Genomic DNA, 72,089 nt, shown 5'->3' with positions numbered 1-72,089 from the left:
TATATTCCATAGAGTCACAGAGTCAGACATGACTGAAGTGACTTAGCACGTACACCCAAAGAAAATTAACTTTATATTTTTAAAAAATGAGTAAGAGACACATGCAAAATTACAGACAAATGGAAGCAAACCTAGAGAAGGGTAATCAAAACAGTGAGTGGCCCTAAAACCACATAACGAGTGTAGTTAGCGAATAAATCAGGAGTGTTTAGTTTGGAGAAGAATCAATTCAGATGGCGTTTTGTCATTTCTATCAATATTTGAAAGGCAGACATAAGGGAAAAAAACTTGACCTGTGCGTATATGTCCAAATGGGTAAAAAAAAAAAAAAAGGAGAACTTTGAAAGGTCCAGGTCAGCAATAAACAGGAACTTTTTAAGAACCAGTTTTTAGATGGCACAGGCAGCCTAAAGAAGTAGCAAATTCTCGACTTTTAAAGGTGGGTAGGAAAAAGCCTGCCTGTCAGCTAAAGGAATTAAATACAATGAACTGCAGAATCAAAACAGTGATTCAAACAGATTTCCTTTAAACTTTTCTTTCAGTCCTGACTGGAAATTGGCAATCCTGATGCTTCTTGCCAAATGTGTGCCACAAACACTTTGAGATAGAATGAAACTGGCACACATGAGTGCTCACAATAGTTTCTTGATAATAAAATTGAGCGACTTCATCAAAGTGCTCAGAACTTCTTCCCTTTTTCTTTTTCATTCATGTTCAGGTTCACATGTCCCGCCACAGGGTTTTAGGCCCAATTAATTAATGCTCAGTCAGCACAGCCCCTGTGTTGATTGCTGACTTCTGTATTTGTGTCAGCGATGAAGAAAGTGACAGACTGAATAGAAAAATCTGGACAGGGTGTGAGAAATAATGCAGGATATGAGCCCTACACCTGGTCCGCTCACCGGTCAGGACACACACTTCCGCCTTCTGTCCAGAGCTGCTATTTTACAAGCTTTCTGTGCATTTCTGTTTTGCTACACACAGCCTTGAGCCAGGGACAGCAGTGCATGCTAAAATGCTTCTCTGCTACAGGCATTGACTGATTTCCTTCATGTGTGACTGCCAGCTCTTATTTAAAAAAAAAAAAAGACAAAGTCAGAGCATATCATAGCGTTCAAACCACAGAAGACTGTTAGGTTCCTTTTGCATCCTTGAAGAAGAGGCTTAAGAACAGTTAAAACAAGGCAAACTAAAACTGGTCTACTTTTTAATGAGTCAGGTTAATTATGGTCATAACCTGCATAGCTCCAATTTTATGAAAGAAGAAGGAAGTTCTGCAGGTACATTTTTTCCTCAATGCTGGAAACTGATAGAGTTGTTGGATCTACCTAAGCTACCTTCTTCTGGTTTAGCACTGCAAAGATACTGCAACAATATATTTTTAAAAGAAATTCATTGCTAGACATCAACACCTGTACTTAAATTCTGCTTAGGCAGGGTATTTCTTTACTGTGACTAAAAACTTTTCTAAAGCTGCTTCTGCCAGGGTGACTCTTCCATTTGTTTGTGATAACTTTGGATAATCCAGTAACTGTGTGTGCACAAACACATATCCAAATCTATTTTTTTTTATTTTATTTTTAAACTTTACATAATTGTATTAGTTTTGCCAAATATCCAAATCTATTTTTATGGAGAACACTTTGCACTTCACCCTCATCAACTCTCACATGCGCTCCATATATTTCTGAACATGTAAATACTGTCACGGACCTATAAACTGTTGTTCTTCTAGGTGAACAGACATCAATTATTTTCTTCTATTGTGTTTTTCTTGGAGAGAGAAGAACTAGAGCTTATCCAGAAAGCATTTTTTTTTTCTTGAGAGTAAATGAATTGAATGAAAAATCTCAAAATACTTTGGCCTAATATCTGTATTTGTTTAGTTGCTTTAGTATGCATGCCGATTAAATGCTGAATAAAACCTTTAGCCAAAGAACAATAAAATGTCCTGTCTATAAGAATTGTTAAGAACCAATACAGCCTTCCTTTGTGTTTAAGAACCAGGTGATGAGACCTTGTATTTGCTCAGATTGTGATCTCTGGGATGATTCTTCAGACACAGAGAGGAAAAAAAAATACGTATTGGAAAGCATTACTGAAAAAGTAAAAAAGTAAAAAAAAAAATATTTTTTGCCAGGAGGAGTCCTTTCTGGAGAAATACCTCCTAGTTTCCTCCCCTCTCCCTTTCCCAAGATCTGCAGTGCACTTTCAGCTACCCTGTCTTTTTGCTTCTGAGAAAGCACCTTCGTTTTTCTGTGTGTGCCTGTGCATGGGAGACACATATGTGTATATAAACCTGTGTCTTAAAAAACTATCTATATGATCAAACCAAATACAGAATTTTCATCATAAATTAGACCCAGAATTCCCACTTCATGAAAGATATGATCCTCCCCTGTTTGGTTCTTTGAGTACGTGGTGAGATTCAATGAGACAAAGTAAACATTTATGTGTATATGTGTTTGAACTGCTTTGCTGAAAGACAATCAGTATTTTAAACTATTCCTATCAGGACACCTGAATCTCAAATACACAGCAAACTCTCAGAAGATCTTGAAAACCACCTCCAAGATATCCTGTCCATCGGGAGTTAAGAAACAACAAGGTTATTTCTGGGGGGGGTGGGGGAATTGTGCTGCTTTGGCAACGTTTTGACAGTGAGAATTCTCCAGGCTCTTAATCCCCACAGCCTGCTTCTACCCAGCCTCAACATAACCAAACTGCTGTTCAATTACATAATGGCCATTTTAATTACTATTTTGTTTAAGTCAAAACTCATATGAGCTCCCACAAAGCTAATTTTGATCAGGAAGGTAAAAGGTGGGTAGCTCCAAAAGGAGGCTTTCCCTGCAAGGCCACGTGGGTCTGGGTTTTAGGTGGCCCTCTGTTTCTTCCTACTCATTTAGCAGGTCTCTTGTCATTTTATTTCAATTATTACCAAAAGCTACCCATGCAGGAATAGTTCCATAAAACTGAAAATTGCAGTTAAGTTCACATCTTAACAGCATTTCAAGTGCGCATTGTAACAGAGACTCCCAGTAATCAAGTTGCAGGAAGGCTGTTAAAATAGTCTTTCTCTCTCTCTCAATTGCAGCAGGAAAGGCAGATGTGGAAATTATGAGTAATGTAATTGATGATCTTTAAAGCTTTTAAATACCCAAGCTCTCAACAATCAAGATCTATTTGAGTTCAGAATCTAATAGGAAGTAAATACAATAGATTTCAATAAGACATTTTATCAAGAGCTCTGCAGCACTCCTCCCTCCTTCTGCTTTTATGGGCAACATTATCATCTCATCAGCAGACAAGTTGGAGAATTTTATTGTGACACATAATCATTTTTAGTTCATCATATTTCTCCTTTCCTTGTGCAGCTTTTTTAAAAAAAATAAAGTTTGCTCATTAAATACACCATTTCAGAGGATTTTGTCCCTATTAGATCTGATAGGAAAGGAAGCAGAGTGTTGTTAAAACAAGCTGTTTATTGACAACTAATTTATTGTGTTCCACGGTAGGAGGCTCTATAAAACACATCAATGTGTTAAAAATAATACCAGTAAGATATCTTCTAGATACCTAGGTTCACAAAGCCTAGCTAGTGACAATTATTTCCAAATTCACCCTGCAATACATTCACTAGCCTGACTCAAAATAACTTGCATGCCGTTAAGAGTTAATTCAAATGCCACATTAAATACACCTCAATATTATTTTCGTTAATATGCAAATCATTCATAATATCAGGGTGATCTTACATTCAGTGGGAATAGCAATAATGCCGCTTAATGATGTATTCATCAGTGCCGTAGGTGTCTTCATACTATTACTATTATATATTGTTTTCAGAAACAGACTTGACTACAAAGAAAATTGTATTGTCTCAGCAATAATGGTTTCAAATATTTTTTTCCCTCTTTTGGTGGAAAAATACCTTTGTTAAGCACACAGAAATACTGGTAATCTTTCCAGGGCTACCTTTTCACATCCAGATGTATCGCTACCACTAACCTGGCTTCTGAGATCTGGAATTATTATCATTACATTTTCACCACATAGGAAACACACACACACACACGCACAATGGCTTGTTATTTTGTTTACTTAGGAGGAAAAATCATTTTGCATTTCTGTCATTTTTTTCCTCCTGCATTTCCTAATAAGACAATAGGGAAATCATTTATAGATGGTGGTTTTCTAGCCTGAAACAAAACAAAAAAAGGTGTGTGCGAATGAATAAATAATTTCTTGTGAAATAATGCAAAGTTTTTGTAGCAACAATAACTTAAAATATAAATTAGCGTTTACTTTTCTGAACATATTTTTTCACTTTCCAGTGGAGCAAAAAAGATAAATATAGCTTATGGAGAGGGAAATGTAAAATTTGATCATGACTGCTCTATCTAGTCTAAAAACTTGTACTGTGGTAATCAAATAAATCAGCAAAATCTCCAAAGGGCTTTTACATAGCTCTGCCCCTTGCATTTATGGCTTTATTTTATGCAAAATGTAATCATTACATATTCCAAAATTCCAAATTAATTCTAAATATATATTTTTAAAAAAATCTTCTTGTGATTGTAAGCCCTAGATTAAACCATGAACCATGCCAAACCATAATGCCTTTCATCACAAAGCTGACTTTCAATCAGAAACCTTCCTGACTTGGTTGTGCACTCAGCTCCAGATGACAGGAAGAGCACATCGATTGATTATAAATAACATTCAAATTACATGTATAGATATGAAAGAGGAGGATAAAAGAAGTGGAAGAACTCTCCCCTCTTCCAGAGCTCACCGCCCCAGGATTTCCCAGAGATAAGAATTAAAGCTAACTAAAGGATCTTTTGGAAACAGGATTGTTTTGCCATGGATGAAGGATTACTGATTGGCTTTTTAACTTCAGCTTTTCCAAATAGTTTTTCAGTTATTTAATTTACTCTACATGGAGTCTATTGATTATTCAAGTTGGCAGTCAATTTTATAGGGCACCCTGCTGTTTCTTTGCTTAATGTAGTCAATGATTGTAATTGCTTGATCAGTGCAGCCCATGAAATAGGTTTTGTGTCTTTTTTTACAATGCATTGATGGCTTTATCTGATGCAGCCTTGGCAGGGCCGGGTTTTACAGCACTACCCGGAACTCCCAGAGGTCTCTAGATTAATGGCTATGGCGAGCTGCTGATGCTGCTCTCCAGAATGGATTCACACATCTGGCATGCGGCACTTGGCGCCGGCGCCAGCTTTGTGTTGCGCAGTTACAGAATCTCTCACCAGTGCCTAGTTAACTGTTTTCACTAAGGGAATGAGATCAAAAGCCATCCAGAGAGCTCTTGGCACCCACCCTCTCTCACTGTAGTCACACATTAAACATTTTTTTCAGTCTTTTTTTTTTTTTTTAAGAGGCAAATGATGTATGGAAACAACAAATTACGTGGAATGTTTATGTTTTGAACTCTGTTTGGATTCTGAAAAGCATCCCATGGGTGTTCGGATTTCCTGTAAACCAACAAACAGCCCTCCTCCTTCCCTTCGCCGCCGCCTACCCTTGGATGAGAAAACGATAGCATGAAACGCATCCAAGTTTTCCGTACAAGCTGACAGGGGCTTTAGATTTTGAGAGAAAGGTGGATAGCAGAACCACACGTGTGAAAAAGCAGCCTGAGCCACCCTCCACCGCTCATTACAATAAAGGTAATTCTCCTGTCCTTCAGTGAATCAGGTGAAACTGCCCGGGCATCATTTCCCTGGGCCTGCACGTCAGTATTTCATATTTGGTACAATTTGAATTGCATTATTAGACATGTAAAACGTAGTTTTAATAAGTAGAGCAAGAAAAAGTAATGAAATATGCAACAGAGTTGCATAAATCCATGGACAATATAATTATATAGTACACATGCATGATTTACAATGCCCAGGATGACATCCACCAAAAAAGGAAAAGTGGGATAGATTTTTTTTTGGACCAACTAGACTCTGAGTTGATTTTCTCGGCAGAGTTTGACATTGAAACTGGACAGGTGTAGTTTCTTTATTAATACTTTTCTCTCCGAGTAATAAACTATAAATGAATAATGCATCTCTGAGAAGGAAAAGTCTACTTAAAAGACAGAAAATAATACTTTAAATTCCTTGGTCTATGTGGAATCAAAATTTCCATTAAAGTAAGAAACAGTATAAGAATACCATATATGTATGCAATACTAACTGCCGCCTGTATGCAAGAAAAATATTTAACTTTACTGAAAGTAACCATTCTCATGTTTAGATTTTATCATCATTGTGTGTGATGTCATCACTAGGATAATTTTGCTAGCATCATTTCACTATTAATTCAGATTTTAATACCTTTGTAAGAGAAGACTCTCCAGCAAATTCCCTCACTCCCTCTTTATATTCCTGGCCTTTAGACACACTCTAAATATATTTTACCCATTGCATACATAGCCCTATATATTATCCAACTCTCTTTCCTTATACAGAATGTTATTTAATCAGCCGAACAGAAAGAAGCCAAGTCAGCAATTTAAACCAGTTTACTGCCAGTCCAGGCTTAGAAATATGAAGAAATGCCTTTTTCTTAAGGACTGTGGAAAGCATCTTACCACTCCTCCACTCCTAATTTCATTTTACTCTGAAACGCTATAAAGATGACGGTCGTTTTAAAATGGATGTCTAAGGCACTTTACCATTGCTGTGTGCATCCAGGGGGGTCTGCGTGACTGTGAGCCTGGCTCCCACCGCGTCCCCAAAACACATCCACATACAAGGAGCAGCACAGCAAAGAACGACATACCAGCTAAACAAAATACTCAGGAACTGAAGGACTCACGACAGCCGATGAAAAGCCTTCTTTCAAACTGATTGAAGATAACTCGTGATGGTGGATGAGGAAGGGAGCTGGGCAAACCTCAAGTCTGGCTAGATCATCACCATCCAGGTGAGGATGGCCATACCCCACCCTCCACCCTCTGTCACGGCGATGGAACCTCAGCTAGCCAGTCCCTGAGGAGAGACCCTGCGTATTCATCGGGGATTGTCCTGTGCCGGGACGACCCTGATTCTGTCTCCCCAGTCATCTCTCAGCTTGCCAGAGGGCTGATTTGAAGCCTGGGTCCCCTTGCCAAACCCCTCGCCCATCTGTTATTGATTGTAAAGTTCCAGAGGGCAGGGCCTTTGTCATTTTCACTTGCATTTTATTGTTCCTTTTGGTAGCAAGGTGTTACGCAGATGTGGACACTTTGTAAATACTACAGTGCAGAGCTTTCCTGTCTGAAACGAGAGGAAACACATGGCCCAACTGCAATGCAAACTGCAAGTGCACTCAGCCTCCACCTGAAAAGACAGGGGACATATTTGAAAAACAGCAGATGTTAATGAGAAAGACAGGGTTCCCTCTGTGATTGTCTTCGTCCCAAGGTACAAACTGTAGAAGGAGTGGCCACGATAGGAACGGATTTATTCAAGAGAAGTAGATTCGAATCCCTGCTCTGGCACTTGGGGCCTATTTGACGTTGGACAAATTACCTTAACTTTCTGAACCTCAGTTTCCTTTGAGGTAAAGCATTCAGATCGCCCAACATTGCTCGGAGGATGAAACAGGCTGGGAGGCTCAGAATCAGCCACATAAAGGTGCTCCGTAAATGGTAGTTCCACCTAAACTATACTTAGCAGAGAATGAAGTCCACTTCCTTGTTCTTCTACTCCTGAGCGCCCGTGGTGCACCTCTATCTGTGGTCTCCTCTATGTCCCTTCTGCCTCTGGTTCTTTATTTCAATCCAACATGGCAAATAGATGGAGAAACAGTGGAAACATTGGCAGACTTTATCTTGGGGGGCTCCAAAATCACTGCAGATGGTGACTGCAGCCAAGAAATTAAAAGACGCTTGCTCCTTGGAAGAAAAGCGATGACCAACCTGGACAGCATATTAAGAAGCAGAGACATTACTTTGCCAACAAAGGTCAATCTAGTCAAAGCTATGGTTTTTCCAGTAGTCATGTAAGGAGGTGAGAGTTGGACTATAAAGAAAGCTGAGCACCTAAGAATTGACACTTTTGAACTGTGGTGTTGGAGAAAACTCTTGAGAGTCCCTTGGACTGCAAGGAGATCCAACCAGTCCATCCTAAAGGAGATCAGTCCTGAGTGTTCATTGGAAGGACTGATGTTGAAGCTGAAACTCCAATACTTTGGCCACCTGATGTGAAGAGCCAATTCATTAGAAAAGACCCTGATGCTGGGAAAGATTGAAGGCGGAAGGAGAAGTGGATGACAGAGGATGACATGGTTAGGTGGCATCACCGACTCAATGGATATGAGTTTGAGTAAAACTCCGGAAGCTGGTGATCGACAGGGAGGCCTTTCACGCTGTAGTCCATGGGGTCGCAAAGAGTCAGACACAACTGAGAGACTGAACTGTACTGAACTTTCATGCCTTGCTTATACCAATTGCTACCTGAAGATATAATCTAAATGTAATTCAGAACAGCCAATCTAATAAAAATGTGATAGACAAATATCATCAGGTTTGGGAGAATATTACTGTTTCTCCTTTACTACCTGTATTTTGGAAATTTTTTTTTTTTTTTAGTTTATTGTAAATATTACCATATTTTTATTCATCTCATTTATGGATGTTCCTTTGTTGCCATGGCAGCGGGAGGAAAGAGAGAAAAAATAAAGAGAGGCACTTTCTTCAAGCATGCACAAAGGTGGTGATATTGACTGAAGACAAAGGTGAAAATTTCCCCACGTGCTCATGCGGATGGAGGGGCCCTGCGCTGAACCTTGGATACAAATGAGTTCCAGTGCCTGAACCTGCCCAGCATGTGGAGTGAGGAATCCTTCCTCCTTGCCCTGGGACATAGGACAAAATGTAGCCTGTCCAGGTCCGGGGTCCGCTATCCTACCTAAGCAGAGAAAACCACCCCAGGAAGATCGGTGAAGAGTCCCCGCCTGCCCAGCGACCCAGATACATTTCGCTCACTCAACTGCCAATTGTCCTAGAAAATATTAAATTTTAGTTGATTCTGTTTGTTGCCTGAATTTCTTTGGTTGGGACCCTCCTTAGGTAGCAGAGAGAGCTAAGAATTGAGAGCCAGGAGTCCGCCAAAGCAAAGCCTACTGGCCGAAAGACCCTAACCTGAGGTGAAAAGAGCCATAGAGGTGTATCTTAACTACAGTTTACAAAACAAAAAATTATATAAAAAAAAATTAAAAGCAAAGGAAGGCAAACGCAAAGTCTATGGTATGAGAGATGGGTGCTCATGTCTGGTGAATATGGTAATGGCAAAGACACAAGGTAGAGAGTCCTGGATGCTGAGCTCGAGCCAGACTACGGCTAACTCTGCCTTGAAGAAGGCAACTTGGAGATGGTCCTGGATGATGAGAAACCCTGTTTCCTGTGCTGGTCAAAGAGGTCCTTCAATGAAGGGAGGAGCTTGACCATCTCACCCCTCTTGACAATCCCGGGTTCTATCCCTGATGCTGCGGTAAACAGAGAAGTAGTCTGTGGCGTCTTCTATCAAGTCTTCTAGCTTGGTATATGCTATTTCCAATTGACTACCCATGACAGAAATTTTCTAAGTCTGTTTCTCTCAATATTTCTCAGAAGAGGGTACATCCACAGAGGGTACATGTCCACAGAGAATGTAGGTGGAAAAATCTAGATACTCTGACATCAATGGTTGTAATATTCTCATATACACTGGCCCCATTCTCCTAGATTTTCTGTAAACACTTGTGAATATCACACCATGAATGTCAAAATGAGAACATATTTTGATAGTTAATAGTAAACTGAAGTTTTACCCATTTTCTGTAAACCACAATGTTGGTGCTATTTCCATCATAGACTCAAGGGCATTCCAGTTGCATCAGGAAAGGACAGACATCAACAAGGTTATGGAAGACAGGGGTGTGATAGGGCCACATCCCCAGTCCTGATAAATTACAAAAACTCTGATTATAACCAGAGGCCATTCTTCAAATGAGGAAGGAGAGGTCACTAAGAGAAAAAACACCTTAGTGGGGAATACATTTTAAATTATTTGACTAAAAATTTACCAAAAGTGGTTTGCGTTTTAACTGCCCACTTTGTCACCATCCCACATGAAACACCAACCATTCCTCACACTTGGCACCCATTTCAACTGCAACCAACAAGAACAGGGACTGAAGAACAGGAGAGGCGGCTTCAAAAGTGAGAAAGTTACCTTTCCCAAAATGCTGAGTCATGGTGAGTACACTTCATTTCTACAATAAAGGCCATTCAGCGAGCAATCCACAGAAATTGTGACCCTTTCTCTCTTACATTAAGTCTGGCCCCGGTAGGATACTCTAGCTCATATTCCAACAGAAAGAAAGGGAAAGGATCTAAACCAGCATTTATTCACTTAGCATGTCCAAGCTTCCCTGGTGGCTCAGAGGCTGCATGCAGTGCGGGAGACCCTGGTTTGATCCCTGTGTTGGGAAGATCCCCTGAAGAAGGAAATGGCAACCCACTCCAGTATCCTTGCCTGGAAAATTCCATGGACAGAGGAGTCTGGCAGGCTACAGTCCATGGGGTCACAAAGAGTCGGACATGATTGAGTGACTTCACTTTCACTTTTCACTTAGCAGGTCCAAGAGACAACTAAATATGTGTATATGCTTTCACTGATATGTATGCACGGAGGTATATGCATATATTCTCTGACTTAAGTTTGTTTCAAAACTATGGGAAGCTGAAGCTCAGAGAGAGGTTAAGCAACTCCCCTGAGGTTACACAGCTAGTAAGGGATCATTGTATGATTTACTCCAAGGGCGGTTTACTGCAAAACTGTGTCTTTCACTCTTCATCTTGCTGACAGTTAAGTGCTGAAGGAAGGCGTGATTCAAGATGCGTGCTTGAGAACTTCCCTGTGGGTCTAATTCCTGAGTGTCATAAGCATATCTGCTACGTAACACTAAAGAGGGTCCTACTTGCTTCATTTTGGACGTGCTGGTTGTGGAGTTAGGCTGAAAGGGCGTGCCTCAGCTGTTTGTTGTGATCCGCTCTCTGTACTGTCATGTGGAACTCCTAACTTGGCATGAATCAAATTTAGTTCGGACACTCTGGACTTTGAATATTTAGGGGAAAATTGTCTATTAAAAAGTTGTTTTTTAAAATATACTCTACACAAATACAGAACACTTAGCATTCAGATATTACTCAGAGAATAATTTCTTTCCAAACATATTCACCTCAGTTTTTTAATTAAAAAAAAGTGTATTATATATGTACATAAAACCTCTGATATAATGCACATATATTTAATGTGAATTAAATAGTTAAAATTCGTTTCACAATAATTCAAACATTGTCCTCAGTTCTTGAAAAATTTCCTCCTCCCTCAAATCTAAGAATTCAAAAAATTTTTAAATCAAAATGGTATATTTCTTATTGGGGCTGAATGCCTTTAAGGTGGTTTCAGCCTTTTGCAACCTATGGCCAACAGAGCCATGCTGTCTTCATGTTGGCGATGAGAGTGTTTGCTCATACTTTGGTTTCTTAAACATGCCATTGAGTCAGTTATCCCCCTGGCACGTTCATCCCAAACGTTCATCATTCCCATGATGGAAACTTAATCTGATTCAAATCCAGTCTTTATAAAAGGCTACGAAAAATATGTTGTCTATGGAAATCTTAACCCATGCTTTCATAAACTACTTTGTTCATAAAGCTATGACCATTTAATCCAAGAGAATTTTTAAACAAAAAAATTATCTGTGATTGGGGAAATTTGTTGGATATCTTACAAAATAAAAAGGAAAAGTTTGATTTATCTGCTCTTGCCTCCTTCAAGTAACTATTAGTATGTTAACTGTACATTACACTTACGATATTTTATCAAAGTCTAAACATGATACTCACATGTTTAACCTCACTTATTAAGCAGCTCTTTGAAAAATACCACCATTATAGAAATATTCTATTTTTTAATACCAATAGCATCTCTTTAAAAAATACCAAAAAAAAAAAAAGTTTACTATTCTTTCTATATACCAGTCAGTCTCGTTTGGGGTAATTTAGTTCAGTTCAGTTCATTTCAGTTGTGTCCGACTCTTTGCGACCCCATGAATTGCAGCACGCCAGGCCTCCCTGTCCATCACCAACTCCCTGAGTTCACTCAAACTCACGTCCATTGAGTCAGTGATGCCATCCAGCCATTTCATCCTCTGCCGTCCCCTTTTCCTCCTGCCCCCGATCCCTCCCAGCATCAGAGTCTTTTCCAATGAATCAACTCTTGGCATGAGGTGGCCAAAGTACTGGAGTTTCAGCTTTAGCAGCATTCTAAGCTGTCTTTAATTATAAGGAGCATTTTTAAATGCTTTTCCCCCATAGATGGGACTGAATGAGAAGTTGCTAGCTGTAAATCTATGTGCACATCCCATGTATTCTACCTTAAAGACTTGTGCTGAAAATGAATCATGGGGGTGTTGGCTGGACATCAACTATGTCATTAGGGAAGCAGTGCTCGTTTAGTCAGTGTTCTCATGGATGCTAGCATTAGATGTGCTCCCACGTTGTTTGTGGCCCTGATTTGAGACTTTTCGATCAGTTTCAATTTTCATATCCCTTTGCACGTCCAGATTCTGGCTGTGCCTTGCAGAGGAAGTGCCAAAATTCCATGAGAAAAACAATCTCTATGGAATTTTTGGCCTAACCAGAAGCAGGAAGAACAGGAAACATTATTTTTAAAAGTCCCGTTTTTCACACTGTTGATGTCTGGAGAGTCAAGATAAGCTCTGAGCCTACTTCCAAATCTTTGGGTGCCCCTCCAAGCATACTCTAAATGGGGTGTGAAACATAGTTTGCTGGGGGTGGAGGCGGGGCAGGGAGGGAATTGAAGCGCAATCAAGATGCGATAGAATTGGCAGCAGGGCTTTTCTCCATTTAGTTTCCAGAATGATGGAGGTGAAGCTGGAGGTTTCCCATCCTTAATGCCTTATCTAGGAGACAGCTCTGTGAATACTAGTCCAAAATGTTACTTTTCTCTTTTGTAAATATTATACTCTGAGTTGTTGAGTTTTAGTGAGCCAGAGAGCACAAAAATAATCTTTATTCTTGAAATATTTATACATAGAAGCATTACTGAAATAAGAATGCATGATTCCTTGGATTGGATTACCAAGTTGTGACATAATTACTTTATTTTTAGCTCTTACAGCTTAATGGAAACACGACATGGAAAGGGCTGTTGGGGTAGAAACCAAGTTGTGTAAAGTACTGTGAATGGTTATTAATGAAACTGTTATTGACTTTCCTAAAGTTCTACATCCTTTTGCTTCATTGAGTTATCAACTAGATCCTTAATTTTACCTGTGAATTTAGAAAAGATGTAAATCATTGCATTTGGAAAGTGTCTGTGATAAAGCACTATAGTGAGACCTCCAAAGATCTTTAATACAAGAGTATCTCCAAACCTGAAACTATATTACAAATATCTTACAGCTGTTAAAGATCTACCATATATATATGCATGTGTGTGTATATATATATATATAGATATAGATATATACACATATTTATTTATTTATATATGAGGAGTATAACTGTTCCAAGTTTGGTAAAGAAAAGCATCACATACATAGCTCAGTTTTAAATTTGAATGTCATCCTTTATAACAAACCACATGTGTTTACCTATTTCATAACAAATGTTCTTTAAGCAAAAGGGAGAAAAGTACATTTTGCAAAATGTACAATTCTGCAAATAATGCTGGAAGTGATATTTGACTTTTTCTTAAAATGTACAGGATTTATCAACATTTATTTTCAGTTGTCTAGGAACTCATGAGAATAGAGAAAGCTCAAGACATGTTTTAGACATTAAACTTCGTTGCATGGCAATAGATGAGAACAGCAATTCACCTGCCTCTGCTAATATTCAGTGGTGTTCACAACTGAATTAGCAACTGGAATGACTGAGTAATTTAATGATAATGTTTAGTAAGTGGAATCCTTGCAGATGCCCATGCTTAGGGCTGAAATAAAGGACACTCTCTTACCATGAGCAATGTGAAATTGAAAACTACTTTTCATTTTCTTCTTGTTCTTTTACTCTTTAATCAAAAAGATAGATTTCTTTAGTGTCTCATTAGTATGTCTAGTCTCTGAGCTTTAAGTTGGTCATCTGTAATACTCATATTTTCTCTGAATTCTCAAGTTATATTATGATAGATAGATAGTAGACAGATAGATCGCCATATGAGTGTGTGTGTATGAAAGAGAGAGACGGAGTGAATGATATTGCATCTTAATAAATCAGGAAACAGTAAAATCCATAAGGTCAGTTCTCCTATGCATTTATTATCATAGTTGAAGAAGATAGTTTCTGTAAGCAGAGGCTCAAGTTTTATCTACTTAATGACTTTACAATGAAGTCATTTAGGAATAGTCCGTTTTGAGGTCACCTTGTCCATTACTTGAAAAGGAAAGTTCTTAGAGTCCAAGAAAAACTACAAAATTTATGTAAATATTTGATGGCAAAGTCCTAATTTTCAGAAGTAAGAAGATGCTATAGGGACAGGTTACTGGGGAGATTTCTTTCCCTTCAATGCAATCATGTCAGCACCATCAGCCTGGTTTGCTCAATGACTTAAATAACATTTCCTCTCTTTCTGAATATTAAATGTACCAATGCTATTTAATAAACAAGTTTGTGTTCATGGACAATATGCAAGATAGAGAAAAATGAACACAGAATTAATTTCTTCTAGGACAAAATGACTGCATGAGACAGAGGTCTTCTTCTGCTGGAAGTAACAGCTAATGATGGTATATTTGGGAGGAAATCTTTCCAATGAACTATAAGTTGAAATAACATGTGATTTGAGGCAGGGCATAAATGCATAGATGCATAAACAAGATGGTCTTGTAATTTTCAGGGTGTTGTATAATCTTTAACATGTTTTCACATAGATATGCCTCACATGTATGAAAGTGGAAGAGTGAAGTTTACATAAAACAGTCAGAGAAGTAATTAACAGAGCTAGGTCTGGAGTCAATTTTTTTAACTCTCTCTCTCTTTTTTTTTTTTTGTTCCTGTTCCCATTTCGCCATACACCTTCTCATTTGAGAATGACTAGGATAAAACCTTGATTCGGAATTTCTCAAGGCAACAGAAATAGTATTAGCACAAGAACTGTATTTTTCAAAAAAGAAATAATTGATTCCTTTTGATTTCATGGCACTACCATTTTTAGGTAGACACACATGAGTGCACCCTTTAAGAGTTAAAAATGAGTTACTACATTTATTCTCTTACCTTGGCATCAGTTACAACATGACTTAAAGGCAGTGACATGTGGCAGAGAAAAATCAATAGCTAGAAATAGTTAGCTATGCCATGACTCTACTTTGAAAGGTCAATCATTTCATTTTTCTCTGGCATTTCATGGACGTTGTCACCCTAAATTAAAAGAGAGAAGAAATCAAAGTGGATCTTAAAGTTTAATATATATTTGAGAACTCCTTTTTAGAATAGCTAGCAGCCTTCAGTGTCTCTTGCTTTTAGTCTATTGTGTCCCATAGCCAGCATCATGTACATTTCACAAGAACTAATCTGTGTTATTTAGGAAGAAGAGTTAGATTTATTTGCTCAGCCTTGATTAGATTAGACCTGACCATATTGGCTGGGTCATTGTGTTTAACTCCTTATACTTAAGTTTTATAACATTAGAATAAAAGGATGGGCACTGCCCGTCAGTGCCTGCTCACAATCAGTTATCCTTAATGTGCCTGAAAGAAACAGAGAGAAATGAAAGGAGACACTTTCTCATTCACGATTCTTTTAAAAACGGTTCTCTCTGTCTTCCCCCTCCCATCCTGATATGGCATGCATGGCTTGTTCTCAGCCTGCTCTGAGACAAGCTGGGGCAGGCCCTGTAATATGATTCAAATTGCAATCTCATGTCTTGCATCCCCCAAACACCTCATCTCCAGTGCAACCTGGAACCTTCATTTCAGTCCCCAATTAGACTAATATATCTGCCCAGCTCCGACTGGGGGTGATGGATCGGCTGGGCAGGTTGGGGGAAGACAAGGAGATTTTCTCAGCTCCTCTGCATCCCCATAGGCACGCGGCGTTTGACAGATTGGGCAGAGTTGCCACGAAAGAGTCTGACACAGATGGTGTAATTAGAAAACGCGAAGTGCGAGTGTGAAATTTATCTTTGATCAGCACCTCCTTGCCAGATTGTCATCTATGTTAATATGATGATGGCTTCTTGGAGATGGATAGAAGGAAACAGCAGCCTGGAAGAGGAGAGGGAGACTGTTCACTCCATAGAGAAGATTTTCTGTTTACTTCTGAAACCCAATCAATTTCAACGGGCCAGAATGAAATTGTTCTTATTTAATTCATATGGAAAATGAGCCTAACCTGATTCGAACACTTTATTAAATGTGATCAATATGGTAAAATTTGAGCTTGAGTTAGAAAGGAGACACGTTAATTTTTATGAAGTAATAAATAGCAAAATACAATCTCTAACTGTAGGAGCTGTTAAAGACCATGTTCATCTCCGTTTATCAAGACTCTATGAAAAACATATAGAAGAAAATCACTGCATTCCATAGCATGAAAACCTCACACATGGCCACCAAAGTTTTATTTCCTACCTTTCCTCCACTCATTCTGCTCCAAAGTAACACATATGATTATTATTCAGTGCAAAGTACACAAGCCTATCTCCTCTCATGTTTCAGATTTTATACTTATTTTTCTATATTTAGCAATTTGCAAAGATTAATAAAATGCATTAGTAGTCAGGACTTGAGGAAATTTCTTCCTTTTGATGTATTTTTCTGAGAAATCAGGATATTTACCATGAGGGGCATCAAGGGTAGCCATAACCCATTTCTTAAAATCACTATATCTAAGAACAGTAATCTTTTCTTTGGATGGCTCAAAAGGTTCAGGTTTACAAGCAAACTATGATAGACTACATTTTGCCATAATCTGCTCAAATGTTCACGTTGATGGTGCTAATTTTCAGTAAGGTAAATTAGCATAATTAATGACCAGCCAAATTTGGGGGTAATACAGTATGTAATTAACATTAGAGAGTTCTGTTGTACCACCTGCCCCCACATTTCATTGTTGCAGGGATCGAACTGTACAGGAGGAAATTTTCCCCTTTGCTGCACTGAGCAGAAAGCAGCTTTCTTCATCAGAATAAGCCATTAGCTGTAATGGCATGTAGGTGTAATGGAATGTGCTCGAAACATCTGTGCTGAGAGCAGGGGAGAAATTGCTGCATGCAGTCGTAGGCCTTTGGGGAGCTTGATTAAGGGTTGCTTCAGAGAACTTGAGATCTGGCTTGGGATGCAAAAACACACACACAGACAAAAAAGAGAGAGAGAGAGAGACGGGGAGAGAGAAAGGAAAATAATGCTAATAGATTTACGGACGTACTGCAGGGAGAACAAAGGATTTTTAATTTTTTTCTTCCTTTATTGCTCTTATATTGCATCTGTTCTCTGTTGGGCTTTCACTTATTGAAGTGATCTGGAAAAATGTAGCTCTAAATGCAGTTTAAAGGGAAAGATCATAGCTGTAGAAATAAAATAGCTTGATTTTTTTGGTACCTTTTGGTTAACTAATGGAAAGTTTCTCAAAACATGTAACGAAAAATTCTAAATATTATTTATGCTAAGTGCTATCTTAAAATTCATCTCAGAAAATGAAATGAGAGTCCAGGTTTATAGCTAGAAATAATTTTTTTGTTTTTCCTCAGTCAACACACAGCAGTTCTTGTACTGTATCTGCTAACTGACTGATTCATTTTGAACTGCTTAATTCAGTGCTTAAAAGGAATGCCCTGGACTCATTTTTAAACTCATCTTTTCCACAAAATTTTCATAAATAGGTATACAATAGATAATAACATTGTAACTTCTGAGGACAGTGGGGAATTTTTTTAGTCTTTTTTTTTTTTTTTTTTTTTAGCAAATCCTTTTTGAGCACTTGCTATGTGAAAAACACAGTTTCTTTACCCAGTGTTTGGTCACTATTGCTAGAAATATAATAAATTACATTTGGCAATGAGCATAGCCAATTGCAACACCTCAGCCATCTCCTTATTCCATGCTGACTGCTGAAACTGAATTCAGCATGCACTGATACACATCGATTGATAAACAACTCAACTAAACACATCAATTCTGATGAGCTTTGACCATTTCAGAAGTGTTTTAAAAAAAAAAAAAACCTGTCTTTTAACCAGAGTCTTCATGGTAAAGATTAGCCAAAAGAGAGTCATATTTAAGTAATGAGCAAGAAAAGGGTTAAACATCTGTGAAACTGATGAAACTGAAATGGAATTAGTATTCTGCATGGGACAGATGTGAATGTATTGCCTAGAAAATTAGAAACAAACCTGAAAATATTGGGTGATTTTATGATTAGGTAAATCTTATACTTTCTAATTATAAATGACAATGAAGCACTCTATTGGCTGGAATCTATCTTCCTTATGAAATAAGAAGCTTGCTGAGCTGGTGCCAAAAATTCCTTACACTGAAGTTTAAAATATGTAGGGAGGCAAGAATGTAATAAAAATTCAAAAGCTAATACTATTATGGTGACTGGCATTGTTTACAATGTACAGCACCTGCTGTTTGGGAAAAAAAAAGGAAGAAGAAAAAGTGAAATCATCAAACTGTTCCTAAATGGAAAATCTGGGCTCTCTGCCAATTACACAATGTGCTTCAGGTGCACGGTAAATAGGAACAATAAAAGGTGCAGAGCAAAGAATATGAAATGTTAAACTCAAATACACGAGAATATTAATATGATGTTTCTTGAAAGAAAATCTTGGGACTCTTCCAGGGTTCTCCTGTGGAAGGAGAGGGTTTAAAATTTTACACAGCATATGTAAAGTTCTAAAACTTTTAATTGCCTGTATCTTAAAAAGAATATATATGAATGCAAAAGCATTTGCTTCAGCAGCAATGCCTTGAGTTGTTTCAGGCAGAAAGGTCCATCTAGACCTGCAAACATGAATTGCATTTCTTCCAACCTCTCTTTATTACTTTGTGTGTGTGTGTGTGTGTGTGCGTGTTTTGAAGTTGGCAGTGTGAAGGAGTAAATCCTAAGAGTAAGAAGAGAGGGAAAAGTAGCTTCTGTTGCTTATTGTTGAATGCTAACTTTCTATATCAAAATTAGCATTATGAGCCACTGCAAAATATCAGACACAAGTGGGGGTGAGATGTTGATTTCTATCTTCTCACTATGAAACCGCTAATAATGGATTCCTCCAGAATTAGACACCTATTTTTACCAGCTAACAACTCACACGTGCCAAATTTCCCTTTGTAGTTCAAATGTTTTTCCTTTCTCAATCAGGTATTTTAAAATCAAGTCACCTTTGGAATATCTATTACAGTTTCAAATGCCAATCTTTCATGAATCAAACTGAAACAACATCTTAATACATATATTTTAAAATAATGTCTAAGGTGACATAGTTGTTTTACAGTGATAACTGGAAACTAACCTTCAAGAATAGAACACCTTTCAAATATTCGATATTTTAGGGAGTAGAAGTAAAATGAGTTTAGGTGTGTTTCTTAGACACTGAAAATTGTGGAAAACTAAGCAGTTGCAGAATACCTGAAATAAGTTTTGTTCAAGTGGGGAAATAAATGAAACTGTGGGAGACCTCCTAAATGTCCCTAGCAGAGGTAATATTAAATCAAAGAGATAGGTCCTCCAATGAGTCAACATATGTAGGAACAATCTCTGCCTTTGTACACCAATTCTACATGGAAACGTATTTACTCTTCACCATTTACTGGGTCATCCTAAGGAATTTACTTAAGCTCAGCTTCTCATTTTTAAAAGTCAATTAAAATAGTAGCTAACTTGTATGATTTTTATGAAGATTAAATGAGATAAGCAAAGCACCTAGTCTAGTAACTAACGCATAGTAAGGATTTGGCTAGGTTAGCTAGTGTTATTACTGTTATTATTTCTTAAGTTTTCTGAGTTTTCTGTGTCAACAGCTGTCAAGAGGTAAGATAGAGCACTTGCAGTTGGCACTGTTTCAAAGATCTCCAGCAATGGAATATTATGAAGAAATAGAGCTCAACTCCACTGACAGTTCCTTGCAGAATATGAATCAGAATTGTTAAGAAGGTGAAGGAGCCAACGAAATAGGAAATTCACATACCGACCATGAAAATCTGGAAGTGCACAGTGTAATAAAAGTAGAAAGATTAGAAAAAGTAGAAGATTAGAAAGATTATAAAGTGAGTTTTGCTTTAGACAGACTCACTTTTGATTCCTGATTCTGTTTATTACTATCTACTGACCTTTGGGTAAGTGATTTATCTTCTTTAGCAAAATGGTTGGTAAATTGCCTGAAAAAATATGCATATAAATATTCGTTCCTATACCATAAATCGTCTGTGACCTCACCTCCTTTTCTAGATCTATTTTCCCAATTTTACATACATATATTATATGTACAAATATATATATGAAAGCACTTTTCATAAGGGATCTTGAGCTCTTTTGATGAAAAACAATCAGGAAATTTATTTCTAAATAGTTTCATGATTAAGTTTCAAATATCAGGCTTTCCTCATGTTCTTTGATTCTACAATATGCAAAAAGTACATTAATTCCACATAAGTCATCATGTGAATATTGTTAATATGAGTTGCCAATATAGTTCTTCCAAATTTGGAATTAGTAAAACAGCAAAAACATATTTTCAAGATAGTGATATTTTATAAAATGTACAGGAATGACCATGATATTAAACTCATCACTATAAACTTCCAAGGGGGTACATATTCTGAGTCAAGCTTTTAGTATTGTCAAATCGTTTAAACAAGTTGTGGGCTTTAAATACCACCTAAATATTTGGTAGAGGTTCTGACTGAGCACCTGGCATCTTGTGCCTCAATTATTAAAACTACATTCTTATTAGCTTTCATTCCCTTCTCCAAATACCTTCAAAATCATCCTTGGAGGACAGTGATGCTTTAATTGTCCTTCCTTTTAAGTTACCTACTTACTTAAATTTTGAAAATCACCTCATAAATCATAATCATGAAGAATGCACACAGTTAAATATTTCCTTATTAATGTGATGAATATTTTGACTAGACTGTTCTACAGATATTAGCCCATTTACATTAGGGCAACTTACTGAAATTATCCTCAATGTATGATATTGCTTTCTGAGTACAAAGCGTAAGTTCTACAGAGGCAGTAATAGCATTCAACAACTGAGTGAATATCCTCTCATATTGATGGTAATGATGATGATTACTTAGATGAAGGCACTGAACACATGCCATGAGCAAAGTAGAAACAAATCTCCAATGAATGAGCGATGAATTCTGCCTGTGGTCAAAAGAAAGGAGCACGCTCAACCCTGCAGCCTGGACCTATCCCTCAGGGTTGATCTTGTTTCTGTTGGCTGCTGCTGCTGCTGCATCTCTCCCGTCGTGTCCGACTCTGCGTGCCCCATAGACGGCAGCCTACCAGGCTCCCCCGTCCCCGGGATTCTCCAGGCAAGAACACTGGAGTGGGTTGCCATTTCCTTCGCCAATACATGAAAGTGAAACGTGAAAGTGAAGTCTCTCAGTCGTGTCCAATTTTTCTTGATCCCATGGACTGCAGCCAATTAGGCTCCTCCGTCCATGGGATTTTCCAGGCAAGAGTACTGGAGTGGGTTGCCATTGCCTTCTCCAGTTTCTGTTGGACCACCTTACTAATGACATCAGAATAAAGATTTTCAGAATTATGAACAATCATTAACTATTTACACCAATAATTATTGCAGTCACAGTAAGAACCAAGGGATGTTTCTTTGGATAATAAAGGCATATTTGAGCCCATTTCCACTGAAAGACATTTGATACATTTTCTACATATGAGAAATAATACATATTTGCATTCATTTTTTAAAATGATTTTCAATAAAGAGTTAAACTCTTTCAAGATTCTCTTCATTATTTATGGCAGGTTCCCCAGGATTTTGTGAATATAGACATTTGAAAAAATGATCGTTATTGTTCAGTCGCCCAGGTATGTCCTACTCTTCCAGATCCCATGGATAGCAGCAAGCCAGTCTTCCCCATCCCTCACCATCTCCGGGAGTTTGCCCAAGTTTGTGTCCATTGTATCACTAATGTCATCTAGACATCTTTTCCTCTGATGCCTTCTTATCCCTCTGCCCTCTATCTTTTCCAGCATCAGGGTCTTTTCCAGTGAGTTGGTTGTGCGCATCAGGTGACCAAAACTTTGGAGCTTCAGCTTCAGCGTCAGTCCTTCCAATGAGTATTCAGGGTTGATTTCCTTTAAGATTGACTGGTTTGATCTCCTTCATCTCCAAAGGACTCTCAAGAGTCTTATCCAGCACCACAATTCGAAGGCATCAGTTCTTCAGCTGTCTGCCTTCTTTGAGGTCCAGCTCTCACAACCGTACATGACCACCGGAAAGACCACAGCCTTGACTATATGGACCTTTGTCGGCAAAGTGATGTTTTTGCTTTTCAACACACTGTCTAGGTTTGTCAAATGATAGCTGATTTTAATTCCTTGCCAGATGCTTAAAGAAATAACACAATCTACTACTTTTGAAAATATCTTGTGCAGGATGAGAAACACATGTACACCTGTGGCTGATTCATGTCAATGTATGGCAGAAACCACTACAATATTGTAAAGTAATTAGCCTCCAATTAAAATAAATTAATTAATTAAAAAATAAAAACTCTGTTGTGCAGTATTAGAACTTTGGGACTCAAATCACATACTTACAAAAATAGCAAATCTGCTTAACCAAATAAGGAAATTTTCTGGATCATTGCTGGAAAATCCCTGAGGCATTATTGACTTCAGGTTTGACTTGGTCTAGGGTCTCATACAATAAGTAGGGTGCAGGTTCTCTATCTTACCATTTTTCTCTCCATGTTGGCTTAATGCTCAAATTTCACCTAGGGGCCCACTGACAACTCCAGGATTAAATCTCCCCAAGTTCAAATCCAATGGAAAAGCAAAGAGTCTTCCTGTGTATCCATTATAAATCCTGGATTTAGCCCCGACTGATTTTCTTGTTTTTTTTGCCCCAAAGTTTGGTTGATTTAGTCACAAAGTTTTGTCCAAACTTTTGTGAACCTAAGGTCTATAGCCCACAAATCTCCTCTGTCCTTGGGACTTCCCAGGCAAGAATACGAGAATAGGTTGCCATTTCAATGAGCCAACTCATAGGAAAAGGTCCTGATGCTTGGAAAGATTGGAGGCAAAAGGTGAAGGGGGTGACAGAGGATGAGATGGTTAGATAGGATCATCGGCTCAATGGACAAGAATTTGAGCAACTAAATGGACATGAATTTGAGCAAAATCCAGGAGATAGTGGAGGACAAAGGAGCCTGGTGTATTACAGCACATGGGGTGGCAGAGTTGGACATGACTCAGCGACTGAACAACAACAGATTTTAATGAGGTATTTATCTTTCAGTAGTAGTTTATCATATGGGCTATAATAGGGGAATAAACAAGGGAGAGTGATGTGGACAGCAATTTCATATAAAGCTTATAGTAAAAGAAATGCTTTGTGTGAGGAGGTTGTGAAACTCGATCAGACTCCATCACAGGTTGTGTGGAGTTTTACCAAATTACAGCAATGATGAAGCTATATGCGTTGATTGCATAGTTGGATATGCATTGATTGTATAGTTATCAAAATGCCTACAAAAATTGTGTCAGTCACCTATATTTATTCATTACTTCTCGGAAATCTTTTCTGTGCTCATCATGTATCCCTTAATCAGATCATCTAAAGTATGGGTGGTCTTGAATGCCTTATTAAGGACCTTGGCTCTTCTCAGTAGGCAAAAAGGGACTTGAAAGAATTTTAAGAGGATCAAAATATAATCTGACTCTGAATTGCTGCGGAAAAACAGCTAAGTAAACCATAAATAAGAGAGAGTGCAGGGGAGGGATGAAGGGAAGGAGGAAGAAACAATTTTTCAAAAGAAGTGGTAAGAAGGGGGGAAAGTAAAAACTAGCATAATCATTGAACAAACAGTGATTTCACATGTTTGTCTTATTTTTCCTTTTCCACTCTGTTATCAATTTTATCACCAGAGAATTACATGTTATTTAAAATATATAAATATATATATATGATTGTATATAATAAATGTTTAAATTGCCCCTCCATCACTCTGCAAGGTTATTGGTAGTATTATGACATGTAATCCAGACTATACACACAAATTCCTTCTTTCCTTCCTTCCTTTCTTACTTTTCTTTTCTCTTTCCTTCAACAAAAATGGTACTACCATCTATATATTATTTCATAACTAGCTTTTGCTTTCAATGATATATCCTGAACAAGCTTCTAAGCCAGTCCATCTGTATAAGATATAACTAAGTTTTTTTTCCTGAAGGCTATATAGAATGTATCGTGGTTTTACTTTAATATATTTAATCATTTTCTTGTGATGGTTGTTAGATGGATGTCTAAATGGTCTCATTTTTTTTTTTTTTTGCTTTAAAGAAAATGCTGCAATATGTACATGCTGTACATGTTCCTTCCCTAATCATGTGAGGATTTCTATGGAATAGATTCCAAGAAGCAAAATGTTGGATTGAAGGAGGTACAGATTGGAAAGACACTGCCAAAATGCCTTTCAAATTTTGTACCAATTTATAGCCCCAGCAATGGTGTTTAAGACTGCCTGTTTCTATACAATGTTGAGAATCTCATATTTGTCTAGTCTCTTAAATTTTTGCCAATATTATAAAATTAACTTTTGATTTACATTTCCCTGATCGTCTCATTTAATCCTCACCATAGTCATTTGAAGTATGTATTATCATTTTCCTCAACTTGCAAATTTGGAGACAAGATTCAAAGAAGTTTTTGTTTTTTTTAACTGTGCTGGGTCTTCGTTGCCTGCAGACTTTTCTCTTGTTGTGACAACCAGGGGCTATTCTCCAACTGTGGTGCATGGGCTTCTGACTGTCTGTGGCTTCTCTTTTTGCAGAGCACGGTCTCCAGGGCATGCAGGCTTTGGTAGTTGGGGCACATGGACTCCGTAGCTGCAGCTCTCAAGCTCTAGACTGCAGGCTCAAGAGTTGGGGCACACAGGCTTAGTTGCTCTGGGGCAATGCAAGATCTTTCTGGATCAGGGATCCAACCTGAGTCTCCTGCATTGGCAGGCAGTCAAAGAAGCTTTTATTTTGGTTCAGGTCATTTGTTTTGAAGACTTCTAGTGCTTAAAGGTTGTGGAAACTACCACCCCAAATACATCTGCAATTGATGTATTATTCCAAATATTATATTTGGGTCTTGTTCACAAGTACGGATAACTTGTGAGGCAAACCAAGACAATCCTCTTATGAGCCTAGGTGGAGAAAAGCCAGCTGTTGACTTTTACCTCCCTCACAGGAGGCTCCTGAATATTGATGAGAGGTCATCACTAATATTTTCATATTTTTAGCAATTTGCAAAGTAATAACAATTAGAATAGATGTGTCACGTGAACAGGTTAGATTAAAACACAACTAAAGAACTCAGGATCTCCTAAGGAAACTGACATACACCTTGTGTAATTCCTGGGGTCCAGATTAAAAGAACAAGTGGTTTTCTCAGGCACTGCACCTGCCCATGTTCTCAGATGTCATACTCGGGCCCCATAGGTATGCCTTAATTGCCAATTAAAACATATGCCACCTTTAGATAAGTGTGATAATAAGCCTTTTTAAAATTTCTATTGCAGAGATTCCATTTTGACTACAGTTAGTAGTTACTAAAAACTGGTTTTGGATTTTGAGTTAATTCCTTCTTCTTGAGTAGCAGGTATTGCCCATTTCCTAAATGTGACCACATTCCAGCCATTAAATGATTAGGCATGTCAGATATCTAACACTATTCCTCTCACATATGAGACAGTCAATATATATCAGTTCATCTTCCATTTGCCTTGCCTTTTCTCTTTCTAGAAAGTGAGCACAAAAATCAAATGGATCTTGATTTTTTTCCTATTTTCACTAACTACGTTTCCACTGATCCATCCTGTCCGCATATGTTTTAGGGCAGTTTGGTAGAACAGCATTCTAAATTTTTAAATTCCACTTTCCAACATTACAACAAAAATAAGATCCGAATTCAAAGACACATATCAAGTTTATTTTTTCTGATAAAGATACTTATTATACATTCTAAAAATATTTCCTATTCATTGGACTAAATAAGGAAAATGTAGTTTGGAGAAGAACGTAGCGATGTATATGTGTGGCTGTATCCCTCCGCTGGTCACCTAAACCTATCACAACATTGTTAATCGGCTATAACCCAATACAAAATAAGAAGTTAAAAAGAAAGGAAAAGAAAATGTAGACTTTAACAGAACACAATAAAACTTTTACATAGCACCACTATACAAAGGAAACTGCTGGGTGCATTATATGGTGTATCATAGCTATTATTTTCTAAACAAGAACCCAACCACCACTATTTGCTTCTTTCATTATATTTTTCCATGCCTATAAAACTATTATATCATTTAAACATTTTTCTAATCTTTTATTGAAGCACATTTATACCTATTTTTTTATATTAAAAGTTAAGATTAAGTTAAAAGACACTAACCACTGTGTGTAAAATAAATAAGCAACAAGGATATATTGTGCAGCATAGAGAAATAGTGCGATTGTTTTGTAACAACTTTGAACGGGGTATAACCTATAAAAACACTGAATCCTTGTGTTGTATACCTGAAACTACTATAGTATTGCAAGTCAACTATACTTCAATGAAAAAAAAAGCTAGGTTTTATATTCTTGTGCATGTATTTTTGCTCACTTGATCAGTTATTTTTCGGTGAATTTCTATAAACCAAATTGCATGATGAAAGATTGGTATGTCTTTAAAGAACAGACTTGCGACAGAGTGGAGGAAGGAGAGGATGGGATGAATCGAGAGAGTAGCCTTGAAACATACGTTACCATATGTTAAATAGATAGCCAGTGGGGATTTGCTGTTTGATAAACCCTGAGCTCTGTGACAACCTAGAGGGGTGGGACGGGGGGCAGGTGGGAGGGGACATATGTATCCCTATGGCTGATTCATAGGACTTCCCTGGTGGCTCAGACGGTAAAGCATCTGCCTACAGTGCAGGACGCAGGTTCAATCCCTGGGTTGGGAAGATCTCCTGGAGAAGGAAATGGCAACCCACTCCAGTACTCTTGCCTGGAAATTCCCATGGATGGAGGAGCCTTGTAGGCTACAGTCCATGGGGTCGCAAAGAGTCGGACACGACTGAGCGACTTCACTTTCACTTTCATGGCTGATTCACGGTGGTGTGTGGCAGAAACCAACATAAGATCATAAGGTAATTATCCTCCATATAAAGATATTAATTTTTTAAAAAAAGATTGGTATGTCTTAAATTTTGATGCATCATCTATAATTGTCCTTAAGAGAAAGTGAAAGTGAAGTTGCTCAGTCATGTCCAACTCTTTGCAACCCCATGGACTGTAGCCCACCAGCTTCCTCTGTCCATGGGATTTCCCAGGCAAGAATACTGGAGTGGATTGCCATTTCCTTCTGCAGGGGATTTTTCCGACCCAGGGATCCAACCCGGGGTTCCGGCATTGCGGGCAGACGCTTTACCGTCTGAGCCACCAAAGCTATGATCCCATTTTTTATTCTTTGTCATCTGATAAATAAATATTATATCATTTTAATATTTTACTCATCTGACTAGTTTTATATATTTTGCATATTCTATTCCTCACATGTTTCTATTGTGATATAAATGTTTTTCATACATAAGCTCTTTTTATTTTAAAAAGCATGGTTATGTATGTTGTGTTTAACAGTTTATTGCTGTTTTATTGCTGAAAGATTTTCATCAAACGAATGTATTTGTTTTAATTCTCATGTGATCAAATTTATCAGTTCTTCACCTTAAGTTTCTTGGATTCAGTATCATTCTTTAAAGAATTTTCCCAGCTCAGAATTTTTAGAATCTTTGTCTAGTTTGTATATTTAATTCATCTGAAATATATTTACAATATAGAGTATAAGAGAGGAATAGGATTGAAAATTTTCGCCAAATGCTTGAGCATTTATCCCAAAATCAGTTATTTAAAAATCCATCACTTCCAAATAAATTTTAGTGGCTCATTTATCATATTTAAAAGTTTATACACATTTGGCCGTGGAATTTGGCATTTTTCAAAAGCAATGAACTGACTTACTATAGAAAGAAGGCAAAGAAACACTTTAATTCTCAATATAAAAAATATGTACAGCATTGTAAACAAAGCATAAAACAGATGAGATTTTAGGTGAACTTTTTCCCCCATAAAAGTTACAAACTTGAGATTATTGTTACTTATGAATCACATTTCATTCTCAGTAACATTCAAGTCTAAATTGTTAACTTACTGGATGGGTTATAGTGCTATTTGTTGACTCTGAGAATATAGAAAAAAAGAGATTAGATGGAGGGGAGATAGCATGTCACATGTGAACATTTTTTGAGTATCTAAGGCAGCTGCGCATTTAAGAATGGAACTCAGCAGAAAGATCAGAGAAAACCAATGCTGTAAATGTGACTTGGGTCTCTACTGTTGCTGGAAGAAAACAGTTCAGACCATCCAAAGAAACCATGTCCCAGAGAAATTCTGTAGAGCACAGTAGATAGTTTCATGTCATGCAGACATGAATGGAAAATTTTTTTGTAAAAACTAAATATCCAAATGTTCTAAATCAGAATTTCTAAGTAGAACCTTGACACTCATATGGATAAAAAAACTCCACAGATGAGCCTAATTATAGCTAAGACTGAGAACCATCAATATAGAGACTAGTGTAGAGAAAGGGACCCTGGTTGACATAAAATTTGAGGGTCAAGGTGAAGCAATAAAAAAATTTTCCATAAAAATTGTGTACATATCAGTTCAGTTCAGTCGCTCAGTTGTGCCCGACTCTTTGCAACCCCATGAATCGCAGCACGCCAGGCCTCCCTGCCCATCACCAACTCCTGGAGTTCACTCAAACTTACATCATCGAGTCGGTGATGCCATCCAGCCACCTCATCCTCTGTCGTCCCCTTTTCCTCCTGCCCCCAATCCCTCCCAGCATCAGAGTCTTTTCCAATGGGTCAACTCTTTGCATGAGGTGGCCAAAGTACTGGAGTTTCAGCTTTAGCATCATTCCTTCCAAAGAACACCCAGGGCTGATCTCCTTCAGAATGGACTGGTTGGATCTCCTTGCAGTCCAAGGGACTCTCGAGAGTCTTCTCCAACACCACAGTTCACAAGCATCAATTCTTCAGCACTCAGCTTTCTTCACAGTCCAACTCTCACATCTATACATAACCACTGGAAAAACCATAGCCTTGACTAGATGGACCTTTGTTGGCAAAGTAATGTCTCTGCTTTTGAATATGCTATCTAGGTTGGTCATAACTTTCCTTCCAAGGACTAAGCGTCTTTTAATTTCATGGCTGCAGTCACACATAGTTATACACATCTTGGGTATAAAACATCTTGTTGGTCTAGAAATGGAGTGAAATTGAGGGATTTAGGTGGGGTTTCCCCAGTAGGTCAACAGTAAAAAATTCACCTGCAATGCAAGAGCCACAGGAGACGCAAGTCCGATCCCTGGGTGGGGAAGATTCCCTGGAGGAGGACATGGCAACCCAACTCCAGTATTCTTCCCTGGAGAATATGGACATGGACAAAGGAGCCTGGCAGCCTACAGTTCATAGGGTCTCAAAGAGTCGAACATGATTGAAGTGACTTAGTATGCATGCATGCACAGGGATTTAAATAGGAATAAAAAAAAACTAAAAAATCCTATTTATTTATTAATTACTTGTTTTTTTATGCAAAATACTACACACCTATATTTATCTATCTAAATGTATATATAGCTAGATGTAATTGTAACCATTACAAAAGAGTAAACTGAAGCTCAAAATGTTTAAACAACCTGATCAGAGTTGTACAATTAATTAGTGATGAAGACAAAATTTTAAATCAATATTCCTAACCCCTGTTGCTTTAAAATTCTTACTCTGACATCGTAATGGATAGAAGTAGGAACCAACCGGACAGCAGAGAGACCCGGTAATTAAGGTGAGAAACGTTATCCCATTATATTTCCTCTCCTCCAGTGATTTCCATCTGTATTACATGTACTCTACGCCTCTTACTTTTGTCGTGTGTTTTCCACCCATTTTTCTCTCCATTTTCTTTGGCCACATATTCCAGTCTACTAGTTCTCCCTCTTGCTGAATTTGCTGTTAAATCTACTGATTCAGCCCCTTACACAGCAAGGACGTCAAAGTCAATCTTACAGGAAATCAACTCTGAATATTCATTAGAAGAACTGAGTCTGAAGCTCCAATAATCCGACCACCCGATGTGAAGAGCTGACTCACTGGAAAAGACCCTGATGCTGGCAAGGATTGAGGGCAGGAGGAAAAGAGGGTGACAGAGGATGAGATAGCTGGATGGTATTACCAACTCAACGGACATGAGTGTGAGCAAACTCCAGGAGACAGTGAAGGTCAGGGAAGTCTGACATGCTGCAGTCTATGGGGTCACAAAGAGTTGGACATGACTGAGTGACTGAACAGCAACAACAAAACTACCGATTCAATACTTAATTTTAAGTACTTAATTTTTTAGTTTTTTTTTCTTTTCTTAGTAGTTTATTCATTCTCTATTGAAGTTCTTAATCTTTTCTTATATCTCTGAACATAGTAAAAGCTAGTTTAAAGTGTGTCTCATACCCAAGTGTCTGGAACTCTTGCAAATCTTCTTGTATTGTCTGTTTTCCCTTACTGATTTTCATTCTTTTATCATGTCTCTTTATGTCCCTGGTTACTTTTTATTGATGATTGAAATTGCATTCACAAAATTGTTCAGAGAAATTATTTGAGGCCTAGGATAATATCATCTTTGTCTAGATTAGATTTATGTTTGAGTCTACAGAGCACTTAGTGGCATTAACAACGACCTCAATTCAATTTCAGTGAAAAAGATGACAACTCTGAGTTGCTGTCTGCTCCATTTCACACTTGCTCCTGTTGTGCAGTCTTCAGAACTCCAACACAAAATCAAGGTAATTCTCTCTGTTTTTTTGACTCATAGACTTGCTGAGTTTTTGTTCTACCTCTAAACTCTCAACTGGCTTCTTGGATATGAGCAAATGTACCAGAAAAGTGGCCCCAAACATGAAGCTCATTCTCTATACCTCTGTCTTAGTTAATTCTTCACTACCTTGTGACCTCTTAAAAAATGTAGTTTAGAAGAAAGAATCCAAAAAGTAAATAAGACAAATTCAAGTATTAAAATATACAGAAGTAAAATAATATAGAGAATTACTGAATTAGGGCAGGAAAATATTTTGTCTGGGTTGATCAGGAAATTATCTTCATGGAGCTGGCATTTGATTTGAGATCAGAATGATGATACAGAAACAGTCATTTGAAAATCTAAGGGAAGACCATTTTAAAAAGATACGGGACAAAAACAGAAATATAGACCAATGGAACAAGATGAAAAGCCCAGAGATAAACCCACAGACCCATGGGCACCTTATTTTTGATAAGAGAGGCAAGAATATACAATGGGACAAAGATAGCCTCTTCAATAAGTGGTGCTGGGAAAACTGGACAGCTACTCACAGAAGAATGATATTAGTACACTTCCTAATGTAAGGATACAAAGATAAACTCAAAATTGATTAAAGACTTAAATGTAAGATCAGAGACTATAAAACATTTAGAGGAAAACATAGGCAGAACACTTGAAGACATAAATCAAGCAAGATCCTCTATGACCCACCTCCTAGAGTACTGGAAATAAAAACAAAAATAAGATAGTAAAACCTAATTAAACTTAAAAGCTTTTGCACAGCAAAGGAAACTACAAACAAGGTGAAAAGACAGCACTCACAATGGGAGAAAATAATAGCAAAAGGAACAACGGACAAAGAATTAATTTCCAAAATATACAAGGAGCTCACACAACTCAATACCAGCAAAATGAACAACCCAATCAAAAAGTGGGAAAAAGACCTCAACAGACATTTCTCCAAAGAAGACATACTGATGGCTAACAAACACATGACAAGATGCTCAATGTCGCTCATTATTAGAGCAATGCAAATCAAAACTACAATAAGATACCACCTCGCACCAGTCAGAATGGCCATCATCAAAATGTCTACAAACAATTAATTCTGGAGAAGGTGTGGAGAAAAGGGAACCCTCTTGCATTGCTGGTGGGAATGTAAATTGATACAGCCACTATGGAAGATGGTATGGAGATTCCTTAAAAAACTAGGACTAAGCCAACATCTGACCCAGCAATCCACTACTAGGCATATACCCCGAGGAAACCAAAATTGAAAAAGACACGTATACCCGGATTTTCTTTGCAGCACTATTTACAATAGCTAGAACATGGAAGCAACCTAGATGTCCATTGACAGATGAATGGATAAAGAAGCTGTGGTACATATATACAATGGAATAGTACTCAGCCATAAAAAGAAACACATTTGAGTCAGTTCTAATGAGGTAGACAAACCTAGAGCCTATTATACAGAGTGAAGTAAGTCAGAAAGTAAAGGATAAATATCATATACTAATGCATATATATGGAATCTAGAAGGATGGCACTGATAAATTTATATGCAGGGCAGCGATGGAGAAACAGACATAGAGAACAGACTTGTGGACACTGGGGGAGGGGAGGTGTGACAGGGTGAGTTGTATGGAGAGAGTAACATGGAAACTTACAATACCATATGTAAAATAGATGAAAGAAAGAGAGAAATGAGGATGAGCTTGGCATGTGTGAGACACAGACAGAGGCTGCAAAGTGAAGGACCATGGGGAGAGCAAAGGGAAGCAGCATTGTAGAGGCAGGAATGGGCCAGGCCAAGCAAATTAGGAATTGAGGTTCATGTATTCTGGTTTCTATTGGGGAAACCACTGGTCGATACTCAGATAGAGATATATGCCTTAGAAATATTACTTGGTCTGTGGTGTAGGGAATGGACTGTGAAGAGTCACAAGCAGGCCCAGAGATCAGAGAAGAGGATGCTTCAGAAATCCACTGAGTGGTGATGTGGGTTGAAAAAGGGGTCAGCAAAAGACATGGTGATATGTAGTGGGAATCAGGGTATATTTCATCTCCTTTTTTAAATGTCTGTTTGCTCTCTAATTCTATGTCCACAGATATGAATTCCAATATCTTTCTGGCTCAGATCTTTTCAACAAAATAACTCAACTTCTGTCTATATAAAACTCAGCAGGTACAAGGCTCCCATTATAAGTAAATAGAAGAAGTGAAGTGAAGTGAAGTCGCTCAGTCGTGTCCGACTCTCTGCGACCCCATGGACTGTAGCCTACCAGGCTTCTTGGCCCATGGGATTTTCCAGGCAACAGTACAGGAGTGGGTTGCCATTTCCTTCTCCAGAGGATCTTCCTGACCCAGGGATCAAATCCCGATCTCCTGCATTGTAAGCAGCTGCTTTTTACAGTCTGAGCCACCAGGGAAGTCCCTTTATAAGTAAATAAGTGAATAACAAAGCTAATGCAAATGAGGCCAAGCAACGTCCTATGTGCTTCACATGTATTTATATACCTAATCCTTTCAATTATTCTGAAAAGCTGGTACACATGTCATTATGCTCACTTTACAGATGAAGAAACAGGAGCAAGATCTGGACAGTTTCCCCAAGGTCACCCAGCTAGTGAACTGACGTCTGCCTGCTGCTATTGTTGTTCTTTTGCTTCATCATGCTCATTCCCTCATTTTGTTAACAGCACCCTAGTTTTCTCCTGAGAAATCACTCCTTCCCATCTCTTAGTCTATGTGGTTCCTATGGGGCCAACTTTGCTCACAGGGGTATGTGGTTCCTATGGGGCCAACTTTGCTCACAGCTCCAGGGGAGGCTGTGGGACTCAAGTCCAGCCAATCAGCCAATCAGACTAGAAGTAATGGTCCAGGATGAGCCAATCAGAAGCAAGGACACTGCTGAGGCGTTGGAGGTCTGCTGTCCTGGCTGTCACCATGACGTGAGATGTGTCCAAGTATGATGTCAGCAAACAGAGAGTGAAACTGATGAAACTTCATTCCAGACCCCATGTTCCAGGCCCCAGACCCCCAAGACCCCTACTCCCTGGGACCTTGTACTGCTTCAGCTCTGCAAGTGTTAATATGTTACTCATTGAATTTCTTATTTCACTAGGCCAATTTGAGTTACATTTTTCTATTACTTGCAACTGAAAAAGACTTAAAAGTGCTTATTATTTGAGGACTCCTCTGCACCATGTAAGGAATCTGAAAATAGGGAAATTTGTAATTTCAGAAAAAGTCCATATTTCCTCAGAGGACTCAGACTCTTGCTGTACCAAAAATGCTGCTCTTTCTCTCCCACTAATTAGACAGCCTAACTGACAAAGAGTCAGTCTCAATAGTCCTATCCTAAGACTTTTCACTTTAGGCTTCCAAAGGAAAATATTTAAAACACTGCTATATGGTATATTTGAAAGTTGTTAAGGGAGTAAATTCTTGGAGAAGGCAATGGCACCCCACTCCAGTACTCTTGCCTGGAGAAATCCCATGGATGGAGGAGCCTGGTAGGCTGCAGTCCATGGGGTCTCGAAGAGTCGGACACGACTGAGCGACTTCACTTTCACTTTTCACTTTCCTGCATTGGAGAAGGAAATGGCAACCCACTCCAGTGTTCTTGCCTGGAGAATCCCAGGGACGGGGGAGCCTGGTGGGCTGCCGTCTATGGGATCGCACAGAGTCAGACACGACTGAAGTGACTTACCAGTAAGGGAGTAAATTCTAAGAGTTCTCATCACACACTTTTTCTCTTTCATTTCTTTTAAATATTTATTTGAGATAATGGATGCTAACTAAATTTATCGTGGTAACCATTCCATGATATATGTAAGTCAAACCATTATTCTGTACACCTTAAACTTGTACAGTGCTGTATGTCAATTGTATCTCAATTAAATTGGGGAAAAAAACCCTTAACTGTCAAAATGGAGTGCAAAAAAAAAAAAAAAAAGATTATCTTTTTGTTCTTGGGATAGATAAAATTCTTAAACGGTACCAAAAAATAGAGCTAGCATAAAAGGAAGATTGACAAATTAGACTATATTTAAATATTTGTTGTCATTCAGTCAGTCATGTCTGATTCTTTGAAACCACATGGACTGCAGCATACCAGCCTTCTCTACACTTTACCATCTCTTGGAGCTTGCACAAACTCATGTCCTTTGAGTCAGTGATGCCATCCAACCATCTCATCCTCTGTCGTCCCCTTCTCCTCCTGGCTTCAATCTTTCCCAGCATCAGGGTCTTTTTCAATAAGTCAGCTCTTTCCATCAGGTGGCCATAGTACTGGAGCTTGCGTGATGCCTCAGCATCAGTCCCTCAAATGAATACTCAGGATGGATTTCCTTTAGAATTGACTGGTTTGATCTTGCTGTCCAAGGAACTCTCAAGATTCTTCTCCAACACCACAGTTAAAAAGCATGGATTCTTTGGTGCTAGCCTTCTTTATGGTCCAACTCTCGCATCCATACATGACCACTGGAAAACCATAGCTTTGACTATGCAGACCCTTATTGGCAAAGAAATGTCTCTGCTATTTAATATGCTGTGTAGGTTTTTCATAGCTTTTCTTCCAAGGAGCAAGTGTCTTTTAAATTCATGCTGCAGTCACCATCTGCAGTGATTTTGGAGCCCCCCAAAATGAAGCCTGTCACTATTTCCATTGTTTCCCCATTACTTGCCATGAAGTAATGGGACTGGATGCCATGATCTTAGTTTTGTGAATGCTGAGTTTTAAACCAGCTTATTCACTCTCCTCTTTCACCTTCATCAATACGCTCTTTAGTTCCTCTTCACTTTCAGCCATAAGGGTGGTGTCATCTGCATATCTGAAGTTACTGATATTTCTCCCAGCAATCTTGATTCCAGCTTGTGCTTCATCCAGCCTGGCATTTGGCATGATGTACTCCACATATAAGTTAAACAAGCAGGGTGACAATATATAATCTTGATGGATTCCTTTCCCAATTTTGAGCCAGTCAGTTGTTCCATGTAAGATTCTAACTGTTAGTTATTGACCTGCATATAGGTTTCTCAGGTGGCAGGTAAGGTGGTCTGGTATTCAAATCTCTTTAAGAATTTTCCATAGTTTGTTGTAATCCACACAGTCAAAGACTTTAGCATAGTCAATGAAGCATAAGTAGATGTTTTTCTGGAATTGCCTTGCTTTTTCTATGATCCAACATAGAAAACATAGATCAGTTGGCAATTGATCTCTGATTACTCTGCCTTTTATAAATCCAACTTGCACATCTGGAAGCTTTCAGTTTATGTATTGCTGAAACCTAACTTGAAGCATTTTGAGAATTACCTTGCTAGCATGTGAGATGAGTACAATCTTGTGATAGTTTGAACCTTCTTTGGCATTGTCCTTCTTTGGAATTGGAATGAAAACTGACCTTTTCCAGTCCTGTGGCTACTGCTGACTTTTCCAAATGTGCTGGCATATTGAGTGCAGCACTTTAACAGCATCATCTTTTAAGATTTGAAATAGCTCTGCTGGAATTGTGGGCATTTCAATTGGCACTAGTGGTAAAGCACCTACCTCCATTAGGTTTGTTTGCAATGATGCTTCCTAAGGCCCACTTGACATCATAATCCAAGAAGTCTGTCTCTAGGTTAGTGATCACACCATTGTGGTTATCTGTGTCATTAAGATCTTTTTTACACAGTTCTTCTGTGTATTCTTGCCACCTCTTCCTGATATCTTCTGCTTCTATTCGGTCCATAATATTTCTGCCCTTTATTGTGCCAATCTTTGCATAAATACGCCCTTGATATCTCTAATTTTCTTAAAGAGATCTCTAGTCTTTCCCATTCTATTGTTTTCCTCTATTTCTTTGTACTGTTCACTTAGGAAGGCTTTCTTATCTCTCCTTGCTATTCTTTGGAACCCTGCATTCAGATGGGTATATCTTTCATTTTCTCCTTTGTCTTTCAGTTCTCTTCTTTTTTCAGCTATTTGTAAGGCCTCTTCAGACAAACATTTTGCCTTGCTCCATTTCTTTTTCTCGGGGATGATTTTGATCACCTCGTTCTGTATAATGTCATCAAGTTCCGTCCATAGTTCTTCAGGCACTCTGTTTATAAGGTCTAATCCCTTGAATATATTTGTCACTTCTACTGTTCGACACTTCTACTGTCAAACAGGAGATGGCAAGAGTGAATATTGACATTTTAAGAATCAGTGAATTAAAATGGACCAGAATGGGTGAATTTAATTCAGATAACCGTTATATCCATTACTGTGGGCAAGAATCTCTTAGAAGAAATGGAGTAGCCCTCATAGTCAACAAAAGGGTCTGAAATGCAGTACTTGGCTGCAATCTCAGAAATGACAGGATGATCTCAGTTCATTTTCAAGGCAAACCATTGAATATCACAGTAATCCAAGTCTATGCCCCAACCACTAATGCTGAAGGACTGAAGTTGAACAGTTCTATGAAGACCTACAAGACCTAGAACTAACACCAAAAAAGATGTCCTTTTCATCAGAGGGGATTGGAATGCAAAAGTAGGAAGTCCAGAGTTACCTGGAGTAACAGACAAGTTTGGCTTTGGAGTACAAAATGAAGCAGGGCAAAGACTAACAGAGTTTTTCTAAGAGAACTCACTGATCATAATAAACACCCTCTTCTGACAACACAGGAGATGACTTTACAGATGGACATCACCCGTTAGTCAATACCAAAATCAGATTGATTATATTAGTTGCAGCCAAAAATAAAGAAGCTCTACACAGTCAGCAAAAACAGATCATGTATTCCTATTGCCAAATTCAGACTTAAATTGAAGAAAGTAGGGAAAACCACTAGGCCATGCAGGTATTACCTAAATCAAATCTTTTATGATTATACAGTGGAAGTGACAAATAGAATCAAGGGATTCGATCTGGTAGACAGAGTGCCTGAAGCACTATGGATGGAGGTTTGTAACATTGTATAGAAAGCGATGACCAAAATCATCCCCAAGAAAAAGAAATGCAAAAAAGGCAAAATGGTTTCCTAAGGAGACCTTATAAATAGCTGACAAAAGAAGAAAGTGAAAAGCAAAGGATAATGGGAAAGATACACCCAACTGAATGCAGAGTTCCAAAGAATAGCAAGGAGAGATAAGAAAGTCTCCTAAGTGAACAGTGCAAAGAAATAGAGGAAAACAATAGAATGGGAAAGACTAGAGATCTCTTCAAGAATATTACAGATACCATGGGAACACTTCATGCAAAGATGGGTGCATGCAGGACAGAAATGGTAAGGACTTAATGGAAGCAGAAGAGATTGAGAAGAAGTGGCAAGAATACGCAGAAGAACTTTACAAAAAAAGGTCTTAATGACCTGAATAACCATGAAGCTGTGGTCAGTCACCTAGAGCCAGACATCCTGGAGTGTGAAGTCAAGTGTGCCTGAGGAAGCATTACTATGCACAAAACTAGTGAAGATGATGGAATTCCAACTGAGCTATTTCAAATCCTAGAAGATGATACTGTAAAAGTGCTGCACTCAATATGCCAGCAAATTTGGAAAAGTCATCAGTAGCCACAGGACTGGAAAAGGTCAGTTTTCATTCTAATCCCAAAGAAGGGCAATGCCAAAGAATGCTCAAACTACTGTGCAGTTGCACGCACTCACATGCTAACAAGGTAATGCTCAAAAATCTTCCAAGCTGTGGATTTTAAATACATGTACCGAGAACTACCAGATATACAAGTTGGATTTGGAAAAAGCAGAGGAACCAGAGATCAAATTGTCAACATCCATTGAATTTTAGAGAAAGCAAGAGAATTCCACCAGAACTTTGATCAGAGGTACAGGACAGAGCCTCCAGAAGGAATCAATCCTACCAATACCTTGATTTCAGTCTTCTGGCCTCCATAGCAGTGAGAGAATGGATTTCTGTTGTTTTAAGTCATCTAGTTTAATGTAAGTTATAGATAGCCACTTACAAGTTTAGGAGACCCTATATCGTGGGCTCTTGCCTGCCACTCAGATTAAACTTTTCACACTTCCCAACCTCACTGTTAATCTCTCCTCACATTTACCCTTCTCTTTATGTAACACACAGGTATTTCTACCCTTAGGGACTTTGTCTATTGCTACCATGTGCTTGAAAATCCCCCTTCCATCCTCACAATCTGCTCACAGAAGGCTTCTCCTTGTCACGTGTCTCTCAGCTGAAATGCAGCTTTCTGAGAGGTCATCCTGAATCTCTTAACCACCTCCTCTTGCAGTTAGTCTCTATCACATAACACTTCTTTCCTTCACAGAAGTCATCACAAATGATAAGTATCTTGTTCATGTGCTTACTAGATTGTGAGCTCAATGAAGGTAGAGTTATTGACCACTCATCTATTTGAAAATTATTAGTTGATGGTCAATTATACATGAGGCAGCACTCTAGGCATTTGGAGAATGCAGTGAAGCAAACAAAATCCATCTCTGCTCCTATGATTGACATTCTAGTCCATTTTCCAAGGCTGTCTCCTCATATCTGAGGCAGTCTTTGCTATTTATTGGTCATTCATTCAATATTAATTGAATGTTAATTGAATTCTAGCTGGAAACACTAAGTTCTTGTCACAAATTCTCTCTCCTTTTTCCAGCCAAAGCTTGGTTCTACACTTATTAAAAGATTCAATAAGCCAAGACAATTTTGAGAGAATTTCAAACTTGCCATTTCCAAGATTTTTATGTTACAAAGATCTCAGAACTTCCTCAGCCATCTTGTCTCATCCCCAGGTTTTTTTTTGCCACTTCTAATAGTGTGATCGGATGAAAGAAACATTTCCCCTTGGAAGATGTACTGGGAAACCAAACAAAAGATCAAGTCACACTGGACTTGCAAGGCTTCGCCAAAGATGGCAGACCCCAGGGCCATTGGCTCAATTAACCACTGCCATGTCTAAAGGTCAGACTCTGGGACTGTTTAATTGTGGCTATTAAAGGGCTCGAGCAGCTGCTTTGTGGCAGTAATTTGGAGCCCAGAAGAAACCAGAAGCAGCAGCAGCAGACCAGGTCATTTGAAAAAAAGCCAGCTGGGCTCCCCATACACAGCCTGATAACAGTTGGGAATTTCCACAAGTACTTAACCTGGCTTAGAAGTCATGACCTCACTAAAAGTAGACCTCTCCTCCTCCCCAGATGAAATTGCAAAGTGGTTCTTTGCCGCTCTCCTCCCCTGACCATCATTCTTGGCTCCACGTTTTTCATCCTTGACCCTGAATTCCAGATACCTTGCTATTCAATTTATCAGTTAATGAATTAACATGTAGTTACTTAGCAACTGTGAGATACAAGCAAAGGCAAGGATGCTACCACATTTCCACCCCTTTCAGCCCGGACCTCATCTCAAAGACCTGGCTTTGTATTGAAGATATAGCTAGCTCATCACGGGCACACTTTCCTGCTGAGCCTAGATATGGACTCACAGTTTTTCTCAGCACCACTCTCCAGCCAGTCAAGACCCATTGCTCAAGCCTGGCACTGAACCAAAATCTTTTTGCTATCTCTGGATTTTTCTCCAAACTCCACCTTTAGCCACTGAATTGCAGAGACTCACTGAAGCTATGCAGCTGGTTTGTGGTAGACTTGCGAATCAGGCACCCTGTCTTCTTGTCTAGGGCTCTTCATGGCGTTCCGTATAAACAAGCAAAATAACAGGTCAAAGTCAACTAGATTTATTAGCCAAAACAAAAGTAAGAAGTACAAAATAAAGAAATATTTACCATTATATTATAAATTTTTTGTGCTGTGCTCAGTCACTCCAGTCATGTATTACTCTTTGTGACCCTATGGGCTATAGCCTGCCCGGCTTCTCTGTCCATGGGATTCTCCAGGCAAGAATACTGGAGGGGGGTGCCACGCCCTCCTCCAGGGGATCTTTCTGACCCAGGAATCTAACCTGCATCTGCTGTGTCTCCTACAGGCAGATTCTTTACCCACTGAGCTGCCTGGAAACTTTGGAGAATAATATTATAAATTACATATAATATGATTACTATGTAATCATAGCTACTATTTACTTTGCAGACCATCTTCTTTAATTCTTGTAGTATCTTTATGTGATAGATAACATCCTCTCTATTTCATATAGATGAGAAAATTGAAATTCTGAGAGTTTAAGTAGTTTCCCTGAAAGCTGCTAAACGCTAATGGTGGAGCTGGATTTGGCCCGAGATAGATTCAACTCTTCATATGCCTTATTTCTACACATTGCTACCCTTGTTAGGAAATAATTCTCCACGGATCTCTTGAATTTCTGCACATTTGATGGGCAGAGACAATGACCATCTTTTGCTCTAGACTATCTTTTCAAGGATGCCAATAAACAGCCTTGAAGGATACAGCTAGTGTCTCTCTCTAAAGAGAACACACTTGTCTGCTGTCCAGGGTAATAAAGATAATATCTCCTCTGGGGCAAAGTTTAGGAAAGCTTGCTTACAACTTACTACAAAAGATTGGAATTTCTTAACTTCAGGGTTGTGACCTGATATGACCAAAGCCCACTTGGATGTCCACTGTCCCCATGATACCTGGGTGCCAAGAAGAAAAAATGTAACCCCCGCAGCTCCTGCTGTTCCATGAGCCAAAAAGTCTTTCCTCTCTCATGCAGGTATCATGTGTCTCTTGATAGCTTACAAGTAGAGCAAAAACCTCAGACCCTTCACAATTCTTAATGACCATGAATTCTGTAGTATGAAAGATCTCAGAAGGTTGTCGCCTCTGGCTGCCTACTCCAGCAGGAGCTCAAGTTGTTACTTCATCCTATTTTCAACTGAGGTTAGTCACCCAGGGTCCTAGTCCCTCAGTGACTGAATAAGCACTGCTGAAGATTAGTCTGAAGTAATATCAGTCACTATTCTATTTGCCTCTCATAGATAAGACGGCATTTTCACAGCATTTATCCTTATGTATTAGAAACGTAGCTATTTCAGGTACCACAGGAAGCCAAAAGTAAGGGGTGCTGTTTGTGAGAGAGGCTTCTCCCTGCCCACACTGGACTGCACTATTCCTCCCCACCTGGTGGGCACTGCCCACCCCTCAGAGGGGTCAATGGCTGGCACTGGTCACCTGGCCTCCCAGGCCAGTTTCATTAGTCATTCTTTCTCCTGTAATGAATCCTCAGCTTTGCTTTGACTGTGGAGACCAGTTCATTCTGCTTCTTGTCAGAATGAAGATGTGAATATTCCTTATTGTGATTTTTTGCTTCTCCAACCACCGAAGTCGTTATTAGATCAAATCACAGAACGAGGTAGAGAACTTTATTCACTGAAAATGTTCTATGAGGACATTACCAGAGAAGCCAGTGGAGGAAATTAGAGCCATATTTGCAGGAGGCGGGCACCTTCCTTCATGAAGCAAGAGACAGAGCCTGAGGTTCATGTCCGTGTATGCGCTGTTCTGGCAGCAGGCAGGGGGACAAATTTCATCACGTTTCTCCAGCAAGGAGATAAAAATGAGCAGGTGGAAGAGTGAGGGCAATGATGACTCTTTTGAAACCAAGTAGATGAGCGACGGGAGAGGTGTTTAAGAGTTTTCATGGTTGCGAACCTGGAGGAGAGAGTCTGATGTCTAGAAAGTGTTTCTAAGATTCTTTGTACAACATGCTTATGTAAAATCCCCTGGCAGCCCCTTTGAGAAAATTAGTAGTGATCAATATCAACCTTCAGAGCTTCTGGAGTCCTTTTTAATGCGTTTCCGCTTAATGTGACTCCACTTAGAGACTGACCCCAAAGGATGCCAACATCTATCTTACCCTGAACTAAGAATGCACAGCAGTGTGTCATGCCTTCCTACGAATGGCTTATTTAAAATCTTGGTTCTTTTCCTACAATTTTTCTCTGACTAGCAAGCAGAATTGGAGTAAGAGAATGAGAACTAGAACATTTTCTTTTTATTGTAACAAGGAAAAATATAAGTACCTCAAAGAGGAGGAAAGTAACTGGAAGACAAGTAAAAGAAACCACTCAAGGGTCCTCATATGAACCTTAAAAGATAGGTGTGTTAGCCCCCTTCTACAAGTGAAACTAAAGCAGAAAATTAGTCATCTTATTCAAATGTGGAAGAGTAAACTAGCTGCTCCATCAACCTCAAAGTTTCATTTTTATCTTATTTGCATTTATCTTATTTGCAAAGTAGTTAGGCCATGAGGCAGAGTAGAGGCCATCACTGGGAGGACCTCAGTCCTGTGACCCCCACCTGAGTGCAAAGGAGGCTGGGAAATGAGGTCTGGCTGTGTGTACAGGAAGAGAAAAGTGTTGAGGATCTGTGACAGGCTGTGCTACCAAGCTAAAATAATTAGTAGGTAGCAGGGGCAGCCTTCAGATCTAGGTCTCATGGTCTCCAAAGCTAATACACTCAGCTAAAATACTGGATCATTTCCTCTTCTGAAGGTTTATTTATTTTTTTATTAGGACAGGTTTGAATAAACAGTAAAATCTGCTTTTCTCACTACACTTTTTTAGCGTCCTTTTAACAGATTCCCCCGTCCCCCATTAAAAAAAAAAATCAACCTCAGAGCTTTTTATTTATGAAATGAATCTTATCTGCATTTAATTTCCCATTCCCCTTTTTTGAAGGAAGATTTGGCATTCAGTAAAAAGAAAATACATTACATACTCTTATCGCCTCCCTGCAATAGAGGATGGGAAGGGGATGCTCAGCTTGAACAAACCCCATCCCTGACAGAGGGCCAGAGAAGAAAGGGAAATACAAGATGATGAAGCTCCTCCAGAAGCTTGTGCCCAAAGATAGGCCCCAAAATATCATAATATCATATGATTGCTTAAGTGGCTCATGTTAAGCATCACACCAAAAAATCAAAAACACCCTCCCATTTTTAAATGTAAATACTTTTCCTTTTCTACATCTGAAAGCCACATGTGATTTCCAATCCACCAGCACAAACAGACTGACAGACAACATCCCTCAGGAAATGCTTGCTATGCCATCAGGTTTCAGCACTCTCCCCCTTTCCCCTCCGGAGCAAGCCCGTAACTCTGCATTTGTGTAAAAACACATGTGTGGCATATTTATTCACAGGCTGCTGGGCAGAGCAGACATCCCTGCAGCCCTTCCTGGTTATGCACTCATGAAGTGACTGCACGCTCCCTGCTTTGTGTCCATGCCCACAATGGGGCATCCACAGGTGCCCACAAAACATCAAGTAGCCCAAAGCTAGAGCCTGCCTTGCAAGGGTAACAGACGTTTCCGGGCCACCCAACCCCACCCCCAAGGAGACAGGGTAGGTGCTTCTTTCTCCGTGCTCCCTCCTCAGTGCTCCCTTGGTTCTGGATTGGTAGCTTTTGACGTTTATCGTAGCGTAAACGCTGTGTACATCTGTACTCAAGTTTATGGGCAATCCATCCATTTTAGAACCTAGCACAGCCTGCTACACACACTAATTCTGTAAAATTTTCTCTGATAAATGAGTGAATTAATGAAGAAAAATTCAGAATCCTGAACAATACCTTGTGTTAACAATTCAGGGACCTAAAACGTTACATATAATGATCACTAAGTTTTCTGGTTCCACCTAAAAACAAGCACTTGATAAACCTATATAGTTACTGATGTGCTTTTCAGCTTGACTCATGGTTAAAAATTTAAATGTAATTCTTTAAATTGTGAGCTGACTTTTCGGAGCACATGTGATGGTCAACATATGCATTCTTCCTCTTTGTTGAATGCCTGAACTAATTTAAAATTGACAACTCGATAAAGTAGGTGCTATTACCATCCCCTGAAGATGAGGAAACTGAGTCATAAAAAGGATAAGTGACTTGTTCACAGATACATAGATGCCAAAGGTCAGAGCTGAGACTCACTAAGAAGACTGGCTCCAGAGAGTGTCTTAACCACTAAGCTAAATTCATTCATTTAACAGCAACTTATTGACATCTACTGATGTGCTCAATTAAAATAAATTAATTTCAAAGGATAAATCCTCTGAAGACAATGGCCTGAAACAGTGAGATAGAGGAGCATTGGTTAGCAAGCCGAGGGAAGTTCTCTGAGGGCTGGCTTTTGAGTTGAGACTTGTTTGCCAAGAAGTGACCAGCCAGGTAAAGCTGAAAGAGGAACAAGTTCCCAGAAGAAGATACTGCAAATGCAAAGGTCACAAAACACAGAGAGCTTGACATGTTGAGGAACAGGGCAGTGTGGCAGAAGGATAGTGAGCAGAGAGAGGCAAGTACATGATGAAACCAGAGAAACTGGCAGATGCATAAGAGTTGTTGTAAGGTTCACGGTCAGTGCAATAGGGAGCCATTTGCTGGTGTTCAGTAGCTAAATCATGTCTGACTCTGCAATCCTGTGCACTGCAGCGCACCAGGCTTCCTTGTCCTTCACTGTCTCCCGGAGCTTGCTCAAACTCAGTCCATTGATTCAGTGATGCAATCCAACCATCTCATCCTCTTCCATCTCCGTCTCCTCCTGCCCTCAATCTTTCCCAGCATCAGAGTTTTTCCAAAGCATTGACTCTTTGCATCATGTGGCCAAAGTATTGCAGCTTCAGCATCAGTCCTTCCAATGAATATTCAGGGTTGATTTCTTTTAGGATTGACTGATTTGATCTCTTTGCAGCTCAAGGGACTCTTGCGAGTCTTCTCCAGCACCACAGTTTGAAAACATCAATTCTATGGTATTGAGCCTTCTTTATGGTCCAACTCTCACATCCGTACATGACTAGTGAAAAAACTGTATCTTTGACTATATGAACCTTTGTTGACAAAGTAATGTCTCTGCTTTATGATATGCTATCTAGGTTTGTCATATCTGTTCTTCCAAGGAGCAAGTGTCTTTTAATTTCATGACTGCAGTCACTGTCTGCAGTGATTTTGGAGCTCAAGAAAATAAAATCTGTCACTGTTCTGCTTTTTACCATCTACTTGCCATTAAGTGATGAGGCTGGATGTCATGATCTTAGTTTTTTGAATGTTGAGTTTTAAGCCAGCTTTCCCGCTCTCCTCTTTCACCTTTATCAAGAGGCTCTTTAGTTCCTCTTCACGTTCTGACATTACAGTGGCATAATCTGCATATCTGGAAAAGGCAATGGCACCCCACTCCAGTACTCTTGCCTGGAAAATCCCATGGACAGAGGAGCCTGGTAGGCTGCACTCCATGGGATCACTGAGAGTCGGACATGACTGAGCGACTTCGCTTTCACTTTTCACTTTCATGCAGTGGAGAAGGAAATGGCAACCCACTTCAGTGTTCTTGCCTGGAGAATCCCAGGGACAGGAGAGCCTGGTGGGCTGCCATTTATGGGGTCACACAGAGTCGGACACAACTGAAGTGACTTAGCAGCAGCAGCAATCTGCATATCTCAGATTATTGATATTTCTCCCAGAAATTTTGATTCCAGCTCGAGCTTCCTCTAACCTTGCATTTTGCAGGATTTAATTTGCATATAAATTAAATAAGCAGGGTGACAATATACAGCCGTGATGTACTCCTTTCCAAATTTTGAACCAGTCCATTGTTCCATGTCAATTTCTTATTGGTTCTTCTTGAACTGCATACAGTTTCTCAGATGATAGATAAGGTGATCTATTATTCCCATCTAAGAATTTTCCACTGTTTGTTTGGAAACAAACACATTCAAATGCTTTCGTGTAGTCAATGAAGCAGAAGAAGATGTTTTTCTGGAATTCTCTTGCTTTTTTGATGATCAAATGGATGCTGCCAATTTGATCTCTGGTTCCTCTGCCCTTTCTAAATCCAGCTTGTACATCTGGAATTTCTTAGTTCATGTACTTGTTAAAGCCTAGCTTGAAGCATTTTGAGCATTACCTTCCTAGCATGTGTTCAGTTCAGTTCAATTCAGTTCAGTCACTCAGTCATGTCTGACTCTTTGTGATCCCACGAATTGCAGCACGCCAGGCCTCCCTGTACATCACCAACTCCCGGAGTTCACGCAGACTCACATCCATCAAGTCAGTGATACCATCCAGCCATCTCATCCTCTGTCATCTCCTTCTCCTCCTGCCCCCAATCCCTCCCAGCATCAGAGTCTTTTCCAATGAGTCAACTCTTTGCATGAGATGGCCAAAATACTGGAGTTTCAGCTTCAGCATCATTCCCTCCAAAGAAATTCCAGGGCTGATTTCTTTCAGAATGGACTGGTTGGATCTCCTTGCAGTCCAAGGGACTCTCAAGAGTCTTCTCCAACACCACAGTTCAAAAGTATCAATTCTTCAGTGCTCAGCCTTCTTCACAGTCCAACTCTCACATCCATACATGACCACGGGAGAAACCATAGCCTTGACTAGACGAACCTTTGTTGGCAAAGTAATGTCTCTGCTTTTGAATATGCTATCTAGGTTGGTCATAACTTTCCTTCCAAGGAGTAAGCGTCTTTTAATTTCATGGCTGCAGTCACCATCTGTAGTGATTTTGGAGCCCCCCAAAATAAAGTCTGACACTGTTTCCACTGTTTCCCCATCTATTTCCCATGAAGTGATGGGACCAGATGCCATGATCCTCGTTTTCTGAATGTTGAGCTTTAAGCCAAGTTTTTCACTCTCCACTTTCACTTTCATCAAGAGGCTTTTAGTTCCTCTTCACTTTCTGCCATAAGGGTGTTGTCATCTGCATATCTGAGGTGATTGATATTTCTCCCGGCAATCTTGATTCCAGTTTGTGCTTCTTTCAGTCCAGCATTTCTCATGATGTACTCTGCATATAAGTTAAATAAGCAGGGTGATAATATACAGCCTTGACGTACTCCTTTTCCTATTTGGAACCAGTCTGTTGTTCCATGTCCAGTTCTAACTGTTGCTTCCTGACCTGCATACAGATTTCTCAACAGGCAGGTCAGGTGGTCTGATATTCCCATCTCTTTCAGAATTTTCCACAGTTTATTGTGATCCACACAGTCAAATGCTTTGGCATAGTCAATAAAGCAGAAATAGATGTTTTTCTGGAACTCACTTGCTTTTTCCATGATCCAACGGATGTTGGCAATTTGATCTCTGGTTCTTCTCCTTTTCTAAAACCAGCTTGAACATCAGGAAGTTCATGATTCACATATTGCTGAAGCCTGGCTTGGAGAATTTTGAGCATTACTTTACTAGCGTGTGAGATGAGTGCAATTGTGCAGTAGTTTGAGCATTCTTTGGCATTGCCTTTCTTTGGGATTGGAATGAAAACTGACCTTTTCCAGTCCTGTGGCCACTGCTGAGTTTTCCAAATTTGCTGGCATATTGAGTGCAGCACTTACACAGCATCATCTTTCAGGATTTGAAATAGCTCAACTGGAATTCCATCACCTCCACTAGCTTTGTTCGTAGTGATGCTTTCTAAGGCCCACTTGACTTCACATTCCAGGATGTCTGGCTCTAGGTCAGTGATCACACCATCGTGATTATCTGGGTCATGAAGATCTTTTTTGTATAGTTCTTCTGTGTATTCTTGCCACCTCTTCTTAATATCTTCTGCTTCTGTTAGGTCCATTCCTTTTCTGTCCTTTATCAAGCCCATCTTTGCATGAAATGTTCCCTTGTTATCTTTAATTTTCTTGAAGAGATCTCTAGTCTTTCCCATTCTATTGTTTTCCTCTATTTCTTTGCATTGATCACTGAGGAAGGCTTTCTTAACTCTTCTTGCTGTTCTTTGGAACTCTGCATTCAGATGCTTATATCTTTCCTTTTCTCTTTTGCTTTTCACTTCTCTTCTTTTCACAGCTATTTGTAAGGCCTCCCCAGACAGCCATTTTGCTTTTTTGCATTTCTTTTCCATGGGGATGGTCTTGATCCCTGTCTCCTGTACAATGTCACAAACCTCATTCCATAGTTCATCAAGCACTCTATCTATCAGATCTAGGCCCTTAAATCTATTTCTCACTTCCACTGTATAATCATAAGGGATTTGATTTAGGTCATACCTGAATGGTCTAGTGGTTTTGCCTACTTTCTTCAATTTCAGTCTGAATTTGGCAATAAGGAGTTCATGATCTGAGCCACAGTCAGCTCCTGGTCTTGTTTTTGCTGACTGTATAGAGCTTCTCCATCTTTGGCTGCAAAGAATATAATCAATCTGATTTCGGTGTTGACCATCTAGTGATGTCCATGTGTAGAGTCTTCTCTTGTGTTGTTGGAATAGGATGTTCCACATGTTCCTAGCATGTGAAACGAGTGCAATTGTGTGGTAGTTTGAAAATTCTTTTGCATTGCCCTTCTTTGAGATTGGAATGAAAACTGACCTTTTCCAGTCCTGTGGCCACTATTGACTTTTCCAAATTTGCTGGCATATTGTGTGCGGCACTTCAACAGCATCATCTTTTAGGATTTGAAATAGCTCAGTTGGAATTCCATCACCTCCACTAGCTTTGTTCATAGTAATTCTTCCTAAGGCCCACTTGATTTCATACTTCAGGATGTCTGACTCTAGGTAAGTGATCCCAACATCATGGTTACTCAGGTCATTAAGGCCTCTTTGGTATAGTTCTTCAGTGTATTCCTGCCACCTCTTCTTAATATCTTCTTCTATTATGTCCATACTGTTTCTGTCCTTCATTGTGCCCATCTTTGCTTGAAATGTTCCCTTAATATCTCTAGCTTTCTTGAAGATATCTCTAGTCATTTTCATTACATTGTTTTCCTCTATTTATTTGCAGTGTTTTCTTAAGAAGGCTTTCTTACCCCTCCTTGCTATTCTCTGGAACTCTGCATTCAGTTGGGTATATCTTTTCTTTTCTCCTTTGCCTTTCGCTTCTCTTCTTTTCTCAGCTATTTGTAAGGCCTCCTTAGACAACCACTTTGCCATTTTGCATTTCTTTTTCTTCGGAATGGTTTTGATCAATACCCCCTGTACAATGTTACAAACTAATATCCATAGTTCTTCTGTCACTCTGTCTACCAGCTCTAATCCCTTGCATCTATTTGTCACTTCCACTGTGTAATCATCAGGGATTTGATTTAGATCATACCTGAATGGCCTAGTAGTTTTCATTATTTTATTCAATTTAAGTCTGGATTTTGCAATAAAGAACTGATGATCTGACCACAGTCAGCTCCAGGTCTTGTTTTTGCTGACTATATATAGCTTCTCCATCTTTGGCTGCAAAAAATAAAATCGGTCTGATTCAGGATTGACCATCTGGTGATGTCCATGTGTAGAGTCATCCCTTGTGTTGTTGGAAGAGGGTGTTTGCTATGACCAGTGCATTCTTTTGACAAAGCTTTGTTAACCTTTGCTTCATTTTTTACTACAAGGCCAAACTTGCTTGTTAGTTCAAGTATCTCTTGACTTCCTACCTTTGCAGTCAAGTCTACCATGATGAAAAGAACATCTTTTCGGTGTTAATTCTATAAGGTCTTGTATGTTTTCATAGAACCATACAACTTCAGCATTTTCAGCATTAGTGATTGGAGCATAGACTTGGATTACTGTGATATTGAATGGTTTGCCTTAGAAACAAGCTGAGATCATTCTTTTGAGTAGATATTATGGTCATCTGACGGGGAAGGCAGTGGCAACCCACTCCAGTACTCTTGCCTGGAAAATCCCATGGATGGCGGAGCCTGGTGGGCTGCAGTTCATGGGGTTGCTATGAGTCGGACACGACTGAGCGACTTCACTTTCACTTTTCACTTTCCTGCATTAGAGAAGGAAATGGCAACCCACTCCAGTGTTCTTGCCTGGAGAATCCCAGGGACGGGGGAGCCTGGTAGGCTGCCGTCTATGGGGTCGCACAGAGTCGGACACGACTGAAGCGACTTAGCAGCAGCAGCAGCATGGTCATGTGAATTAAATTCTCCCATTCCCTTCCATTTTAATTCACTCAGTCCTAAAATATCAACATTCACTCCTGCTGTCTTCTGTTTGACCATTTCCAATTCATCTTGATTCATAGACCTAACATTCCAGGTTCCTATGCAATGTTGCTCTTAACAGCATCAGATTTTACTTTCACCAACAGACACATCCACCACTGGGAGCTGTTTTTTGCTTTGGCTCAGCCTGTTCATTCCTTCGTGTGCTATTTCTCTGCTCTTCTCCAGGAGCATATTGGACATCTACTGACTTGGGGGGGAGTTCATCTTTCAGTGTCATATCTTTTTGCCTCTTCATACTATTACAGGGTTCTTAAGGCATGAATGCTGAAGTGGTTTGCCATTCCCTTCTCCAGTGGACCACGTGTTGGCTGGGGCTCTCCACCATGATCCATCCAACTTCAGTGTTCCTACATGGCATGGCTCATAGTTTCATTATGTTGCACAAAGCTGTGATCCACGTGATCATTTGTGTTATTGTTCTTGATTGTGGTTTTCATTCTGTATGCCCTCTGAGGTTGTAATTATTCTGATTATTTTGTGTGGAGTTAACTAGTTAATTATTAACTAGTTATTCACTCAGTTAATAATGAGGCAAATTATAATGGAAGAAGAGAGACAAATAGTGAGGCTCCTGCAGTAGTTTGGATAAGTTCAGGTAGGAGCTGATGGTAGCTCGGCTAAGACTGCAGTGGTTGAAGAGGCATAGGTGGTATCTAGATGCAGTGGAGATGATGAGAGGAAGCGTTCAGAAAGTATTTTGGTGATAGCGCACCCATGCTGCTGCTGCTGCTAAGTCACTTCAGTCGTGTCCGACTCTGTGTGACCCCATAGACGGCAGCCACCAGGCTCCCCCATCCCTGGGATTCTCCAGGCAAGAACACTGGAGTGGGTTGCCATTTCCTTCTCCAATGCATGAAAGTGAAAAGTGAAAGTGAAGTCGCTCAGTCATGTCTGACTCTTTGCAACCCCATGGACTGCAGCCTACCAGGCTCCTCTGTCCATGGGATTTTCCAGGCAAGAGTACTGGAGTGGGGTGTCATTGCCTTCTCTGAGCACACCCATAGGACATCATAAATGGAAGCAACCATCAAGAAAGGGCTACACCTGGAAATTGGCTCTGATATTAACCCACCTGAAATAGGCATCAAGGGCCCAGAACTGGGGAGAACTCTTTCTTGATCGGTAGGCATCATCAGTCCTCTAGTTTCTGCCTTGGAGTTGTGCCGTGTGGACTTTTTTTAGTGAGAGATCATCATTCAGAATCCATTAGAGTGACGTCTAGGAGCTGTCAAGACTGTTTACCTCCCCTGCCATCAAGGGATTTGTGTATTCACAGAACACTGAAGGGCGTTCACTCATGTTGAGTGGATGGGAATTTGATAGGTAGGTATGTCCAAGCAGAGGGAACAGGTGGAACAGAATGTAAGGTCAGGAAAGTAGAGGGAGAATGCAGTGCAAGTATAGAAAGAGATAAAGGCTAGAAAGAGTGCTTTTATGAAGGCTCTTGAATCCTTGTGTGCTTTATTCTTAATAGAGAATCTGCAAAGGATTTCAGAAAGGCAGAGAGAACCATGAATTGTTAAAGCTGAAAGGAACCCAGCAATTACAGATTCCACCTGCTTAACGTTGCAAACTCTCCTATATCCCTTTTAAAGAAATCACCCCAGCATCAGTGTGCATTACAGATGGCTAAGCCTACAGATTTCAACATATCAGCCCCCAGTCTTTGCAGGAGTCTTTTGCTGAGGATAAATCAACAGATAGTTTGGAATGTTTACTGTGTGCCAACTTCTCTGGAGGAATCATATATGATGAAGACCAGTTCAGTTCAGTTCAGTCACTCAGTCATGTCCGACTCTTTGTGACCCCATGAATCACAGCACGCCAGGCCTCCCTCTCCATCACCAACACCTGGGGTTCACTCAAATTCATGTCCATCGTGTGGGTGAAGCCATCCAACCATCTCATTCTCTGTTGTCCTCTTATCCTCCTGCCCCAAATCCCTCTCAGCATCAGAGTGTTTTCCAAGAAGTCAACTCTTCACATGAGGTGGCCAAAGAACTGGAATTTCAGCTTTAGCATCATTCCTTCCAAAGAACACCCAGGACTGATCTCCTTTAGAATAGACTGGTTGAATCTCCTTGCTGTCCACGGGACTCTCAAGAGTCTTCTCCAACACCACAGTTCAAAAGCATCAATTCTTTGGTGCTCAGCTTTCTTCACAGTCCAACGCCCACATCCATACATGACCACTGGAAAAACCATAGCCTTGACTAGACGGACCTTTGTTGGCAAAGTAATGTCTCTGCTTTTCAATATGCTCTCTAGGTTGGTCATAACTTTCCTTTCAAGGAGCAAGCATCTTTTAATTTCATGGCTGCAATCACCATCTGCAGTGATTTTGGAGCCCCCAAAAATAAAGTCTGACACTGTTTCCACTGTTTCCCCATCTATTTCCCATGAAGTGATGGGACCAGATGCCATGATCTTTGTCTTCTGAATGTTGAGCTTTAAGCCCACTTTTTCACTCTCCTCTTTCACTTTTTCATCAAGAGGCTTTTTAGTTACATGGTCTCAGTTTATTCATACCTGTAATCTCAAGCTTATCTAGCATAAAAATGTAATTCTTTGCCATACCAAATTAGATTCTCTATTCTACCTTCTCCACAAGCTTTGATATGGGAGTGTCCCCTGACCAAATCTTCAGGCTCTTCAAATTGAACACGATATTACACAGATGAGCAGAGAGACCCAGATCTTAAACTCTACAAAGTGAACATGTCCAGAAAAGAAGCATCCTTAGAAATTGAGACATTTAAAAGCACTTTGCCTGAACTTTCTGAACATTGAGTGCCTTTTTTAGCAAGTGTATTGGTTAAAATACTGGTTTAGTTATTTGGCAGAGAATAGCAAAAAAAAAAAAAAAAATAATAATAATAATTAAAGTTTATTTCTCTAATGTAAGAATCTGAGCTGGTAATTAGTCAGGTTCCCATACCTGAAATTCTATACCCTCGCTTTGTCACTCACTAGTGCTGGCCTTATTTACATGGGCAGGGATGGCTCACCACGGCCATGTCCCCAGTCCAACTAGTGAGAAGGAGGAAGAGAGAAATGGAAAGCAACCAGAAATACCACACCTCACTTCCATTCACATCTCATTGACCAGAAATTAACCCATGACCACTCTCAGTGTGAAGGTGGCTGGGCAACTATGCGTTGGCTACTATTCTGAGGAGATGGTACTAAAAGGCACCAGAGGAGAATGGATCTTGGAGGCCAACAGGAACCTCTGCGTCATGAGAATCGGTGACCTGCCTCTGGAATGCTTAAATATTATTAATATCATGTTGACCACAAACTAGGCACCTATCAGAGAACTATTTCACTCAAGTTTGGTTCTCAAATTTTAAGATATAGATGGATGGTCCTCAGAATTGTTCAAAATAAACATTTTAAGCTCCAGTTCTAGAAGGATGGGAATCTAAATTTTTAAAGGCCACCACTTGTGATGCTTACACAGTTTTCACAATATGAAACGGGTGACCACTACTATGAGCTGCCTCATATACAATTTTGGAATGGTTTATAAATCTTGCATAATTCCATCTTACCACTTGTATCACCTAAATTTGAACTTGGGTTTAAACCAACTCTATAATCAGGTGTGGATGACCTAAACTGAAAGAACTTAGATTTCCTTATCACTGTTGAGATATATTAATCAAACTTTCTTACCCAAGATTCAGAATTCCTTGAATATAGCAAGATAATTCCATCTTAAAAGCATGAGTAATTTACAGTCATGATGTTACAATAAACACAGTGATAATACACTATCATTTTATATGATTTTACAACACTGACATGGGTCTTATTCCATTCGATCTTCTCAACAAACAAAATTTTACAGAGAAAGTATTTGAGAGGCAGAATTACCTTAGTCTTAGGCCCCAAACCCAGATCCTCTTCCTCTCAGTCCCAGTGTTCTTTCCTTTATGCTGCAGTGCATCTCTTTGCTTTCCATCCTAAATTGAGATCAAAATAGAAACAGTTAAAAATAGAACAGGAGCAGTGAGCAGAATAAAAAGTAGACAAATGCATTATAGAAAGCATAAGGTAACAGTATAGATGGACCTCAAAAACATTATGTTAAATGAAAGAAGCCAGGCACGAAAGACCTCATATTGTATGATTCCATTTATATGAAATGTCTAGAAAAGGCAAACCTATAGAGACAGAAATAGATTAGTAGTTGCCTAGGGCAGAGACTAGGAATAGAGATTAACTGTAAACAGGCATGAGGGATCTTACTGGTGAGAATACATTCTAAAACTGGATTATGGTGCTGGTTGCACAATTCAGTAAATTTACTAATAATCACTGAATTATAAACGTAAAATGCATGAATTTTGTGGCATGTGAATTATAACTAAAGTCTGTTTTTAAAGAACATGCAGTGTTAACATTAGCTATTGGTTTCATTTTTGACTCTGCAACTTAAAACTTGGATTAAGTTTAGAAAGTAATACAATATCCCTAAGACCTTGGATTCTCATCTCTTAAGTGGGGATAAAAATAATGTTTGTTTCATATGGCATCTAACTTCTTAGCATATTGGAAAAGCCAAATAATGCAGAACTTCATCAGAATTCAGGCTCAAAGCTTAAAATCAAACACAAACAAGTTATAATTATTTGCAATTAATGCTTCTGACTAGGAATAAAATTGTCAGTAAAAGATCATTAAATGACACTTAAAATCACTAAAAACCATATGTGAGGGTTCATGATGTGATTCAGTATGACTTCAAGTTTAGTGCTCTACCCTTTATCTCATATCTACATACAAATATATGAGTTTGTACATTCCATACATATACATATTTATCTCCCAGGTTATATTCCATATTTGTTCCACATACAAACACACACACACACATGCACACACAGACATTCCCTTCAAATTCAACACGAATTCGATCCCAGAGACTTTGATCATTTGAGGGTGACATTGAAGCAGCCGATGAAATATATGCTATCTCATGAGACCTTCTGGTTCTTAAATTCTGCAAAACAAGAATAAGTTTGGAGGGTGTCTGTCCAGTTGTACTGGCATTAGATTTGTGAGTACCACCTAACATTCCCCTTTACTTCGGGCCTGAAATACACAAACTGATCTCCTGTGAAAATATACATTTGAAGAATTAACTTCTGTTTTGCCTTAAGATTAAGGTTTAATCATGAAGTAATGGCACATGCTAGACTGCGTGTTTGAGTGACACCCTTTGGAGTTCACTTCAGAGCATTATAGCAACAACAATAACCAAGATAACAGCTCTGATTACTAAACACTATTTCCATTAGGCCAATGCAAATATGCCAGGCCTCCCCTTTCCCTAGAATTGCTCTCTGACAAAAGACAATTTAAATCATTTTAAGGTGTTCATTTTATCATCTTCTTCCTTCCTCATGTGATTCTTCAGCATTTAGCTTTAACACATTAAGTTCCTCTGATAAAGCCTTTTAATGTCAACTTGTCAAAAACTAATTACATTTTCTTTTAGGTAGAAAACATGCGATGGCTGATTTTTCAGAAAATTATTATTTAAGTCAACATCACTTTTCTACCCAGCATTCTGGAAAGTCTGCTGTGTACATGCTCAGCCTTGTTCGGTTCCAGGATGTAACTGCAGAGCAGATGATGCAGGACTCTAATGGGGAAACACTGCGCTTCCCTCCTGTGTTGCAGGCGTTTGCTGCACTGTTCAGTGCTTCTTTAGTAGATTGGCACACCAGTTTCTTGGTGTAATTTCATGTTAAATAACAATCGTATGACCATATCAGGAAATAAGATACGTGTAAAATGTCACCTTTGGAAAAAAAAAACAATTATAGTTATGACATGCAATTTGCATCAACCTCTTCTGAGATAATCAAAGAAAGATAACAGAATACACTAGCAATAAATGGGCTAGCAAGGAGGGAAAAAAGCAGAGTCTTTGTATTTCCATGGTTCCATATTTCCTTGGCATATCACAGCCAGTCTTTTTCTGTGTCCACTGAACAAGCATTTGTCATAAGCTTTATTGTACCATGAAGTTATGATTAATATTATAGCTCAAGTACAGCGGGTTGAAAGACCACATTCATTTTCAAAGTCACGTCGCATTGATTAGAATTCACTGCAGGTTATTCAAATAACGATCCTCTCTTTCCCCAGGAGAATCTCTGTCTGATTTTTCTTTAGCCTCATTAAAGATCCCAGGTGCAGACAAAGCTTTACGTATTTCTAATTTGCATTATCCTTGGGAAGGAGGTAATTCACATGCCTTCAGTATATAGCACTTGTTTTTGTAGTTTGCTCTTTCCTATCATCTATTTAAATAAATCAAGAAATTTAGCCTTTATAAACCCTCAGACAATAGAAAATGCCAAATTTTATTATCTTTAGTAATGAATCCATGGATCCCAAGCCCTCCATGATAATTCAGATAAAGTGAGGCATTTTTATTCTGTTCTTGGCTGTACTTGGTTTTAAAAGACAAAGGTATTTTTTTTTCTTTCCTAAGGAAAAAGATTTATTTTAGGAGTAAAGAGCAACACAGAGCATTTTCCACCTCACCAGAACTGAAAATTAAAGGTTCGTCAGACAATAAATGTAGTGCTTATAATCGTCAACAAAACTTGAAATGTTATTTGGCTAATTAGATAAATTTCCACGCCAGGACTGATCAATTATTGCCTGTGTTGAGATAATTTATTAGCTACTCTTCCCAATTTAGCATTTTCATAGAATCACATATGGATTTCATTGGCATAAGGTGTGGGCCTCAAAATTATGACAAAGAATTCTGCCTTGGACTATTTTTACCTTTAGTTTTTGTGTAATGAGTTTAGCCTGAAGCAGACTGACAGCATTGTTGACATTTCATGGAGTTTGCATTTCTCCAGAGAGGGGAAATTTCACCTAATTAAATAATGTTCGAGTGTCTTAGAAACTACAAAGGCAACACGATACCACACAACAGTCACAACTTATTTGTTAGGACCACTGGTATATTTCTGAGATCTTTAGAAAAATTGAAGTCTGTATAACAAATCTTTAAACTGACTCAGAGGCTTAAGCTGATGTGGCTGACATAATTGGAAAGGTAGGAGAAGAACAACTGGGAAAGAATTTTCATAAAAACTATCATTTTTTTCAGAGTGGGGGTGAGGAGTGAATATGATTGTTTCCATGGCAGGACAGCAGCTTAATAGTTCTGAAAGGAGTGTATGGGTGTGCGCGTGTATTTCACAGTGAAACGTGTGTTATTTGCAGAATGGAATTCCAACTTTTAAGGCAATAAATCAACATTAACCATATATTTAGGTATTAATTAAAATTCATCTCTGGCCTCTTCATTCATTTCTCAGGGACAATATGACTCCCCGTGATCTGTGAACCTGCTCTTGGTAAGCTTTTGCATGTATAGCTAAGACAGAAGAAAAGTAAACATTTTATTGGCATTCATTTTCATTTGTTTCTGCTAGAAGGATATGTAATGAGGCCCAGAATCTCACTGACTCTGATTAAAATGAAATGGAGTATGCACTTGAAAAAAAAAAAAAAAAGTAACTCTTGCAGTTTAATAAGGTACTATTTAACATAGAGTGAAATTTTAATGAAAAATAACTGGAAGTTTTACTCAGTTAAATCTTTTCAGTTGAACTTGACAGAGCAATACTGTAGGTTCAATATAAATATGAGTCAATGACAGAACCCAAAGGTAAGACAGAAATGTTACCATGGCCACTTTGAGAAATATGCACAGTCATTCTGACTGGCGGTGCTAGTGGTAAAGAACCCACCTGCCAAAGCAGGAGACGTGAGAGACACTGGATCAGCCTCTGGGTTGGGAAGATCCCCTGGAGGAGGGCACAGCAACACACTCCAGTATTCTTGCCTGGAGAATCCCATGGGCTGAGGAGCCTGGTATACTATACTCCATAGGGTCACAAAGAGTCTGACATGACTGAAGCAACTTAGCATGTACATAAGATTATAATATAGCTATAGACAGTCTGGAGCCATGTTACAAATGACAATAAAGCAATGTTTGGACCTACTCTCCAATAAGTAAAATCTTTAAAAAAGCAAGCATTTCATAATTAAGTAAACACCTACTGTGCGTGTACATGTGTGGTATGTATACATGTGCCCACATGTTCACATCTGGGGCTTGTGTTTGTGTGTGCATGTGTGTGTCCAATCTGAATATCTCAGAGAGGAAGGCATGGAGAACCCATTGAGATTTATTTCTCCTTTAAGCCTCAGGGAACCTTTGAAATTTCATTGACATTAATTAAGCCCACCCCAGGATCATGGGCTTGGTGGGCTTGGTGGACCTTTGTTTTAAAAAGCAAGCTTTCTTGCCAGAGGAGTTTTTTTTTCCCAAGCTCTCATTTTATTGTGGTTTGCAGCAGGGGATCTTGTTTCAAGGGATATGATCAAAGTAAAGGATATTTCTTCTGGGACATATTTTACATAGATTAAATCTCATTATGCAACTTACTCTTTAGTCTATATTCTTTTTTATAAGCTCCTATTGTAAGAACGAATTTAACATAGAAAAGTGTGCATTTATTACATCAGATATATTAAACTCCAATGCATGTAAGGTGCAGTAGAGTCAAACACTTTTTGTTTTTCTTATCAACAGTGAATTTCAGCTTACAGAATTCTAGTGTAATCTTAAATGAGGTTGCAGTATGTATATGACTGTGAACTTAAGTTTTCTACAGCTTTTGCATAACTTCATTTTAAAATATTAAACAATTCTTTTAAGGGACATATTGCTATCTTTTGGTTTTTCTTCCTTGTTTTTAAACTATTTCCTCCATACCTTTTCATTTTAAAGGTAGGCAAGTTACTTTGGTTATATTAAAGAAGTATACCATATTAGTGATCATAAGAAGTTATGTTTTCTCATTGAACACTAGAATGTGGAAATATGAAATAGTGCCCAAAATATCTTACACTAGAGAATAAACACTGAAAATAGGCATTGGTTAAATCCTTAGAGCTAATTCAAGCTTGCACCAAAATTTACAGTTCAAAAGAATGATCATCCAATAACAAACTCTTTCATGTCAAATATTATTGCCCTGAGTTTAATATCTTAAGAAACTAAAAAGGACAATGAGAATACCAAATCTACTTTTCTACAGCCTCAAAATTGGGAAAAACATCACAAAAGACAATGTGAGATTCAGCAGCCCCTGCCCAGAATGCTGATATTTAGACAAAATAGATATTTAGTTTTTCAATTACCTCCTGTCAAAACTACAATATGTTCAGGTTAGACAGCACACACACATTTCAGAATATGTTAAAAATGCATGCTGGGTATACATGTGAAAAGAATGATGTATTTTTAGTAGTTGTGTTGTTGTTTGATTGCCAAAGTAAATTATATATTTTCAAATCCAATCTCATGTCTACATTTCTGTGATTTCATCAGCTTTGCAATTAAAACATCAAGAGTAAGCTAAGGAATTGATTTTTCAGTTAGACAAAAGGATATGATGCCCAGTCAAGTTTCAGGTTAAACTGTCCTGCTTGTTCTAGTAATTTTCTTCACCATTTGGTCTCTGTAGGCACGTTTTCCTTCAGTGAATGAAAGTCCTTTCCTGTTTTAGTTCTCAGGCTCTCTACCGTGCATTTAGTGAAGAACAATTTATAGGCTATTTTCGGCTGTTTTGCAGTATCCGAGGAGGTCCTCGCACATCCTGTATGTGCGCTGGGTGCTTAACTCGGGCGCCTGTGAGAGAACCGTCTAAAGAACCAAGATGGTGGACAGTTAAACGGTTAATCGGAATACAGACCTCTTTTTTCCCTGATCAATGAAAGTCGAATTCCTTTTATAAGTGGTTAACTCATCTTTAGAACTAGAAACATAATTAAACCAGAAGGAGTCTGTTATGATTAGAGACGAGAAGCTGGGGCCAATTAAGCCATCACAAAGAAACTGAAGTTCATATCAGGTTTTTGCACAAAATGAAGTTTTCCTTTACTGATCATATTATGTAAAATGTATTTCCTGTTATTTTTGAAAAATGAAACTATTTGTAGAACTGTTCAAAAAGTATTTTCATGCAATATGTCTTCAAAAGACACATATTCTGTGTTTTGTGGATTTTGGACTCAGTATTCCACTGAATCTGTTTTCAGAATCTTTCTCATCCCTCTCAGTGGTTTAATGTCTTTATGGTGGCCTTAATAGTCTTTGGATTCTTATTTAGTTTACTTGTGAATAAATATTGCCCTAAACAACTTCCCCATAGCTTGACAATGTATGCACTACCTATCTTACATAGTAAATTTTTAAAAAATCTATAGCATTTATTGGGTTCTAATTCTTTATGGCTATAATAATTTCAGTTGAATTTCCACTATCTAATTAGATTTTATAGCTTTTATAGGATAGCACAGGAGATTTTTTTTCCTCTTGATGTAAGTTAATCTTAGCTAACTTTAAATAAAATGAATATAATTATCAAATTTGTGAAAATGTTTAGAAGAATGTGCCTTTGTCTAGTTCATTGTGAAACACCCTTTTTCAAAGCCACTTATTTAGCTTATTCTCCCCTAGATAGCTATGTTGAATAAAGATGCAAGTAAAGATAATCTAGGCAAAACCAAAATTACCATCACGTGAATTTTGGCCAAATATAAAGAGTGCCCTATTTGCTGTTAACCTGTCGAAGGTACAATTGGTGACATCAGCCTGAACTGCAGCGCAGAATAACGTTCTCTCTACTGACAACAGCGCTCCCTTCTGTAGCTCTGAGAGTTTAGTATCTCTATATGTTATTAGCAAAATGAATGAACGAAGCATGCTCTGATCAAGTGTTCCCTTTATACTGCAGCAGACAATGAGATCTTCCGTCAGTGCTTTCTAGGACCCAGAGACAGCACAGCTCCCCAGAGACAACATCAGCCTGGCAGGCTCCTTAGCATTCCAGGCATTCCTCTGCAAAACACTAGTGAGAAAGTAGTTACACATGGGAATCTCGAATTTTTCTATAAAAATGTATTTGTAAACCCCACATCTAGCAGCATTTGTCTAATAATCGGGAGGGAGAAGGAGTGCATATATGTGTGTATGTGTGTATAGTCTACTATCTAAGGTAATTTGTAAAATACAGTACTGCAAGAAATGTGTCTCTTTCAATGCATCCAGACTTAAGAGTACAACAGTTTGCTCTGTTTATGTGAGGGGTTCTATTTTAATTTAAAGATAATCTTGTCTAGGCCATTAGGAGAAAAACAAATACAGTAGAGAGTCTGGTCCAGCAGCACGAGAACTAGGCTTAACCTGACATCCAGCTGGGCAACATCGAGCAATCTCTGATGGAAAAATAAACTAAGGTCACCATACCAGATACCCCATAAGGTTCATTACAGCTGTAAAACTGTGCCTTCTTCATACCTGCAAACATACTTAAGGAACTTTTAGTCAAATATCTTCCTGACTTTCATAAGCTGAACCATTTTCTTATTTTACCATTTAGGTTGTAGAGACTCTCATTTGCTAGATCTTACTTCAGATGAGCCCTCTTGAAACTTGACTCCAATCTCCAGACCTGGGACCATAGAAGACATCATAAGGGAACTAGTCTTTGAGAGAATCCTTTGGGCTTTCACTCTTTGAAGTATTCTCCGTATTTAGCTCATTCACCTTCATAACTACCCTGTGATTTATAGGTTGTGAATAGTCCCATTTTGAAGATGAGCAAACTGAGGTACTGAGAGCCCAAGGCTTCCTCTCCTGCAAACATGTCAAACTGGAAACTGGCATGAACTCAAACCAGCTTTAAAAAGTGTGTTCACCTTTAGAATCTACCCCCGCTGATGGTAGTTACTTGATAGTCTGGACCCTGGAAGATTCTATTAAAATAAATATATGTATCCTTATGGTTGATTCATATTACCATGTGGCATAAACCAATACAACATTGTAAAACAATTATCTTCCCATTAAAAATAAATTAGAAACAAAAGAATTTTTTTAACCTCATTGCCCCATTGCCCAAGAAAGAGAGTTATGTACATATCCCAAAGGCCTGGACTGGACCCTCTTCACCAGTCAGCAACACACCCACAGGCACAGGGATGGCCTGAGGGGCACAAGCCAGGAGCCAGCTTCAGGCCATGCAACTTTGACTTGCAGGTGCTATCTAGGGCCTCTGGCAGGGCTTCCCAGGTGGCACTAGTGGTTAAGAATTCATCTGCCAATGCAGGAGACAGAACAGACAGGGGTTTGATCCCTGGGTTGGGAAGATCCTCTGGAGGAAGGCATGGCAACCTATTCCAGGATTTTTGCCTGGAGAATCCCATATACAGAGGAGCCTGGCAGGCTACAGTCAGACACAACTGAAGCAACTTAGCACAGCACGACAGGGCCTCTGACAAGAAGTGACTGATTCCTGGGTACTGATTGTGATGAGCCCAGCATCTAAGAGCCAGAGCTATTCTGTTCAAGTATTGGACAGCTTTTATTTAGCAGCTCAATAACTATCTAAGTGTTGCATAATCATTTGTTTAGTTTATTGGTTTCAATTTTGCAGTAATAAAGGTGAATAAGTATTCAGTAAAAAAAAAAAAAAAAAAAATGCCACGCTCAAATTCCAAAACTCTCATTTCAGTGAGGTGTATGTTTTCTTTTGACAATATGAACCTACTATGTGCAGACACGTAGCTGGCAGTAGTGGACAAAATACCATACGGACCCTGTACTCCAGGAGCTCACACAAAACCACAGTAATAAGGATGATGCTTTACTATCAGGGGAAAGATGTTATGAACATTGCTGTATTACTTATTGCTCTGTTCTCTTCTGAAAAGGTGTATTTCATTTTAATGACAGAAAATCCTTTGGAGCAAATGTCACAATGTGAAAGTCATATTGGTTTTTAAATATGCACGACTCTGCTGAGTGAATGAAGCAATGAACTGAAACAGGAACCAGGGATCAGTGATGGTTTGCAGCCCTCTCAGAAGTCAACTCCATCTCCACATTCAGATGCAGCTAGGCAGGCATTTTCTTTTCTCATTTAACCGTTGCTGCTTTGAAGGATACAAGATACTTAGAGGAAAGTGAGGCTCAGAGAAGTTGAGTTGCCCAGGGTCCCCCAGCTGGAAACTCAGAGAGCTAGGGTTCTAATCCAGGTTTTTTGACGGGCAATTTTGTTTGTTTGTTTGTTTTTTCTATATCACAGTTGTTTTTGATTATTCCATCTTCCTTTCCATAAACATTACAAGTGCTTCTTTCCACCTGGTTTCCGGGTAGGAAAACCAAAAGAAACTTCTCAATCTTATTTTTTAACTGTTAAAAATGTCATCCATGTTATTTGTAGAAATATTTTAAAATACAAGTTAAAATTAAAGAAACCACTCATGACATAGCTAAAAAATGAACTGTTAACCTTTTATTATATATCTTTCAAGTCCACCCTTTATTTTATACAAATACATGTAGATGCACCGATGTTCAGTGTTTTTTTGTTTTATTTAAAGGCATTTTGAATTATTCTACTGTGAACACAAGTTACTTTTTTACAAGAAAAAATATTCTAAACATAATTCTAAACCTTTGAAATATCTTCAAAATTAATGAAGAAACTATATCTCACATAACCATTTAAACACCAAATACATTACATACAGTTTGGTCACTTGTGAGTGTTTGTGTTCATGTGTATGTGTGATATGTGATGTGTGATGTGTTTTAATCAATCAACAATATATTGTAAATGTCTTTCCATTTACAATATGTCTTTCCATTTACAAAATGTCTTTCCATCATTAAATGGTATTATATATTATTTTAAATTATTGAAGAACATTCAGCTGTACTAATACACCATAATATATTCACTAATTCCTCACTTCAGACATTTAGGATGCTTCCAACATTTTTACTGTCTTTAAGGCTTATAGGGTCTAGATGGACAGTGTATATAACTCTTTGCATGCATTCATAATTATTTCCTGAGGTTAAACTCCCAAAAGTAAAATTTCAGAGTGAAAACACGTAAAACTCTCAAAATTGAAAAATGCATAGGCTCTAAAGGTGGTTACCTTTAGAAAAATTGCATCATTGTACATCTCACCAGTGGTATATGTATATACATGATTCATTTTCCCTCACACATATTAAATATTATTCTTTATTTGAATCTTTGCCAATTATAGGCAAAAGAGCTAACTGTTTTAAATCAGCATTCATTGATTGATAAGGAAGTTACAATCTGTATTGCATTTATTGATTATTTGTATTCATCTTTTGTTAATTTTCTTATGTGTATAGAATTCTCCTTTCTTAAAACTTTTCCAAAATAATTTTTATTTTTTGAATGTTCCATGTTGTACATTTTATATCAGCTCAATAGTCAAACTCAAATTAGTCAGCAGCTCAGCTCTATACGAAAAGTAACGACTGAAGATGGGACTTGTAAGGAGGCTGTAGACAATGGAAGACGACTCCTTTTAAAATGGACATACCTTTGTAGATACTTGATTCTTCTTTGGGGCTAATGCAAAGTATAGACAAATTTAAACATGCGATGAGATGAAGTCTTAGTTGCCATCCTCATGGAGACAGTTTGAGCGAAATAAATTACAATGAGTTGGAGTTTATTATATATAGATTTTTACCTAGATAGCCCTAGGTAGAAGAAACAGATTATTACACTTACCTATGTTTTTCATGAAAAGTTCAATTTACAGTACACACCAACCACTTCCCAGGTTAGGAGCCTAATGTGAATGATTATAACATATCTAAGACTTCTTTGGACCCCAAGTTCTTTTTTTTTTTTTTTGGGGGGTGGATTTTGTAAAATCTTTTTTTTTTTTTTTAAATTTTATTTTATTTTTAAACTTTACATAACTGTATTAGTTTTGCCAAATATCAAAATGAATCCGCCACAGGGAACACATGTATACCTGTGGACCCCAAGTTCTATGACACTGAAGTTTGTGACATTATGGAGTAAAGAAAACTGTTAAAGCAAATCTCAACATACAACTTTAGTCTTCAACAGAACCGAGTCTGGGTAGTTCATGAAAAGATCTGTGTAGATTCAATGGTAATATGTGTGACAAGTTTTTTTTAATAAAATGTGCACTTCATAAATACAAGAAATTACATTTATATTGCATAAATTGGATAATGCGGTTAGAACTATTTGTTATTTTTTATTTTTCATAGTTTAACAAACAGGAGTGTCATTTACTCCTTGAAATTAAAACATACATACAGTAACTCCCCACACTGCCTTTGATGGAGAATTTGGCCTTCTAGTTCATTTAACATGAAATAACAGATTTGTGTTGATGGTGCTTTTGTTCTTGATAGTGAGAGAACTTGTTACTGAAAAATTAGCTACTCACCCTCAAGCAATCACTAACATTCCAGTTCCTGAATAGAAAAGGGGAGAAGTGAGCAGATGGAAGCAAACAAAAATTGTATTAATAATACATAACAAAGTACTGCTACAAATGATATTTCAGCAGAAGAAAACAATAGGAAAACTGCAGTTTTCTTTGGATCTTAATGTATTTATCAGTCTCTAATGCTTCCATCTTCAAGCAGTTCTCTTTTATTGACACGGCAACACAAATTGCAGAAGTAAATTGAATCACAGACTCAGAATGTAAAAATCGATGAGAAATAATTTTGTAGCACTAAAGTGAATAGTGTAATGCTAGGTATTCATTTAATTAACCATGAGCTTTTCCACATAATGCACAATCATTGCCAGCTTTTCAGCTCATAGTTGTTCCAGGAATAATGGGTTTGGGATTCATCTTTAGAAAAACTGCATTAATATTTGAAAGCATTTAAATCCATTAGTGGGTCATCTGAACACTGCAGGTCACTTTTACATTGCTAATTGAAACAATAGTAATGGGTTATAATCTACTGTCTAATAATGCCTGGAGTGTTTTACCGCTTTTATATCTGCAGATTCCAGGAAATATGTAAATTTGTTGCTGAACTGTTATAAAAATATGGAAATTTAAGCTGCAGACATCAAAGTATTTTTTCTAAAAAAAAAAACACACACAGCATTAATAAACTGAAGAGTTACACTACATTCTGGTGTCAGGATAAATTCCTTACTCTAGACCTTCCCTTCATCTCTCTTCTCCGCTCTGGGCGCAGCATCTGGCACTTACATTTTCCACGTTGTCATTAGGAGAAAGTGAATATCATTAAACCAGTGAGTAAACAATCATGTCATTGTTTCCATATGCAAGCTATACATTGACTCAGCCTGCTGGATTCTGGCTGCTTTTTTATTTGCTCTACGTGAATTTATGCAAGCATTTTATTTTTCATGGGGATTTTCAAAATATATTAACATTTTCTTGGATGGGGGCAGGACATGTGGCAGCAACTCTAGCATATGAAATGAGAATATGATTTCAGTGTGAAAATATACATGCATGTAAACTTATACACACATATAAAAGGGAATACGTGAGAGACATAAAGTTGTTTTCTGAATCTTCCTTGTAAACTGAATGCCATAAAAATGGAAACTTACCCAGCATTTTCTCTTTTGATTAAACATACATCTCATGCACTTACCTATATCTTTCTATGCTTAATTGCAGACTGACTGTGCAGAAAATCCAGAAAGATGCATTTCATTATAATAAAGAAAATGCTTTGGCATAGGTAGAAATTTTGTATGTGTGCAGACAACTTATATAAATGAAATATGTTTTTTAGAATTTTTATACCAAGACTTAAAGGAAAGCAAGAACCTAAATCCATTTACTCTCTATCATTGTCAACATGATCACATTAGTAATATCAGAGAAAGGAGAAGATATAAGAAGCATCATGGATGGCACTGAATTTGATGGTATATCAAGAAAAGCAATGTTTTAGTTTCTGGCTTTAATTATCTTAGTAAATATATTTACATCTGAAGAAGATGCTATGATTTAGTATCAAAATTCCAATTTCATCTACAGAGTCTTGGTGAGAGAGCTTCCAAACAAGCTAATATGAATTGCATTACACAGAGCCCAAGTATTAATTGTAGTGTATGAAGAAGTAAAAAAAAAAAAAAAGGCAGAACAAAACATTTTAATGACTTTAGTGAGGGTTGTGGATAAGAAAGGGGCCAAAAGTCCCTTGCTTCCTGAAATAGAAAGACAAAGTTGTTTGAGATGTGCATAAGGAAATTTCAGAAAGGAATCTTGACCTTGTAGAGTCCTCTCTTAAATATTCCCACCATGTTTCCTGTCTTTCTACATGTGCTATTAAGCTCCCTTTGAAGTCAGTAAGTATCACTGTATTTGAGTCAGCAGTACAGGACATGGAGAAAGATGAAAAAATGACCCCAGAAACCAAATTGTTTATCAAAGAAGGACAAACACTGTTAGCCTATAGAGCAATAAATAGCATTTTCCAAGATATTTTTCACTTTCTATCAGTTAAGGGAATTGACAAAAAGATCATGACTTGATGTGCCAAATGAGAACCCTGTTATGATTAAATGGGATGACAAATTGGGCTTTGTGTACCCAGTTACAATGCTCATGAGTTTTATTGTGCCTACAATATGGACAGGTACTTAAGGGTTAAGAGAAAATCCCACAATAATGTCATATTTAGTCAAAATCCTATGTGAAATCCTATGTGAAGGATCAGAAAGCCCTCTCCATCCCCTGGCAGTTTCTACCGTTTTGCTTTTCTTATTTAGCTGTGTTCTGATGATATTAAGTATGTAGAAACCCAAGAAACCAAATTCTTGCCTTTCTCCTTTAGACAAGTCTTGGTACATTTTCAACTACAGCTATAAGTGCTTACATAACTGAACTTAACACAAGTGAATCCCATGGCTTCTCACTTGCCATATCCTATCTTACTGTAATAACAATTCTGTTTTAATTTGGGGATGGTGGGGGCTTTGGAATTCTATTTGCTTCCAGAATCAGGCACGTACCAGTCATGAATGATGATTCGCTCCAACTTGTCATCGAGAACATGCCACTTTTCCTTTAATTTAGTCACCTTTCCTTTTTAACTAAACCATTGGTGCCCATTTGAAGATGTAAAGGAAGCTCTTTAATGTAAGGGCTCTTCCAGTTCTAGGTTGCTGATCATTTCCTTTTAGTGCATTGAAGGAACATTCATTTGGGAAACCTGATTCCCATAACTTAAGACATCTATTAATGATGTGTCATTCATTGGCTCACTGGCTGTTAGCAAAGGAAATGCCTGATCTTACTGCCATTGGTCAGGGAAGGAAATCTCTCCATCCTAGCATGTTCTCTTTGCTTTGTCATTCAATGTCTTATTTGAACACCCTTTTTCTGAGCTAATCAGTTAGGCAATATGTTTTCCTGTCCAAAAATGTTCTGATGCTGGTTCTGTTTGGCCAGCACTTTGGCTGAAATGTGAAGTCCCTTCTTTGGCCATTACATTTGAGTTTACTGCTTCATTTATTTATTTTTTATTTGTTCACTTAATTTGCTGTTTCATTTCCTCATTCAGTTGTTCAGTAAAGAGTATTTATTATTTCCTACTTAAAAAAAAGACTTAGGAACTTACTGCATTCAGGTGCTTATTTATTCTTTATTAAAGTCTTCCAAGTTTTTAGTATGAGAATGAATATAGAGCTGAAGACATAAGTATACATATATTCATAGCCCATAAAAATCTCAATTTCGTGAATAAGAGAGTAAGCTGCATGCATCAGTAAGTTAATCTTATTTTCTGTTATTTTTGAGTTTCTAAACTGAACTGTGGTGTTGGAGAAGACTCTTGAAAGTCCCTTGGACTGCAAGGAGATCCAACCAGTCCATTCGGAAGGAGATCAGCCTTGGGATTTCTTTGGAAGGAATGATGCTAAAGCTGAAACTCCAGTACTTTGGCCACCTCATGCGAAGAGTTGACTCATTGGAAAAGACTCTGATGCTGGGAGGGATTGGGGGCAAGAGGAGAAGGGGACAACAGAGGATGAGATGGCTGGATGGCATCACTGACTCGATGGACATGAGTCTCAGTGAACTCCGGGAGTTGGTGATGGACAGGGAGGCCTGGCGTGCTGCGATTCATGGGGTCGCAAAGAGTCGGACACGAGTGAGTGACTGATCTGATCTGATCTGAAACTGTTATAAAGATTATAATGGATCATTCATTTTTACACAGAAGCTCAGAGAGTTCTTTGGAGTTTCTAGTAGGAACAATGGGGCCTACTTGACTGAGGGACAGTTCCTTCACCCACCAGACAAGGCTCTGTCTTCATCAGCAGTTTGTGGCTTTGGGAGATATGGTCCTTTCCAAGCACTGTTCCCCTTGTGGTGGCTTTAGTTGCTAAGTTGTGTCTGACTCTTGCAGCCCCAAGCCCGCCAGGCCCCTCTGTCCATGGAATTCCCCAGGCAAAAGTACTGAAGTGGGTTGCCATTTCCTTCTCCAGGGGAATCTTCCTGCCCCAGGGATCAAACCTGGGTCTCCTGCATTGCAGGCAGATGTTTTACTGACTAAGCTACCAGGATCTATTCCCCTTGAGTCATCTTTAAATAGTAAAATGCCAACTAATATTATCAGATGAAATATTTGTTTTGTGGAAGGACACAATTATCCCTCTCCTGAAGAAGAAAAATGGAAACACAAATACATCTTACTAATCATTTTTAGTATGATTATTACTTGACCATTAAAAATAATAATCACTAACATTCAATACACGTAATATAATTTTCCAGACACTGTTCCAGATACTCATGTGGACCATATTTTTATCAACTCATCTACAATTAAAGTCTTTAAAATTGGGATATGTCTGACAACCTCTAGGAAGTCAAAGTTTGTTTGGTATTATAAGTAATATTTTATGAAATAAAGTATTATCTCATTCAAAAATCACAATTCTGTGAGTTAAGCACTATATCTATTTTATAAATGTAATTGAGATACAAATGCAATTAAGTAGCTTGCTCAAGTTTACCAGTTATTAGGTTATAGAGCTAGGCAGTGGATTTGAGGTCCTGTGCCCTTAACCTCAGTATTTTATTACTTCTCAAAGGATGACATTTTTTAGCTTGTTCTTTTATTTTCCTTGAATAGTGTTGGGTGCATTTTGTCATCCAGATTTAAAAAATATGCCCTTATATCTCTTACTGTATTCCAGGTTAAGATGAAAGTTAATGGAAGCCACAAAATTTCTGATTTTGATATCTGCAATAGAAACACTACATGCTGTTTTCTGAGTGTGTTTATTTCTTGTCTTTAAGATCTGAGATTCTGAAGTCTAGCATCAGTGTGTTGATTTAGTGATATGATACAATCTACTGTTAATACATACTGATTTCACAAATTAGACTCATGTTGTGAGCTTGAATCACAGAACTGAGAGACAACAGGGATGAAGAGAGATACAACTGTGGAAGTAACTGCAGTCTTAAGGCTTATCTCTCTAGAACCTTTAGTAACTTATTTAACCTCAAAATATTTTCATGTCAGTTTTTTTTTTTATGGATTTAAATCAGAGAAGATATCAGATGTGATATCTTTATGGGTGGGGAAAAAGAGATGAAAATAAAATTTGCTTCAAAACATAATAGAAAATAAATAAACATGTTTAATATTGTCACTTTCACTATCAAAAATCAAAATATCCATGTAAATGGAATCAACAGATGTAATTCTACTAACTCAGCCTCATGTACAATGATATTATTTCTCTTTACTAAAATCACAAGTTTACCATAATTGCTTAGAATACTAACATGACAGTCTCCAGTATACAGGATTGCTTTGTCTAATAATGTAGCTAAAGTAAATGAGTTGGGGTGAATGTTCTCACTAATTTGACTGTTTATATAGAGACCACTTGAGATGTATACACTAAGAAGTACTCTCTGAGCAGAGAGAGACTCGGGTTACATAATGAGGGCAAAAACAAGTTCAATATGTCACATTCGTTGATTATGAACGATAAGTTGTATCATGTTCATATATGTCTGTATATAGAGTTCAAATGGTATGGATGGATGGATAAAACCTCATTTCAAGAAAAAAAATTACCATCTTATTTGAACACAATTGGAAGATGTAGAGGGAACAATTTGGGCCCTCCTTTG

Source organism: Bubalus bubalis, chromosome 15 (genome assembly GCF_019923935.1).
Source record: "Bubalus bubalis isolate 160015118507 breed Murrah chromosome 15, NDDB_SH_1, whole genome shotgun sequence".
In the NCBI taxonomy this organism is placed as follows: Eukaryota; Metazoa; Chordata; class Mammalia; order Artiodactyla; family Bovidae; genus Bubalus; species Bubalus bubalis.
The sequence above is the reverse complement of the archived record's forward strand: the minus strand, read 5'-3'. Positions refer to the sequence as shown.